We start from the raw sequence: 72,089 nt of genomic DNA, 5'->3' as shown, positions 1-72,089 counted from the left end.
TTGGGAAGTTAATCCTTCCTAAAATATGCTAAAGTACATTATGCACCATGAAACCCATTATTGGGCTACTACGTTGTTAGTTGATTTTACAATCTTTTAAAGATCGAATTATGACAGTTGAAAGGAACATGTACGGAGAATGAATTAAGAATATACAAACAGAATGTGTTACTCGGAGTCTTTATCTTGCGCTAAGAGTTTAATTTATATGGGTACTTGAAACGGTTCGACCAAAACTCAACATCAAATCGAATGGAGGGTAGAAAAAAACCTTAATTTACTTAGCGTACATTTGACTTTATGTAATTAGTAAATGCACTTGATAACATGGAGAATTTAAATGGAGCTCCTTATCTCACAGATACTTATACACTTATTAGACATCAAGAGAATTTGAATGCAATCTGTTTCTCAGTTACTCTCACTTCGTAACGAGATGTTGCACGACCCACATAAAACAGTCTAAATTATGTTTTCTTACGTGAAGGGAGAACATGCGATAAAAGGTTCCGTAAATGTTTAAGGTCGACCCGATTCAGTGCATCCCGAAGCTGCAATCATCTTTTCCCATAACCCAATCCCTACCCACGAAAAACCTTTAGACTTCCTCCGTCGCTCCAAGATCCCTCCTTCACCCTAAGAAAAACCCTTTACCCTCCCACACCCAACCTCTACCCCGAGAATACCAATCCGTATCCTTCCCTATTTCCTGCCCGCGGGAGGCCTTCGCCGGAGGTGACTCCGGAATAGAGAAACCGGAGGGAGAGAGAAGTGGGTGGCCGTTTATATGTATACACATATATATCCACCACCGACCGGGCGAAAGGGGTTTTGGGAAGGGTTCCCTGCTTGGGCGTTCCCCTGTACCCTTCCGACAGACGGCGGAACCTTTAGCACTCCTCAGCAGACCCTTGCCTCGGGAATCCTAACCAAGCATTTCCTCAAGCTCCCCAAAACCCGGCATTTTCCAGCCGTGTTAGCCCTCCCACTCTCATGCTACGGTCGATTGGGGCGCCCTAGAAAGGTCTCCCTTAAGTCACTCCCATTCCTGTTGGAAAAACCAGCCACGGGCACCAACAAATCCGGACACCAAACCACCAGCCTTCCCTTCCATCCTGCCAGAAATGTGCAAGGGCCCGGGCACCCTTACTCGAGCAGTTAGCCCGTCCTTCTCTTGGTCTTATTCAAGGCAGTTTCGCACGAATCCCCCAGCCGAGACAAGAGTTAAGACATTAGAAGAGCTTGTGAGGGGGAAGGTAGGAGAATGGAGAGTGGACCACAGAGATTACTTTTGACTTTAGTCCCTGACATACGTCAGTGAGTCAACCTTTATAGCTTCCTAATTTTCATACGCTTGATACCTGGTAAGATTCCATAAGATGTTCAGCAAGGGATGACGGTTTTCATCCAGAATTCATTAATTACTTGTTAGACCATTGATATTTCTGGCAAAATTACACATTTTTATTCATAACAAGACTTATATCTCATCAAGAATGCTACGAAGTTGTTAGATCTCAGGTGGGAAATCATCCCGTAGCACAGTAATGACAATAGTGTCGTGCATAGTGACCTGTTTATATTATTGGGAAAAAAAGAAGAAAAAACTGTCGAAAAAAGGAGCAGATTTAAAATCGCGCCGAATTCTGATACGTTTTTATCTCTTTTTACTTATTACATTTCCTTAATTTGTGATTATCAGATCACTTTTGTTAATGCTTTGAAAAAAGCATGAATTTATATCTATATTTATATCATAAATATTGTAATTTCAGTAATATAGCCAATTCATCTCTCCTCTTCCTTGGTGACCGTGTTTTTTTTAACTCTAAACCACTATTTTTCAGTTTCTGTAGTATAAGCTACGTGACCTTAGAAGAGATACGTATAGGTATACAAATTAGTAGTCCACAGGGAAAACTTGGATAGAATAACTTGAGCTGAATAATTCTCAAAAATGCATTGCCATGCAGCTGCATGATATAAAGTGTAAATATGTACTCTGGCTAAGCAATACGTTAGGTAAACGGTATTTAGATGAAACTACGTTTCCTGGAATTTACTCTAGTATTTTTCCTGCACCTTAATTTGGTCTGTCTACACACGCGGGAGTTCTAGGACGTACGCAAAGCCCTCAGATGCAAGCCGGGTTTAAATGCTTTTTCACCCGCTCTCAATGCGTGGCGCTTGACAGCAGCGCAAAGCTCCATTTTGTGCCTCCGTGCACATTTTCCGATCATAAGAATCAAGGACAAAGGATTGGAAGAGCTAGCTCGGAAACAGAGCTGTGTACGCCACCATAAGAATGAATATTTGGTGGCTATTTCATAGCTAGCAGTGTCATCATAGCAGAAAATGGCATATTCCACTTTTATATTAAGGAGGAAAATTAAGAAGGAAAATGTAGAATGGTTAGGTAGGAAAAAATTTATGTCATTAATCGTGTTCAAAAATGTTACTTATGACAATAGAGCCCCATTTCAGCTCCTGGAAAATGTAAAAAATATAGAAATCTGCAGAGTTCACCCTTTCCAGAACGTCATATGTATAGATCAATATTAATTGGGTCCTAGTCCAATATGGACTAGGAAAAAAAATAAAGGCTACGAGAAATCCATGTGAGAACCAAGCGATTTCAGGCATTATTTAATGACGAGTTGCAGATTAAGAGGGAGTTAAGAAACATAAAGGCCCGTTGTGTTGACCGTTCAATAAGTTTTCCACAAGTCACGTGGTCGGTGAAGGATGTAAGACTAATTTATCGTTCCGGGGCAAAGGATGTGTACTGTAATTTATGGTACTATATGTTTCTATAGGGTGATATACTCTCTAGTATCACAATTTGATTAAGTGGAAAAGACAGTGCATAGCTTCCGAGAAGCCAAGGAAAAAGAAAGTTTAGCATTTGATGGATTTCTTGCCCTTGTGTGTTCCTGGAGCATCAGAAATGTGGTATATCAAGTAATTTTTTTGTGAAATCATGGTAAGTTGTAAGCAGCAGCTCAACACTGCAGTGTCCTTCCATATTGTTTTAAAATGCAACGCCTTCCACGGAGCCTGAAGCTATTTAGTCTTATGCGTCTCAAAACTATGTTTTTTACCTGTGACTCATACCTTCTAGGTATTTAGATATAGCGTTCGCCTTTCATCGCCGGCATGTAAAAATGATTTGGCGCGTAGAAGACGCAGAATTTTACATTTTCTGATTTCCTAGCTCAATTTTCTAATTATGAAGTTATGAACAGTTTATTTTGTAAAATATTTTCATATCTGATCCCCAATGCATCATAGTTATGGTGTCTTCTGTACTCGGAAATCTACAAAGCCATAGACATTTTTTCGATGTGCAAAAGTCTTGGAAGTCGTCTGGCATGTTTCTTGGAAATGAAAATCAGTCACATGTATGACCACTTTCAAGTCTCATTATGTGCTACAAAAACTGTTGGACACCCTGGTATAATTTATTCTTCAATAAACACTGTTAGACTTAATGTCCATCTCTACCTTTCAATTTCCTTCATTAATGCTCTTATCAAAATTACTTTTTCTATCCTTGGAAACGGCAGGATAAAGTCCTCACATGCCATACCGAAGTTTGTGGGTTTTGAGTCTCTTTCGCGAAGGTTACCCCCGCAAAGGATATAGTACTTTGTGGTCATTGAATGTAAATTGGTACTCAACCTTGATATAAAGTCCGTGATATGTTTTTTGGCCTCCAAGGAATCAAATAAATTATTAAAATTTCCGGAAATGTTTACAAGTTACCGCAAAAACATAATGAATTTAAAAAATACAATAAAAAATATTAAAATAGACATAAATGTTTTGAAATATTGCACAGAAATGCCATCAATTAAAGTTTTAAGAAACCGCAAAAGTATGATAAAATATTTCGCAAATTTTTACTGTTACTCGGAAAATTTTTGAAAACATTTTATCCATTAATTTAATTTTGACTTAGGTACGCGTGCAGTACAAATAAATATAACTCCCCTGAGAGAGAAAATTGAATAGTACGTGAAATATCTGTAATAGTCATGAAATTCAAAGTCTCGAATATGGCGTATGAGTGTAAATGCTTTTTCGCCCGCTCTCGATTCACGCCGCTTGACAGCAATGCAAACCTCCATTTTGGGGCCTCCGTGAATATTTTCCGATCGCAAGAATCAAGGGCGGCCCACTGGAAGGGCAAACGCAAGAGCAGCAGAGCGCCATACGAATGTTTATTTAATGGCGGCTAATTTATTCAGCATGACGGAGTTATGCAAATTTGACGAGCTTTGGCACGGGTGCGTAGAGACGGATGCTCTGGGAAGAGGGCACGTATATTGGTGAGGCAAGAGAACATGGCATTATAACACATCACGAAAATATTATTCCAACCCCTTCCTGCTGTTAAAAAAAGAACAGGCATTAGGTACTTGGTTTCCTCACCTGCGAGTTAGAGGCCTACATAAATAATCATGTTGATGGCGCATAACATCCAGCTTAGTTCCTTCCATGTGAAATATTATTTTAAGCCATATTTAATTGAGTTGACGTTGAAGCTTAGGGTAGCGTCAGACGTGATATGAAAAAAATCATCATGACTTATGAAAATTATTTAAATTTTCATGTTTGATCAGGCATGTACCTAACTACCTCTTTCAATGTTGCTCTTGCCGTTGAATTTCGTGAAATGTGTACACCTGATATTAATATTTGACTTTCTACGTGAAAAATTATTTTTGATGTTATAGTTTCAGCAGTGAAGGCGATGAAATATCTTTTGAAAGAATGATGAATTTGTTAGGAATCATATCCATTATACACTGTTGCCGTTATTAAAATCCATAAGTCTTAATTTTTAAATACGTTCATGGGAGTAGTCATGATGAATTAAATTCGTTTCTTCTTCTCATAAAGTTTATATTGTGTACTAAAATCATGCACCTGCCTTAACCTTCAGTTGGTGGTGTAGTAATAGTTATCCCTTACTAGGGGTTTCGGAAAATTTAGTATTTCATCGCGTAACTTCATGAATTTGTGCCATTAATGCGTGTATAAATGCTAATGAGTGTATAAATGCAATGCGTTTGTAAATACTAATTGATATTGTATACACCTCGGACTATGTAATTTAGTAACACCCTATTGAAACATGCTTGACTTAGTCTCGCGATTGAGTTAAACGCTGATGTCGGTTAGGAATATGAACCACTAGTTACAAATGTGAAACATTGTCTTGGTTTGAGAACTTTAAATTGTGACAGAAGTTAAAAACTAATTAAGAGGAATATTGCGATGTTGCTTTGTGAGATGAAATTCCCTTAAAGGTAGCTTCCATAGGATTGGTACATTTTTCAATATATATCGAAGTTAAGAGTGAATGTATATTGTATTAGATGGATGGATACGTTCATACTGCCGCAAGCTTTATAATACGGTCTGCAATAACCTTGCAAACTAATCATTATGCCAAACAACGGTAAAAATACCATCGGGAAAAATGTAGCATGTGTATATACGAGCGCTGGAGGACGCAAATATTGGAAAGGATTTTCATTTTCGTTCTGGGAGAAATGCTTTGTTCCACGTTTGATGCAAAAAATAATTTAACAAAATCACGATTTCCGATAATCATTTCGAATTTTATTTGACGTCTGAATGAGATAAAACTGATAAAAATCATGGAATACCGAAGTCAGTCTGCAATAAAATATTGAGCGGCATGAATACCACTGTCCTTTTTTGTGAAAATCTAAATAGTCGATGCCTTGCACTTTTGCTGTTCATGGATGCTGCGGAGTGTCATTTTCAACGTGTTTTGGCTATGACGGCGTGTCTGAGGGATTCCAAAAACGTACCCACTCCTTTTTTGTCACCGTGAAATTTCTCTCTTTCACTCCCTGTCCTAAAGCTACTTTCCGTCGTAAAAACTGTCACCTGGCAGTTCTCAATCAGGTTTAAAAACGAAGCTCGGAAATCCGAATCAATTATTGATGGCTTTGGGGACTGAAAAGTTTTACATTGATCTTCAGTTCAAATGAATATTTCCATAGATTGTCACTCAAATACTAAATCGTAAGCAGTTTAATGTGAATTCGTTGCTAATGTACCGAGATATTCTGTATTGTATATTAAGTTGATACCACCTCGATGTTAGGAAATTAGAGCTTTGGATTGGCATTAGTCATGGGGTAATTGTCGTGAAGCGCAATTCGTTAAAAGACGATATGAAAGAGTTATTTCGTGATTGTTACTTCATCCTCTGTGAGTAATGCAATTCTGTAATAAAATATTCTGTTAATTGTTCCATTTATTTCCAAATTAAAGTAGTGAAAATGATGTTTTCTGGGGAAATTCTGTGTATAATATTTTTCACATTTATTCAGCAGTGACTGTAGTAATGGAGCAATTACTCCTGCCAGTTCAGCTCTATTGGCCATCAAACATGCTACACTCTCCACCTTAACCGTGCCGTATTTCATGGGGGTTTTATCTTGCCAAAATAAATTTTGCTTTTTTTTAAGATTTTAAAGTTAAAATCAATGAAAATAAAATTATTTCATTTTCTAAAATAATAGGGAGTGTTTTATCTAAGTTTAATCAAGAAATGCGCCGTATTTTGTGGAAGGTGTTAAGTAATTTAGGGAAAGTTTTCTCTGGCGTCCTGCTCAAAACCATTTGATAGAGTAGGCTAGCGAGAAAGGCTCAGCGAAAGTTGAGGAGCGAATCCCGAAGACTGAAGAGAATTCGTAGAGAAGAGGTAGAGTCTTTTGAAGTGGGACGGGTACTCTGTGGTTTTCAGGATTAACTATGCCTAAAAGGATATTATGCAGTAGTAAAAATGCAGTGCAGAACCACTCAAAGAGATGCGCTGATTAATTTGAGATTAAAATCTTCCAGCCGTTGTTTAAATTATGGAATTCATAAATATATTTGTCCTCATATAATTTAATCCCGTATCATTTTGGATGATAAGAAGTCAGGAACCAAAAAAAAGAAGCAAAGCTTAATTATCTTTTAATATCTCGGTATTAACTTGATTAAATACTATCAAATTCCAAAGAAATGAGATGAAATTAAGAAGTATTAATAAGAGGATATGAGAACTTTCAAGTTTTACTGTGAGGTGCCAAGGTGGTGTTTATGTTTAATTTTGCCTAAAAATGAAATAATGTTACAGGATACCAGTTAAAGTATTATAATAAGTATTTAATTATTAAAAAGGAACATAGAAGGTGGTGTTAAACCGCAGAAAAATTACAGATATACTTTTTATAACTGTGAAAATTCCATCTCAAATTAAAACGTACCTATGTAGAAATTGCTAGGACAATAAGATTGAATGGATTGTTGAACAATATATGTTGGAAGGAAACACCCGCTAGAAGGACCAGTGAGTTATTTTGTAGAAAATAGAGAGGAAAGTTGGGAAACACATACTAAGACTGGAAGGAGTACGAGGAGGTGGAGAAGAAAGTTTCGGTTAAGAGGTTGATAAATGGTTTTAAAATTTCGTCAGAGCTTTGAAGGAAAAAGAATCAAGCTATAAAATTACTACAAGAGTTTAGCTTCGATGCTAAAAACTTTCCATTATAAAGAAAAATACTATCCAAATATTATTTTGCAAGTATTAATGCTACCAAATATAATGGAACACATGTATTTGGTAAAAATAAGCCCAGACTGTTGGTCATTAATTATCAAAAATACGTGAGTGAATATGAAGAAATTAATTTGTGTGAGTTTCAAGGTTAATGAAATTCAACATTTTAATTTTCAACAATTTTATGTTTGAAACTAAGGGTATAAGTATACGTGAAATATCCAAGAAACCTTATAATGGAATACCACACAGTGAAGAATGAGTTAGTGAATTTTATTTTTAATTTTACCAACGATGCGTAAGGTATTGGTGGAGAATGTAAGCATAATGGATACATTTTATTTGAGAAAATGTTTCATTAAAGTAGTATAGTTCGTAATATGGCGAGAAAGATAAGTATTACAAATTTGAGCACCATTGAAGATAAATGATTGAATATTTGAGAATGGCGTGGCTATAATGTGATGATTTTGTGGTTTCATAATGACTTTTTGGGGAAAATATGTGGTAATAATTTGTTGAGAAATCGCAGCGAGATTTTAACTTACGTAATGACGATAGTGAAGAAATATCCTTCCGAGTGAAAATAATTATCAAAGTATTTATTGCATTCAAGTTATTTATTGTACCTTTCAAGCATAAAAATCAACAATTCATCATATATCAAAGCATCCATGTTTTAGAGAAAGTTATTTCAATCAATAATTAGGCTAGAATGGATATCTTTAAAATTATCTCTTCATTTTTCTTGGTTATTAAGAGTGTAGTTTTTTTTATCAGTTTGTCACTGCGTATTTGTACGGTACATTGAAATTATTTTTGAAAATTGACTTTTAGAGGCATTTTTGCTTTCAGTTTTTTCGACTGCCCATATCGCCTGAGGGTACCTAGTCCTGATTAATTCATTCGTTTCCATTTCTGATATTCATTTTGTGTTTTTACGAACGCAATGATCATGCGCCCATTTAAAAATAGCCAGATAGTGGTTATTTCCTTAATACTTACACCATTGGTGGAGATGAAATTCCTTCAGCGCTCCTCTTGGTTATGTGTCCGACCGAAAAGACCACTCCAACAACGCACAGAGTGACGGGTACGCAGTCGTGCTATCACCACGTGTCTCCCCGGGCCACTGTGAGTAGTGCCTACAACCTTATCCTTCCGCATCTCGACTACATTCCACCCCATGTATTCTCCTTCCTTTACATGACCACTTCAACGGGACTCAGCATCCTAACCTGTACGACTAACCCCCGGGCAATGTCCCCCGAGGAAGGACACGAACGTCCCACTCCGAAGAAGATTTCATGCCCAGATTTTCCCGGGGCTAAATGTCTTCGCTTACAACTTACCGCATGTCTCTCCCCGGATTTCTTTCTTCCACGAACTACCGTCTCTCATTTCACCCTTCCGTCGGAGATACCATTTCGCTCCACAAAGCACTCCACTGCGGACGACGAGACCCTGAGGGGGACTTCGGCCCTACGTGCCCTCAGGGAACTGGACCGCACCCACGCCTTGGGACCCTGGGGGACACTAGGATACCACCCGTTCCAAACTCCGTGGCAAAACCACCGCATAATTTCCCTTTTAAGCCCTAATTAAACCTGAAAACCGCCCAATGCCCATCAAGCAAGTCCTCCGAACTTTCTACTCCTCGCTCCAGTCTTAAGGATACGCCCCTCAACTTTCTCAAGGTCTTCTTCCTTCCTCTCCTACTGCTATGAAATAACCTTAGGCGCTGTCAAGCGCGACATACCTTCCAATAATGTATTTCCAACACTTCCAACAGAATTTTACGTCGTAATAGCATACATTCTTAACATAAAAAAGAAATATATTTCGTCAACTCATAGATCCTATTCTCGCTGAAATTGTAGCATTTCTCTTGCAATTCTCGAAAAGACATTTATTTTTTTAAATTTAATTTTCAAGGTCTTTCATAAATTCATGAATTTCGAAATTACCAGCACTGTTTTCCATTATAATAAAATACGTGTATGAATTACTCTTAAAAAAAAATGCCTTCGAAATCTGGCGCTGTAATTCTGTACGGAAAGGAGAGGCTAAGAGTATGCCAAACCCTAGGCTGGACCAATTAACACCATCACTGAGGGAAATGAGTTTCTCGACTTTGTAATCACCTGAAATAACTGGATTAATCTTTATCAGAATGATCAATGTAAAATTATGTACATTATTTAAACGTATTCTAAGAAATACTTGCATATTATTTTTCACTGGAGACGTAATTAATTTCTCAGTTTGGTATGCGTAATTCCCTTTGGGAAATAAAACCATATTTTTATTCCTTTTGATTACTTCCTTAAGGCTTGATTAAATTCAAAAATCATCCAATTCCCGACATGCAGATTTTTTTTATTTTCCAAATTCCTCCCAGACTTCCTCCAATCTCAAAGATTCCCGTCCAAATTTTCATGAGACTATTCTCCTTGCTCACTCCACCCACATTAAAGTTATTGCCAGGCATGCATAAGTGGACATGTTAAATTTTGAGTTTTATAATCACCTATTTCATCCTCATTAAACAAATATTATTTCGTTGTTTTATAGTATGTTTCTCAAAGAAAATATTTCAGTGGTTGAATTTGATATCCTAAGTTATATTTTGGAAAACTGGTGCAGAAAACACTCAAGATAGGATTATTTCATGTTTGTTTACCTCAATGTCCCTGTTTAGTAAAGGATTTTTCGGCTTCTACAGTGTATTTAGTTAAACATGTTTGCGCGTAGTTTCGGCTGTGCTCATCTATCCGTTTTGGAACTGAAGAATAGGCCTTGCGAAGGGAGGACGAGAAAACAAAGGAAGATTTCGAGATGTGGGTTTGGAGAAAAATGATTAAATTGAAGAGAATATCGAGGATAAGACTCAATAGAGTTCTACCTGTTGTGGGCAAGAAGATAAAAATTCTAAATGAGTTGCGAAGAAGCCGTGGATGTATCAACTAGAATGTTCTGAAAGCATGCTATAAATTACATAGAGGGTTAAATGTTGGATAAGCGGGAGAATAGGTGAAGATAATAGGATTTATAGAGATATAATGAAAGGGAATTGGGTTCGGACCGGCTCATTTTCAAAATGCCCGTGTAAACTGAACTTTGATTTTTATGGTCAAATGTAAACTGTGTACTGTACTTGGTTAATGAATGAGTACTACGCCATTGAAAACGCTTACGGATATTTCGAGATTTTACATTAATCTTCCCACTTTTTTATCAAAATATGCCCATTAGTTCTTTTTTTCCTAATTGAATTATGATTATTTCGCAATGGACCTACACCTGATGAACATATTTACGTCAGGTTTCTCCGCTAGACTAGAAAATTTTGTGCACGGCGTTCCCGTGTTGCATCGTTCCTGTTCACGCTTCGAACATACCTCATCCATCTATTCATACCCAAATTGTTCCCCGTAGTGCCATCTCTTTCCTGCGATGCAGCCCATTTTCCCGATCTCGTTTGCCGGCGACGCTATCAAGTTCGCTTCATCCGCCCACGGGTGCGTCTGACACAGTGCATTGCCCCGGGCCGACAGTCTCTCCACCCCTCTTTCCTTTCCTTTCGCTGCGTGTGCGCCCTGGGGGCTAACTGGAAACGCGAGCCGAGCGATTGGGCTGTCCCCCACTCCTACGTTGTCTCTGAAAGGCTGATACCATGAGTTCAAGGACTAGGGAAGAAAAAGTGACGGATTAGCCGTGTCATGCTCTTCGGGAGGCTGGGGAAATCTTCACGGGAGAGCTGAAAAAATAGAAAGAAAAATTTGATTGTAGGTCTGTTTCAAGTAGCAATAAAGTTTTCTAAATCATAGAATTATCTTTGAAAGAAATTGAAAACAATTGGCACTATTATGTTTCAATTATTTGTTGATTCTGTATTTTATTTTATGTTTAGTGAATAAAAGGGAGATGTTATAAGTTATAATAAGGCTTTGTAAATCGTTGGTTCTGGTTGTGATAGCCATGTGAAGATTTTGTTTGATTAGAAGGTAACGATCATGTGTTATGCCTGTGAAAATTGAGATTGCTTGGAAAATAATTGAAATAGAAATAAAGGATTTATTTTTGGAAAATCTAAAGAAAAAAAACTTGACAACATCTCAGTTGTAGCCAAATAAATTCTGAGTAGTGCAGTTGCATGGTAAGCGGCATTTTGGTTGTTATGCATCCCTTCATTACCACAGTTAATTTCCAAATGGAGGTCGTACGAAAATAAAATGGTATTTGGCGTGACCTCGTGAAATTGCTTCATGCTTTAATAGAAAATTTCGCACATGTAACTTTAATAGACTTGACGATTGCATACAGCTACGAAGCTGGCTGATTAAAGTTACCCATGAGATATCAAGTTTTCCATGCCATGTAGAGGCATGCTTACTGAAAATTTGATACACGGGTATAACTTTTGGGGATATAACTTAATTTAAAAATATTAAGTGAATCGATATTTTTGGATAGTATCTAAATTTTTTTACCCTTTCTTTACGTATACGCATCTGGTCATCATGGGAGAGATTTTTAACCCTTTATTTTTAACTTTCATACCATAGCAATTTTGCATCTACGCAATTCCTGCGTTATTCTACGTTTGAAATATCATCCAAATATCGAAGGCATATACAAAATGATTTGAAAGATCTCAAAAGCCAGTGGAGTATTTCTTTCAAACCCTAATTCGTAACATGTGACAGTGATTGTCTAGACGAAAAAAAAATTAGTTACGACGAAAATTATCTTCCTTATTTGATCATCATCTTCTTAATGAAAATAAACGCAAATTTACCACCAATTTCTCATGAGTTGGTGATGTCGTTTCATTATTTCTTGAAAAATTTGCAGGTGCTCGTTATGGTAGTTAAACTGTTGGGCTATGAAGCCCAGCCAATTTTTGGGTGCCCCAACGGTCATTTCAGTTCCAGTTCATTAACCCTTCTTAGGGAGGACTGTTCATTGAGGTGAAGAAATAAAGAAAGAGAACAGCAAACCATGCATGGCCGATGCGAAGGACTTTCGGGTAGCAGTGAAGTGATCACCCGATCGGCAGAAGTGAATGATGATAAAGGGTGTGTGCAATGGTTTCAACTCTTATGCCTGTTAACTTATTAGTTAACGATTGGCTAGCGGCAGGGCGAGCTCTATTTATGCGGAATAACTGGGCTTAAAATCCATTTATATTGCATGTATGTACAATGTACTGATCTAGGGATGCATGTGTTTTAATCTTGATTACCCCCCGTACAGTACGTGGTTGCAAATGGATTTTTAAAAGGCTAAATTGGCAAATAAATGATAAAGAGTGAGAAAGACACTGATATTCATGGCAACTTAGTATTTCAACGTTTTTGTTTCCATTCATATCGTTCTTTGAGAAGGGAGGTATGTTCCTGCCATTCATATCGTCGACTTTATCATTCTTTATGCCTGCGAAACCCTTCCATGTACTTCGCATAGTCTCTCAAACATATCTCGCTCAGGTGACATGAATTTCTCGCATAAGTATTTATTACTCAGTGTGAAACGAAATGAATTGGGGACGACAGTTGTTGCTTCAGACTTGCAACGTTTTATTTAAGCTTGGATGACTTTTACTTATATTATTCCTGCTGTTAACAATTGCTTGCCTGCGATATTTCCCAAATTTTCCCTGGAGTGGGTTTTTTTCACACATAGCGTTTCGAATGACATAAATGTCAAGGGTTTCTCTCAAGAGAAACCTTCAGAACTCACTGAGAAACTTTTACGACGTAATGCGCCAGTATACATTTTCTTGGAATTTCAAAACTTATTGTTCTCATGGGTGCAGGAACACGCCTTGGGAATACGTCGGAAGCTTTCATGTTTCCTTATCGCTGTGATGAAAGTTTTTCCTTGGTTATAATGAGATAGGGATGCCAAGTTTTACCATTTCGCCCGTAAATATTCGGATAAGAAAGTCTGCAATACCATTTTGAAATAAATTGAAAATTACTTTTTCCGTGGAATTGAGAACCTTTCACATGGGGCGAAATCTGAGTGTTAATTTTGTCTCGTTGGTAGAAATATTCATGGAGTTCACTTTACCTTAGACATTTTATTTTTTGTTGCCTCTTCAATACTAAAAGTACCACCCAAAATACTGGGCGTTAGTTTTCATGAATATTTTCTTGTAGCTCATGATCTTTTAACTCATTCAGTATTCTTTAAAATTAGTACTTAAGACATTCATATTTTTTCATTACGTTTTGAAATGATTTGAATGGGTTTTCATATGATCATCATCCATAATTGTGCATATATATTCATAATTTCTTGAAATTTTATTTTCAGAGTATAAGATACATCGTAATGTCGTTTAAAAATATGAAGATATAAACTTAAATAGTTAGTTAAGCAAATGACACGCATATCATAAGCTTTTTTGTTTGTTTGAGGCATTATTTTAGTAAAGTAGTATTTTCAATGAAAAGGCGTACTAACTTTTTCAACAGCTCTTTAATGTATCATTAGAGCGTCAAATGTAATATTAATTATCATTTTATTCTTGCAATCAAATCCATTTAGAGTATAATTAGATTATATTTTTTTCATTGGCCATATATCCGTACCATTTCAGTGGTTAATAAGTCTAAGTAATCTCTATCTTTAATTATGTCATTAGTTACTATTCCTCCTTACATCTCTCCAAAATATCACCAAGGATAATGGAAGGAAGTATGGTAAGCATCAGCTCTTCTTGTCCAACAGTTCAGAGTATCGAATTATTCAATCTCTTAAACGCTTGGCAAAGGATCTTGTTATTCATTGGTTACAGCAGTTTTATCTAGTACCAAATAGATAATTTAAAACAGCTGAAATCCTCCTCTATGCTATTCAATTGCTTCCGACGATTACCTAAATGAATATTTTGACTACAATCTTGTTGGAGTGAAAAGGCTTACGCATTTCATTGACCCTTGGTGCTACAATGGAGGGGGTTATTTTTTTTACTCCCAGTAGGGTTGAAGGGTTTTAGCCAGTCGGTCGGTGTAAGTCCACGTGGTGATTTAATGTTAAATTCTCTGTTGGAATGGACGCGGGAGTCACTAAAAATATCTCTTCCCTGAACATATGGGTCAACATCAAATGAGTCTCGGAAAACTAAAATATCATTTTAGCATACAGGGACTAGCCTCGATGATATCTTTACGGAGTCACTTACGATGCACAGATAGTGATAAAAATCCCCTGAGAAAAAATCATCAGCCATGACCGGAATTTTAATTCGTATCCCCCGATTTCCGGTGGATTGCTTAAGCCAGTTAAGCTACCAAGGCGTCGTTCTCCCCTGTGGAAATTTAAAATATAATTCTTTGGTATTTGAAGTGATCGGCGATCAAATTGAAGCCTTGGCAGTAACTGGGCTGAGTAGATGTTTCTACAAGAGTTACTGTTTTCTCAAGGTCTGATGGGTCACCAAATATTAATAAGAGTGAAAATTCAAACTTTTTTATTCGCCAAATTTTCTTTATAATCGCCAATCCGACCTAGACATATTTTGTAGCGTGGCAACAATTTTCTAATCCCCCCGTCATAGGATACAGCCGTCTGTGCTTGCAGCCAATACCCTACGCTAGCCTGCAGCTCCTTGTTTGTGCCAAATCGCTGTCATAAGAGGAAATTATTTCCTCAGCATAGAAACTATGAACCGGCGATCATCTCGAAAGACCTGATCCACTCGTTGAACAATATCATCAGTTGACACTCGCATCCTTCCCAGACCGCCTGTATCGTGAACGTCTATGCGTCTTGCTTCAACGTTGCTGAACCATTGCCGCACGTTGCTGTCATCAAATAGTTTCATCGTACGTTTGTCTATGAATTTCGGCAGTTTTTCATACCCCAACATATAGAAATCAAACTATAGCACACAATTCATGCTTGGTGGGGGGCATTTTTGTTGTAGGCATGTTTAAATGGCCATTGCGCGCTCAGAAGTAATAGTTGCAACGAGATAAGGTCGACGGTATACACATACCTATTATACTTACATACGCTGAATAATATGTCCGTCAGTACGGTTTCATACTCTAGATGCTGAAGAAAACATTTGCGCTGAACTTAACTGGATTGCCACTGTGGTTTTAACTGCGCGAACAATCGGCCCTTGGAAAAAGTAAACCTCGCAGGATCTTTTAACTTAAGGTAGTTAAACTTTCAACTTCAACTAACCTCGTTGGTATTTTTAAACATCTTCAGTTTTCGTGGTAAGCTTTACCCAGTAATTCATGTTGACAAGTATTCAATTTTCCTCCATACCCATAAGGGCTTTTACTCAAAGTTAATGAAGCCTTGACTAGTCCTTGCGTCGTAATGAGTGTTTCGCAGCCGTTTAATGGTCTCCGGTCACCCTAATGTATTCATGCGGATGTCGCGTCCGGCAAGGCGGGTTGACACCGAAACCCTGGGGTTACCTCGTTTACAAGCCGAGGCTGTGGGAGGGACTTAGACTGTGGGACACCCTGTTATTGGATCCTTTAAGACCCCTCTCTCTAAGGGTCCATCATTGCACGGGCCGAGAATTAACCCGAGACGCGACAGTTCACCTGAGACGAAGGTGGGGGTTGTGAAGAGACCAAGAATTGGGTTCACAAATGTCCGTAAAATCGTCCTCCTCCAATGGATGGGGGGGCATGGTTGCTCATTGTGGATAAATTTATATGCGCGGGTTATTAGAGATAGTGATGGCTAAAAAAATAGTAGAACCTGTTCATTTTCAGGGGAAGCCATAGTAATTTGTTAATTACAGTTAGTGTATGCCTAATTACGATTTTTATTATTTATCTATTTAAGGTAGCTTTAGGTATTTGGATAAATGAAGCATCATGCTGGTATGACATCTGCCTAGTCAATTCTTCACACTCTGAAATTATTTTATGATTAATTAATAAAGTCGTTTTGAAAATTAGATCCAGAAAACATAAATGCATGAGTTTCTTAAAATATTCCAATAAGATGACAGGAGTGGTATTTTTTCCGAGCATTTTTCAGTGGTTAAATCTGCATTGAATAAATACCATGTATTGCCATGATACATTTCAGTCGTCAGCGGCCAGTTTACTTAATTACTCTAATTACTAACTAATAGACCTTTAAGGTTTCCTAGAAGTGTGAGGTGTTCCACAGAAATCACTCCTAATCTGAATGTGTAAATTTACAAGCCTTTGGCATGGTATTAATAAAGCTCTACCCTCACCTACCAAAACCAACCTTCTGGTTGAATCACTGAGTGTGTAAATAAGAAGAAAACATTATTGTATGGATAATTTCGGTGGATAATTCGATTTTGATCGATGATAAAATGTTTATTAAAATATCAAATAAGGCATTGGAAACATAAACGCATGAGACTTTGTATGGCTTTGTATAGCTCAACAAAAAACATTGTTTGATGCGTAATTTCGTAGGATAAATCGACTCTGATCAATAAAAAATGTTCATTAAAATATCAAATAAGGACTGGGAAATATAAGTGCCTGAGACTTTGATTGACTTTGTAGAGCTCTAGCCTAACCTATATAAAGCAACCTTCAGGTTAAATTACTGAGCGTACGAATCGAGAAAACGATGTTTTGATGAATAATTAGATGATTCAATTTTAAATAATGAATAATTCTAAGTGATAATATAAAATTAATCATGGTAAATATAACTTCATTAAATCTAATTTAATGAGTTTGTCCATCGATACGAATAATATGGCGTGTGCTAGGAGCTCCCCAAAAACTTCCCTCAATTCCCTTCCGGGCCTTATCTAGTCTTCTCTTCCCGCACCGCCTCGTAAGAACTCCATCTAACGATTGTAGCTGGAGCTAACCGCAGTTCACCACCGCCCGGATGCGTAGCGGCGCAGTTTTGCGAGGGAAAAGGGGTGAATCGAGGAAGAAGATACTTAACGCCGGAGAAGTGTGTGAGGAGCAGTTCCCCCATTCCTTCCTCTCGCTCCCCTCGCCCTCTCCTCCGCACGCTTTTAACTCCTCTTGGTCGCCTTCCGTTCCAACGCCATTCGCCCGCCTTCCGGGGCGCGATCAATTCTCCGAGTGGTCTCCCAACCGCGAGGTGGCCTCCGGGTCAGATAAGGAACGAAACACAGTGGTTTAGGGAGGCGAGGACGAAATAAATAATAGAATACTCTTTTGTTATTTTCGGGCGTATGATACTCATGAAATGTTCTCGGGTTTTCCACCGGGTGAGTTGCTTGAAGGTGGACGTTTCGTGCCTGCCTCAGCCATTGCCCTCAGGGCATGATGAAAGATACAGCTATCGAAACATCGGTCAACAAGTAACGCACGTGCTGGAAAACTCGAGAAGATTTTATTGGTAGCATACGGCGAGAAGGAGCAAAATCGTATTTCATTTCTTATCTCGTCCTCCGACCACGCTTCCTTAAACCACTGCGTGTGATGGTAGCCATCAAAACTTCGGATTACAAACAAATCAATTGGTAGAACATCCGAGACCAATTCATCAATGTAGAGGGCCGTGAAAAAACAAAATCGTATTCCTTGCCTCATACCGTCCACCGACTTCGCTTACATAAACCACTGCGTGTGATGGTATCCATCGAAACTTCGGACAACAATCTACTCATACAGTGGAATGCCCGGGAAGATTTAACCTGCATAATATGCCGGGAAAGAAATAATCGTGTAATCTTCTCGGTTTTTCCACCGAGTGAGTTGATTGTAGGCCACCGTTTCAATTGCAATCACTACACGCAGTGGTTTAGGTAAGCGGGATCGGAGGACGATATAAGGAATGAAGTATGACTTTGTTTTTATCCGGCGGATGATACTAGCTAAATCTTCTCGAGTTTTCCACTGGATGAGTTGCTTGTATGCCATCGCGACGTCTCGATTGCTACCACTACACGCAGTGGTTTAAGGAAGCGTGGCCGAAGGACTAGATGAGGAATGAAGAACGATTTATTTTGCCGGCGTGTGTTACCGATCCATTCTACTCGGGTTTTACACTGGGTGTGTTGAGTTTAGGCCGACTTTTCAATGGCTACCACCACACACAGAGGTATAAGGAAGTGGGGACGAGATGAGGATTGATACATGTTTTTATGCTTTCCTGGTGTATGATACTGGTGAAATCTTCTCGGTTTTTTCACCGGGTGAGTTGCTAGTTGGCATACATTTCGATGGCTACCTCCACAAACAGTGGCTTAAGTCAATGGGATCGGAGGACGATATTACTAGTGAAGTATGATATTGTTTTTATCCGGTATATGTTACTCGTGAAATCTTCTAGGTTTTTCCACCGGATGAGTTAATTTTGGGCCGCCGTTTCGATGGCTACCTCCAAAAAGAGCGGTTTAAGTAAGAGGAACCATAGGACGATATTAGGAATTTTATTTGGACGTTTTCATAGCTGACTATCCCATCATGCCCTGAGGACAATGGCTGAGGCAGGCACGAAACGTCCACCTACATGCAACTTACCCGGTGGAAACCCTGAGTATATTTCACCAGACATGAAGGGTGCATGGAAAATCGTGGAAGTGCATGGAAAGGTTACTCTTCATCAGTGGCGGATCTATGGGGGGCCCTCATATCCCCCCTCTTGAATATCAAATTAACCTACACTGAATAGAATTGTAATTTTGTTCGGACCCCCACTTCCGCTGGGAGGTTAACCCCTACATAGCCCCATCATATTTGAGTTCCAGAGAAGTCAAGGACAATTTTTATGATTCTGGGGATAAGTGCAGGTCGGCCTCGTTGGCGGCGGGGTAGAGTTCTCTTCCATAAACTGAAGGTCACGGGTTCGAGTACCGCATTGGTAATTAGTCCCTATTCAGGACATGGTTGTTTTTCATCGTTCATTTTTCAATATTCCTCGAGGTAAAATGCCACATATTTGCTTCTTTCTAGGCCAATGAGTTTTAAAAATAAAATAAATAATTGATGGTTCGGTGCGAAAGTTTGCTGTGGCAAAGGAGTATGCGTTAATTTATACTTTATTTAAAATGTTACTGAATCTTTATAAATATACTTATTAGTAATTCTCTTTTATTCCATCTCCAAAACTATATTGTTTATCCCACCAACCATTATAAGCCCGTATCTCATAAATACATAAAAATTGCATGCCATTCCATTCCCATGAAGATCGAAGTTTGAATACTGGTCCCTCTCATCTTCGTAAGAGAGAACACGGGAGCCCAGTGCTTAAGGGAAACCAAATAATTAAAAAAAAATAAAAAAAAAATGAAAAAGGCAGCACTCTTGGTATCCTACACTTACAGCGGTACTAGTGGATGTGACCCACTGGTTCTCATCCTGGGAGTAAAAATCAAGGAGTGATATAATTATGATTTACCATGAGAATGTGACGTAAAAACAGAAAAAATTTTGTTTTTATTCTTAAAGTACTGGACGAAAATTCATATCCATCTGTTTAATGTTCTTACATTGGTCTACTTACTGCTTTATCAAGAATGTCTGCCTAGTTATGTTCCAAGTTTTAAAGCTCATTAGCTTAGGACGAAAACAGGAAAGAAAAACGTTACTTCAATGCTTTTTTCCTGATAAATCTTGTTTCATGAAATACTTCACATCTTTCCCTCGTCTGCTGTGTAGAAACATCACGGCAGCCAGGGATGTTCCCGGTTCTATGGCAAAATGTTTTCGAGGAAGAAGACCAGCGCAAAAAAAACATGGAAAGCTGCTGTCACAAAAAATAGGATTATTTTTTTTTAGCTGTAGTCAACTCACAATGGGACGTTAATTTTGCTTAGTTTGGCAAAAAAACTCTTCTCTTTCATCAGGTTTAGGTGAAACCTTAAACTCTAGCATTACATTGTCTTATTGTCTTTTTAAGGCTATTGGACTATTGACGCCACCAGAACAAAAGCATAGCTGCAATAAAAATCGCAAAGAGGCCCTTGATATTGCTGACGAGGATATTACCCAATTGATTCGTATCCATGGTAATATGGAATGGAGGCCGTAGCTATGTTCAGTGGCTAAGTTAGTGCTCAGTGGTTTTGGGAAAATACGTGGTTATATTAAAAAATCCGCGAGTTTATTCTTATGCCTTCACAGTAATCACAATGCAAGTTTAATCATGGCAGAAAACTCTACGTAGAAAGGAGTGTACGCTGGTGGGTCTCGTTCCTAATGTTTTAAAATTCAGACGTGAAAGCCGCATTTGTTGTAAATTTGACGCTTAGACGTTGAGTATTATCTTTGACTTCGAAAACTGAAGAAGTTAATACATATTACATTCGCTCAATCTAATGCTTCCAAACAAAAAGAAAAAACTGAGGAATCGTCAATAAAATGATGATATGTTCTCGAAAAGAGCTTAAAGCACATGAGGATGTTACGATGGGAGAATCTGCGTACTTTCTATGGAAATCTTTAATGCAATAACTTGGATACGAATCAAAGGATCTCTTTGGCTGCTCTGATGTTTGAGTTATTTTGAAGCCTCACTCCATCTTAACTTCTATACATATTAGGTGCTGTGTTTAAAGAGGAAATGGATGTCCATTAAGCAGTGTAAACCTCAAAAGGTATCGAAGATAGGAGTCGCTTGGTGTAGCAAAGGAGATAGGAGTTGCAAATGATTGAAGAGGGAAATAAGTTGGGGATGGAGGTATGAGGTGCGTTTCCATTTGAAAGGAAATTTATGGCGTCGAGTGGAGCGAAGGGACCGAATTCATCTCATTTGAATGAAACACGTCTTGAATTGAGGGAAAAGTATTCTCTCAATTGAAAAGTTATGTCCTTTGTCGGTGATTCAGTGAAAGCGTAAACAAGGGATAAAATTGGACGTGGCAGAAGCCCGTTTTCCTTATGTGAAATATTTTGAAAACCCTCTTTGTGGCAGCCAACTTGTTAGATATAACTCTCATAAAGTAAATTTTGGAAAATGTATAGAATTAGGCAGAATTTGAGCATGAATTTAATGCAATTAAATTGAGTTCTGCTTACACATTTATGCTGATAAAACGTTCCTTAGTAATAACTCTCTTGAGGTTAATTTAGGAAAACGCATGGAATATATTTGAGCATGAATTTATTGCCAGAATATTAGACGATGCCAAAATTACATGCCAATAACCCGTTCCTTGTGTTATATTGCAGTACGATGAAAATGGTTGAGTTATATTTTAACTCAGAAATAATAGGATAACAAATTTATATGTTTAATAATTCAAAGAATGAATATAGTTTTAATCTCATGACCTCGGATGTAATCCAGTTTTCAACATAACATCTTTTGAAATCAACCTGGTACCAATATTGATGTGATCATTCTTTATATCATATCCTATGTTTTATAACATTAAAATATACTGAATTTCTATTATTACACTTTTCACTCCTTAACTTGCTTCGCCTGTCTGTTTCAGTGATAGAATATTATAATTGATTTTGTTTGACCCACTTCTCATTGTTAGACCGGCTTGAAATTCTGCACAATTGCTTGCTTCTGATGACAATAAAATATGCATTAATCATACGTTTGAAATTTCGTTCCATTGTGTTCTAACTAATTACCTTAATTTTCATATGGAATGATAGTTTTAATTTTTTTCTATGGATGGCGTTAGTTTTGATTTTTTTGGTAGACATTTCTTTAACAGCTCCCATCAACTGGGTTAATTGTTTACATGATTACGACTAAAAAGTAGAAATTAAAAATAAAATAAATATAAAAAAACGCACCATTCCATAAACACTACGAAATGTGCTAAAGGGTTTATAATGAGCTCCTCATCATTGGAAAAATAAAGCGTGTGCTCTAATTTAGCGTAGATATTAATAATGTGTGCCAATCATTACCCTAAAGGCTCTTCTCCACCAATTTTTCAACAAACTTCTCAACACCCACGCCGCATTCTTTTCTTGATGAAAAGAATGATCTTGATGAAAGATGACTTATATTTAACTTTTTAGTTCATTTTATACTGTATTCGGGTACAGCGTGTGTTTTAATATTTTTTTATTTTGAATTAAAGAGAGAATGGTAATATTTCGAAGAAGCTTCTTCATAAAAATTTACCGTGGAAAAATGTGTCTAACGGGATAGGGATTTTCCTAAGCGGCTTGAAAACTGGTTATCCATATTTATAGAATACCATGCCTTCTCAAAATGTTCCTGATTTTTAACTCAACGCCATTATTGATTTTTATTTTTGCATGTAAAATTTAGGATTAGTATAAACTTTTCTAAGCGAGGCTATTCAACTTCAAAGAACTAACTTACTTGGGCAAAAGTGGACAATGAAATTTCATGAAGCAGTAGTTATCATGCTGTTCATAGCGGGTATAGAGAGAAAAATTTGGAAAGGAATATTGTGAGCCCGGTTAGACCTTACTGGACCCTTTACGCACATCTTGACATGAAAAAAGCCGTCTTCCGTTTCTCTTGATAAAAGGGTGGGAATGTTAGCCTCATACATGCGTCTGTCGTACCCCCACGCTACTTTTACGTCCACACCTTCCCCATGTTCCTCCACGACGAAGAACGTTTTGGACAACGGCTATCGTAGAGAAGATCCTCTTATAATGAGCAGGCCATTCTTACCTACCCTGCTGCCAATGTCCCGTCACCAAGTCATAGTACCCGTGACCCCTTCGCGAGGCACTACAAAAAAACAAAGGAAGTACGATTTCCGTGAAAATTCTAAAATATGATCCTTTAATTGTGTTTCTCCTGGGTATGTGGTGGCTCAAAGGATGAATTAGGACTTTGATATCGGCTTAGACGGGAGTTTGACCCTCTTTTTCACGATTTTTTTGTTAATTCTTAGACTTGAAATTGGCATTATTATTACTTATTACAAGACTTGGGTACATTATTGGAAAAGATAAGTCTCATCGAAAACAATTGTTACATTCACTCACTCCCTTGTTATATTTCAGATGTAAAACTTTGTGAATTTCATGCAAACGTATTTGTAGAGGGCCGGCTACTTCGCGGTGTAGATGATGTCACAGCATCAGAAATGGCAACGTTTAAAAAAATATATAAATTTATAATTTCGAAGGCTATTTGTATATACGACATTACTTGAGATAACCTATTATTATGGAACACGCTTTTTAAATCATGGCTGCGATCTCCTAAATTATGTCATTAGTTTTGTGTATCGGCCCTGATGAGTTAAAAAAACGCATATGATGTCACACCTCAACAAGCCTTGTCGTCGACAATGGACCCGTTTGTATAAATTTGATTTTTTTTTCAAATGATGCAGATTCCACTAGTAACCCCTATAACAATTAATGGTACACTCTTGATACTTAAAAATAAAAAAAACGAAGTTATCACCATTTTTTCATGACCTACTGATGTCATCAGGTTTTGGTTCCTCGATGTTCAAATATATCCGCTTATGGAAGGAAGGAATCGCTCATGGTCGCAGAGCATAATGCCTCGCGTGGTCATGCTAGATGTTACGAGTATCTTAGAAAAAATTGACCCGCTCAGAATGAGTGTGTGATGTCATCGAAGTATCTGCGAAAGGTCTAAGGGCGATGTGTATTCGTCATGAATAGCTCGAGGAGTGTGCATAGGAAAGAAACACTTAAAATAACATGAGTCTCCTTATTTTTAAAACTGCATCACCTGCTATAATCCTAAAGAACTGTTAAAAGAGCCAATTGTGATGGGTATTTCTTGATTTATGATCCCAATCTGAAATTTATATGATTCTGTCATATGCACGAAATTATTCTCAAGGCGATGCCTTTTAAAATGGTAATGATGGTTGAACGAATCGATCATGTAAATGTGGATATCCTAACATTAGGAGGATAAATCTTGAAAACCTTGAGAAAACGACAGAATAGTATAGTCAGTCACACAATGGGTGTGATAAAACAACACCGGAAGTACAAATGAAAGGGAATAAATTACCGTAAAGGCTCCGAATGAGATATTCGCAGCAGATGTTTAAGGAAGTAAAACTAAAGTGTCGAAGTACCATCATTTCGAGAGCGGTGGAGAAACTTGCATCAAGCCATCTTTAAAGTTCATAATGATGTCATAGTTATCTTGTCTTTTTAAGCGTATCTAAGTTTAATCGTATGTATATTTGGCTATTAAAGGTGCCAATTCATAGTAAAATATCGTGCCAAAATGAATGTTCTTTCAAATTGGAAAACAAGAGCAGAGCCCTGAGCAGTTGTTTTTTTCATGACGACTATTGCTCGCATTATTATTACGTAATCAGTGGTATGTGTTAAATGATGTAATATATATGTATATATCTATATGCACATAAATTAATGAAGTAAATTTTTTTATTATGCCCATAAAAATGTTTATCAATCACGCATCAACGTTTCATTTACTTTATATTTCCTCTGAATATTTTAATTTCATGATGAACATTTTTGTGCCAGTATCTTTAATTCGGTTTTACTAACGAGCAATACGTATATTTGGAAACAAATGTCGATACTTTTTCGATGACAACATTACCATCTATCTTGAAACCTGCTCTTTGATATGTGGTAGGGATCACTCCAAGAAACTCGAAAATAGTACGGTTAGTTGTGTGCATAAGTCCTGATTTAGGCCTTGACTGCTCGGTGGCAAAGCAAGCGTCAGATCGTCCCAATTGATAGCCATTTTTATGGCCAAGATTTTAGCTAAAATGCCTTTTAATTGAACCAATTTGCATGAATCCATTAGCCATTGCTTTTGCGCTACTCGTGCGCTATGAATATTTATGCTGCGGGAATTTTGTGTGGGAAAGCGTTGCCATTTCTGCTACTCATTACTTCCTCTTTCGCGTCTTTAACGTCTTTGAATTTTTACTCAGGGAATGGCTGAAAACTGCTTATACGCTAAATGGAGGAAAAGTTTTATCCTAAATTAGAATCCTAAAATAGGTAGACTACATTATTTTTCGCGAAGATATGAATTTCTACGAGGACTTCGTCTCGCTCTCATTCTTATGCTTGAATTAATTTCATGCATCGGTGGAGACGTTTCCTTCCTCGGGATCGTCTGTTTATTCTCAAATTTTCTGTATTTCCTCTCTGGTCGGTATTCTTTTCAAAAGTGTCCGTCTTCCCTTCTCGTCTTCACTTTCCCTCCTCCTATGAGAAAATTTCTTTTTTCTTTTAGCTGCTGTTACAAGATCAATTTCGACGTGCCACTCTTTTCTTTGATTGTTATCCTTGTCTTATAAGAACTCAAACGTCCGCAATATAGTTTTGTTTGCCTAAGATTGGCATACAACTGTTCTTCATATTCCTCCAAGTCAAGGCAGTGTCTTTAGAGGACGCATCACTTCCACTTAGCCACCAATTTTCTAGACAAAATGGATGTTTAAAATTTGATCTATCACCTTCAAATAATTTGGGTGTAATGAATAGACCCGTATCAACATTTGCTAATTTATATTGTTAAGTTAGTTATGTTTTAGAATGAAAAGTATCTTGTTTGAGTGAGAGATAAAGGTTAAAGGATTTGTACTCTGTAAGTCCTGAAAATTTCTGCATGGTAGCGCAGGATACGTCACAAACTACGACCGGTGAAGTAGGGGTCATGCATCCCCTTATATTTCCTGTGGTGATTTTTTTCCACCTGACATAAGGAAAACCTAAAGTATGATGAAGTTTCAATATCGGGAATATGCTTTCAATTCCAGCTGTTATGCCTGTAAAATTTGGTATCGTTTCAGAGTCATTATACGGAATTTTTAATCAGGAACAAATCCAAATCCTTTTTGAAGTGAATCGAGCCTTATAAAACCATTTTGATGTTTTTTTTATTGATTTGTACTTCTCAACGTCTTTCGGGTGATAGAGCCTTACATAGGTGAGCTATTTGTTCACTGCTTTTACTGTCTGAAATTTTCCTGCTAAACTTTAATAACCATTTAGAGTAATCATAGTTATAAATTATAATGATATCTATCCCTCTTGTAAATTTAAGCGAGATAGTTTGAGGATGGAGGTAGTTGAATTCTTGTCGACATATTAAATTTAATGATGACTGCTTTGGAATATTAAGAACAGCGTAGGGAAAGAGCTCTGGATTTAAGAGAAGTAGGCAGTAATTCCCAAGAGTAAAGAATGACGCATGGCTCCAAAGCTAAAACTAGAGGAAAAATAAGTTTCTGTATGCTAAAAATTAAGTAGTAAGATTTGTCGTGGAGTGAAAAATCCAAGGCGAGGAAAGAAAAAAGTATTATCTGAAGTATTTAAAGTAACCAAGCGCAAGGAAGGTCGGCAGCAATCTCTTCAGATTTAATGATATATCGGTGCTGTTAATAGTAAGTGAGAGAGTTTTTTAAAATATTATATTAACTGCGGGAATGTTAAAGTAAATTTCTGGAAACTGCAAGAGATTTACGCAACATATTCGTCATGATTAAATATAACATCGATTCATATTCAATTCAAGTACTTTTTTGCCTCCATTGCTCTGAAATAAGGTAGCAGTTGGCATTCTAGACCACCACCAAAGTTCCAAGATATCAGTAACAATTTTCAAAGCTGCCAAGTAGCCTATTAGCTCTACGATGATTTTACATTCATACTTAGAACGCAGGTGCAACTACCCCTTGGAGAGAAAAGTAAATTTAAATTTAAGACTAATGTGTTGGATTATCTATTGACTCAGTCATAATTGGAAAATTAGTTGTTTGTTTTAATAGGTTCGTCATTTGTCAATTAAATATTCGCAATCTTTACATCTGCAGATTTACGAAAGCAGTACATATCCTGTAACGTAGATTCCAACCACTTAAGTTTGCGTTTGGTATCTCCTTCGCTCAGTATGAATAGAATTGTTTATGCACATTCTGACCACATTTAATTTCTCTATAAGTTTTATCTCCCAAATGTATACGTAAATGGATCCAGCTGAATATTTCCATGAGTTCACCAGTGAGTAATCGTTTTTTCTCCTTCTCTTTTCAGGTAAGGATGTCAGATGATCAGTTATCCATTTTTTCTCTGACCTGTAGTAAGTATCCATCTTATCGAATTTTTAAAAATTATTCTCGATACACGCAATCAATAGATAGGAGAAGAAAACAAGCAACCTGAATCTAAGAAGGCCTCACTTGGATTATGGTGCTAGCGTCACGGACTAGGGTGGGTTTATTTATCGATTTTTCGAATTTCTTTCGGGACAACCCCTCATTTTATGCCAATTGGTGTAAAAACATATCCTGTAAAATATTATTGCAGTTGCATCACGGGAAGACGTGTCGATCGCACTCAAAGTTGGAAAAATTAGGCAATATTGCCTGTTTTTATATGTATGAATGTCGATAAGAAGGCGGTAGTATTTTTCAACGGATTTTCTATGGTAACCAACGATACATTGGACCTTTTAACTGCTGCACCTAAAATGTTTTCCAGTTAGGACCAGTGGTTCCCGAGATAAGGTCGCGCTCGCGGTTACGCGTTCACTCTTCACAGGCTAAATTTCTAACAAGTATACCGTAATACGGTATTACCGTATGTAGGTATATTCGGAGAAGTGTTTTTCTTAAACGAAATAAAAAATACCATCCGTTCACCGTCGTACTATGGTTGAAGAGAAGAAAACTAAAGAGAATTGACTGCAAAAAAGACTTGTTCTAAATGTCTCTCTTCCTTGTAATACCAGAAATAACAACGGTGTCTCAATTAATAAAATTCAAGGCATCCGTGGCTAGAATGACTCATTTCTTGTTTATAATTTTTCATTGTTCTCTGGATCAGTATTCATCCACCCATTTCTCGTGTACCTGCTATTACTTCCAAAAATATGCAAACACCGCCACGTTCCGCTCACAGGCTGAATCAAAGGAACAAACATCTGGGAAAACATTTATGGGTCGGCCCACGATGCGTAAGGACTGCAGCTGTCGCTGAAATAGAACTTCGTCAGTAAGCGCCACACTTAGCATAATGGACGGAAAAGGAGCAAAAATCTAGAAAACAATTTGAGGGCCGGCCCACGATGCGCAAGTATGCGGCTGTCGCAGAAATGGAAATATGTCACTAAGCGCGACACTTAGGATAATGGACATAGAAGGGCAAATTTTGGCTTTTGTGTATACGGTCAAGATGAGAAGGGAGAAGAGGGTGTACCATGATGCGTGTACCATGCGGGAAAGGGGCGCTAGAAACCGTTTTGTTTGGAAGTGTGTTGACTTACTGTGAAAACGAAGGACAAGATCTGATTTAATATGTAAAGTGAAGAATAACATTAACTACAGTAAAATTACTAATTGTATTCTACAGGTTAAGGTTGGTTTACCTATAAAATTTTGCATATGACCCCACATGTGACCGATCTCCTAGTAGAACTTACTTCATCTTATCTAAATATATTGTACCCTTCTTTCCTCTTCTTCCTTTATCAAACATTCTTCATTTCAACACGCTAACCATCTTCCCTCCTCGCTCAGTATTTCATCCAAATCCTTGCTCTCCTTCGAATCTACTGTAGAGGTTTCCTTTCCTCGCTCATCGTCCTTAATACTTGAGGAAAGAATGATGCGGAATTGATGAAGGAAGTTCAATGTGAGGGCTCGGATAGGACAGTGGGGTGGATAAGGGTAATGATCGTCAGGTGAAGTTATTTGCCCGGGTGGCTGCGGGATAGAGTTTCTCACTTGCCAAACCGAAGATCGCGGGTTCAAGACCCGCCTTGGTAAGTATTCCGTGGCATGGGTATTTGTGAGAGTTAAAGAGGTAAAAGGCCACATTCGTGCTGTTTTTGGAGCAAATAAATAGTTTAAGAAAATAATAAGGAAATAAAGGAAATGCTCCACTCTTACACGAAAGATTTCTTCGATAATAATACGTCTTGAAATTTCTAAGCCGCCGTATACTATTTCCCTCAGTTTACCAGCTATATTAGTAATATCCATTCGCCAATAAATCTATCAGTGTTCTGGGAGTATTTGAACGCCTATATGGAACTATTAATTCCAGAATGCTCCTCTTCCATTCAAACCAAGCCCTTCAGGTGTACTGCTAGGAACCTTGTGTTGCTTCTCGTTGCCTTGAGCTTTTGGAGTTCATTTCAGCTTGTCTCTTCCTCTCCCTGCATTAGTCCCACCCTAATCTCCTTCCGAACTCTTCCTCCTAAACCGCCACGTTCCCATCTTATCCCCTCAACTTATCCCCGTGCCTTGGCCCCATACAGCGTCTTAACCCCGCCCCCTCACATCCCTCTCCCAAACTATCTTGCCCACGTCTCCCCTTTACAGTTTCCATCTCTTCTTCCTCCTACTTCGTCTTCCACTTTCCCTTCATCTTTAACTTTCCTTCTCTGCTTGCTCCATATCCTTACCATGTGGGATGACATAGGCTCCTCCTGCCTTGGGTAAATCTCAATTTAACCCTCTAGCGGGCGGGCCTGATATTTTTACACGACCGGTGGCGTGCTTTGTCCACGATATAGGTATGCATTTATATGACAACACTCGACTTTTACTAAAATTTATCTTATTTGTAGAAATTATTCTAGGCGTATACACTTATAGGTGATACAGATACAAATGTACAGAGGTGGTACACGGCCGCTCGCGCTGCGAAATTAATAGGCCACGGGTGTCGGGTTCCTCGTGCCGATTTAAATAAATTTGCTACGATACTTTGTTCTTTCAAAACTCACGATATAGACAGTCAAAATGACATTGTAAGAAAGCACCAGGTTATTCAATAAAAGCAAAGCACGATGTACACGGCTGGTCGCGCGGCGTACTTGCTCGGTTCCTCTTGTGAAAAATAAATTAGCTACAATACTTCGAGATTTGAAAATTCGCATCATATACAGTTGAAGTACATTGTAAGAATACACGAGGCCATTCTAGACCAGAATGTGCGTCCAATGTTGACATCCTTGGTTTTCGAAGATCTACATACTTTATACGCCAGCGCGCCCGCTCGAGGGTTAAGTACATGTTCCAATGTCATCATCGTTCGTTCCACATATTGAGTGAGGAAAGGTGTGTGAAAACAGTTAAAATATTTTTCTCAAAATTTTTGACCTCATACAACTTAATCGTAACGTGGAATTATTTTCAAATGCTAGTATCTTTAAAATTTTACCTGAAATAAGTATTTTGGTCAGTTAAAGATTATTTCTATATATACAAAACAGTAGTAAGAGGAATGGAAATCACTTATTATATAATTATATTATAAATATATTATCGTTTCAATGTTATAAAAATATTTTATTACAAAAACATGATTTATCCACTTTTATTAATAATTTATTAACAAATCATTGTTGATTCAAACTTTCAGATCAAAGATTTGAATTTATATGTCCTAAATTAAATAGCAGCATATCAAATCTGGTTAACCAATTTGAAGCCAATTTTATCTGTCTTTTAAAAAATGGAATATATATTCTAGAGGACGCTCTGTTACTCTCACTCAGTGATTTGACCCGAAGGTTGAATTGGATAGGTGAGGTAAAGCTCAACCCAGAGTAATCTACAATTTAAACATCACTCATTAAGCGAAGGGTGATAAGATCCATTCACACGTACATTTTTGTACAGATTTTGTTGCACGATGACCGTAGGTTTAACCCGGGATTTGAATTCTACATATTACGATCTGCAGCTAAGTGATCCACCCGCTTGGCTTCCTCACTCTTAAGTGGAAAAACATTAAGAAATATAAACTGATCAAGAAAAATCTGAAGTGATAATTAATATTTAGTCTTTATACCTCGATAGATAACTTTTTTAGAAATTCGACTATCATATTGAAACTTCTCAGGGTATCCGGAGCAGACCATATAAACCTGAAACATCGATTAGAAGGGTTTACGGTACGTAAATTTTAAGCTTATAGCGTATGTCTTAAGTAATCAACTATTCAAATAATCGAGGCTGATACCAGCGTTGGACATTGGGAGTGTTGCATCACCATATTATTTGGCCAGTGGCAAAGCATTGCCACTATGGCTAAACAGAACAAAAATATATTAAGACATACACCAATAAGTGAATTAGGTATCTAATCCCGGCTCACTCTGCACGGCAATTATTAAATCGATTTCAGACAACGTTTGCTAGGTTTGATAAGTATTATTTTTCCTTAAAAATGTCAGAAAAAATGAGAGTATTCAGATCATCTCAGCTTACGTCCACTTTTAGTCGAGTTTAATTACTTTAATTCGTTTATGAAATGACCCAATTTTTTCGCAAATTCTCACCTCCTAAGTTACGTCACATTAAGTCAATTTAAGTTGTGGTGAACCCTCGGCATAAGGGCCGCCTCGCATTGAGTGCTCTCTATTACTCCCACTATGCTATTCCTTTGCACTTCCTTTACGTGACACCGTTCCTTCCTCTTTCTTCATCCTTCCTCCTTAAACTTTCCTTCCTTGCTTTCTCCATCTCCATCACTTAGTCCCTCAACCGCTGGCATGTCCTACCCTTCCCATCACTCCTCCGTTCCTCCTTTCCTTCCAAGTTTCTAATTCCCTTTGCCGTGCCTTTCCTTTTCAATTCTCCGAGATTACCTCGGCCGCTCTTCCCCGAAGATCCTCTAGCTATCCTCTTTCCACCTTCCGGTAATACCTCGGTTAGGTGTCTCCGTAAGCTTCCTTTACGTCTTCGCCTTACGACGTTACTCTCTCAGCGTAATCGTGGAAGGAGATTGCGGAAGGAGCGACGTCGACGTCGTCGTCGTCGAGTTAGTAGCTAATAGTTACCTTCTTTTCATCCTTTGTTGTGAGGGGGCAGGGTATGATTTTGATTGAGATGCTGTGGTCCAGCAGTCACAGGGCGTGCAAATAATTTAGGTGTCAGCTATTATCTTATTGACAGCGATGTAGTCAATTGTAATTTGTGGACTTGAAAAATCTCTTCTCGCTCTGCTGGTTTTTATGTTGACAAAGTGCGTTGCTTTTACATTTAATACACATTCTCATTGGTATGCATTTTTTCTAATATCAGGCCATTAAGTTATAATTTTCTATGATTTTTCTCAGTTAATTAGCTGCTCATGAAAAGTATTGGCGTTATATTAGGATTTTAATACCATAAAAATCACTTTATACCGCTCAGAATTCCATTTAGCCAGTTTTTGAATGTAAATATCCATCCCGGACGTACTAATGTTGTTTATTTGTCAACTTTTCCTTTTCGATGAAAAATGATTGTCGCTTTTTGTCTGCATTATAATTCCCATTATTTGGTAATTTTAAGCCCTAAAACATATTATTTCATACTACCTTCACACTTGAAGCTAGCCTAAAAAAATAGCTGCGAAAATATGTGTTTCATTGCATGAATTATAAAAAAAGCATATAAGTACAGTAGATATTCTTAACCCGTGGACATGTGAAATTACCGCATTTTGGCCATTTCATAAGCTTTCATCACTTATGTTTAATGCCTATCTATTAAGCATAGTTACACTGTTTTTGATCATTTTAATGTAGCGGTTTTACTGAAAAAATAAATTTATGTTATGGTATCCATTTAATTTAGTTTGATTCTTAAGGGGAGTGGGTAGTATCATAACCCAGTCTTTTGAATCAAAAGTTCATTCCATTTACAAAATTCTGGTAAAAAAGTCAAGCGTTACTAGATCCCGCATCCAAAGAATGCTTCAAATTCTTAAACTGCACCACATTAGCGTAAATGATTAGCGCAATAAGCCCCAGTTTGAGCAATTCTGGTATGAGTTTAAATAGAAGCAAGTGATATTTTGTCTTTGAAAAAGTTTGTGTTGAGTATACCATGCAATGGTGACACTGTACACGTGACGAGTCCAGTAACTATTCTTTTCCCATGCATTTTTCATCTATGTTTGCATTCCTTCTGTGATAAGTTTTTATAATTTTTCTATTCATGGAGTATTTTGTGGAATGTATTGGCATTAAACGTGAATAACTACTCAAAAATTGCGAGCCACTTTTAACTTTTCTCTAAGTAAATTAATTTTTTTGCCTCTTCCTCCGAAAATGACGAATAATGCATCTACATCGCAGCGCCGGGATACATTTTAGTGAGTAATTAACTAGTTTATCTTACCTCGTTCATTCTCAGTTTTTGATAGAATCAATTCCTCCTCAAAATTCAATCCGAATCACGAAATGGATAGAGTTGGAAATAAAATTTGTACGCCAAAATAATCTGCCGTCTCCCTTGGGTAGAAATTTTGAGAGCGTTTATCTTGCCTGTTGCTCTTTTGTGGCGCGATAATCGTCGAATCTCTTTCTAGTTGTCGGGTAGACAGATGGAATGACATGACGAAACCAATCGGTAATTTGTTTTCATTTGCCAAGACTCCTCTGGGACGTCTTGGACGGAGCTTTTCCCTCAAGTGTTTGCTGATAGACCGCTCAATTGTTCATGGGTCTTCGATCTTCCACACGTCTCTGGCTTATCTAACTGTCGTTGAATGAAATGATTTGCTGCCGTTTCATTCCGATTCCACGTTTATTTCCGGTCAAAGAAAATCTTATCCAGAGAATGATGCGATTCTTTCCCCTGCGAATAATTTGGATGAAGTTTTCGGATTTTCATCCTTTAAACTATGTCATATCACCGACATTTCTGTGAAGGACTGATCAATCGTCATCAGGGTTTGTGCATTAGCTTGAGTTGATTGAAGTTCATTTACCGTGATGACAATAGGAAAGACGTGCGTAAATGCGTATAAACTTTGGTTACTTGTAATGATTTTAGCTTGTGGAAATCGCGAAAGGACTTCGTTCAAGCTCAATTTTAATTTGGATTATCCGTTGTTGAATTGATAATTAAGAGCTGAGAATTTATTTATGGTCAGCGAGGGAATGCTAATGAATTATGGCAAGAGATTCATTCTAATTTATAATGCAAACTTTCTACTCTACAAGACAGGGAACGAGATAAAATTGTTTTTATGTAAGACAGACCATGTGACACCATGGTTCCGGTGTCTCTGGTGATCCCGCCAGCTTCATACACCCCGTACTAGGCTTCTTAGGTAAAATCTATTAGATCGAAGCGATAGCCTATGGAGAAATATTTTGCCTGTTGGCCTGGAATTTTCTGTGGAAGCCGGTAATTCATTTTTTAAATAGTCAGTACTCCGACATAGAGCATAAAAGTAAGCATATACAATGCTAGTGTATATATTTCAATGTGTATTTTATACCTAGCACTTTTTCATCATAGATTTAGACAAACATGTACCCTATTATAACTGAACATCCATACTTTGCTGTTTTACACTCATATTTCAGTCATCCTATGTATTTTACATATGAGATCCATAAATTTTATGCGAAAAGTGCACCACGAGACTTAAATATCGTGGATGAAACCAATATAAGCTCAGGGGTATATATTCGCTTCGTGAAGATTTTTTTTTAACTCAGGGTCGGACTGTGAGATTAGCACTAATGATTCTACGCCAAGATATTGGTGTAATTTATTGGTCAGTAAAGTGTAAGGATATTATTCCAGCTCACATAAATTCGGTTTGTATGGCTCCATAGTTTAAAAATTCTTTTCTCACAAAAGATAGGAGAAAAAGTATATTTCTACTTGAATTTTAGCTACGGTTTCGGAATAGCGATGTCGCGAATGTAGATGCTACACGGACGCTGTTCGCTACCAATGGCTTAATGACGAGTGCATAAAGAGTTGTATAATCGCGGTATAGGGTCGTAAAGCGAGCAGAACACGAAAGGTTGCTCGGAGATTCGGCTTTTTTTGAATGGATTTCAGCTCGTTGGGGGACTTTATGACGGTCCCAACGCGATTAAGAGTCGTTACGCCTCAGAAAATGTGCCGTTTTCTCCGAGGCACTTTGTATTTATCAGTTCGTAAATATCGAGCGAGGGGACATTGAATGGTACTTTTTGATTCAGCCTGACCGAAAGTTAATGGCACCATTAAGGTTGGAGGAGATCTGAGAGAGGCGTGAATGTAACACTTGATGATCAATTTGGTTAAAAAATAATTTTTAAAGGATAATTTGCCATTCGCGAGGGTAATCTCTAGCTTACGTCACTCATAGCGATGTTTTTCTTTCAAGAAATTTGAATAGGTAATGCAAAATTGTATCGCATAGTGATCTGAAAATTTTTAATAATTGGTAGCTTTACTGGTTATCCCTCAGTAAGTTCTTCAATCATCCGTTTTTACGATTTTCAGGAAACTAGAAACACGATAGAGTAACTTTTATGTAAATATTATTACGTGATAGTTTCAGGTGTGGTAAATTATTTGCCATAAAAGATCGTTGTCACCGATTACCCTCTACCTAATTTGCTTGAAATATATATAGTTGAGTATCGTGTTGATGATTCTGCGCACAACTGTTATATTTGTCTAAATAACCTTTCTTTTATTCGGTTGTTTTCGGCGTGACTTGGTGAAGTTTACCACTAACAATAGAAGTAGCCTTTTTCTCGACTTATATTTATTTAGTAAGCAGTGACATTTTGTAATTCATACACCTGGAACAGCACTAATATTCTTTCAGGTTAAAAATAAAATATCTATCCAGTGTTAAGAAATTGTAGTTTAAAAGACGGTGAACATTTAGGCACATTAAAAGTTTTCTAGATCTTTAAGACGTCTTTGCTGTCTTAGAAGTCTTTTTCTGCGTGTGGCTGTATCCCAATTCACGTGTAATTAGCAGTGTAAAAGTACCGTATGTTTAAAAATAAATAGCGGGGTTTCACTTCTTTCTAACATTTATTACACTAAACTTACATCTATACATGATGCATCAAACGAAAAAGAAACTCAAACAGTTTTACGTAAAAGCCTACAAGTGTTCAATGTAACCACAAATCTTCACACGCTACACGTCAATACAATATGCGAGTTCTTCCCTAATGTTGATTAATTCCTCTCGCGTATTTGCTACCAGCGCTTTACAACATATAGCGGTGGAAACATTGGGTGCAAATGCACATTGTTGCTGGCAAACAAAACTGTTTGAATTGCTTTTTCATTTGATGTGTCACTTACAGCCGTAAGTTAGGTTTAATAAATATTGTAAAGCGTCAAAACCCCGCTATTCGTTTTGAAACATCCAGTATGATACTCTTCCCTTGAAATGATCCTATCCTTAATTTAATCCTTAATGTTTTAAGCAAGTGATACCTTTGTAAATTCGAAGCTGTTATTTGCAATAACGTGTTTTCCTTTCTTAAACCAACGACGAAATGTTCATTTTTACTCTCACCACAGCTAAAGAATATTGTTCACAAGTATTATCCTCATTTTGAAACCTAATTGGAATTCAATAATAGAAAACTTAACGAGTAGATCTAGATACCTATCTAAGTGGACTATCGTTCGGTGAAAAGAAAAAACCCACAAGACCTATCGGCCACATTTTCCAAATATGTTGGTCCTGTATTATTCTCAAGATGCCTATCTAACACCAGCATGTCCCGTGCGTTTTTCACCCAGCCGCCATTCCATTGAATTTCGGTCAACGGATCAGAGAGACTCAGGTGTCATACACAGCCTCTAAAATGACTATCTCCTTTTTTTTTTCTCTCTCTTACCCCCCCTTTGCGAAAACACGCTCAATCTTTCGCTATATCCTCAGTCAGTCTCTCAACCCGGAGAGAACAAACGGCCTGAAGGAATTACGGGGTGGGAAGGGTATCTGCGGTTTCCTTGGCGCTTAATTTTTCACTTTTTAAACGGCTCTATTTTTATTTCATATCCCAAATAGTTCCTCGTCGTCGGATTTACTTGCGGGGGCATGCCCGGGAGGATTGTAGGGAAGGGGTCAGAGGGTGGCTGGAAGAAAGGGGTCTCATCTTCGTAGGTGGCGCTAAGAAGGGGAGGAGAAGGAGAAGAAGTGAGAAGACTTAAGACACAGAGTGAATGGGGGATTGGGAGATTAGGCCGGGCAGATCCGGTTTGAAGGGCGGAGCAGATAAAATGGAAGCTGGGAGAAATGGTTGGATGGGAAGGAACTTGGTCGAGAAGAGAGAACGGTGTTGAGTTCTCCGTAAGATGCGAGGGGAGCGTTGGTTAGGAGAATGGTTTAAGAGGCAATATTGGAGCTAGCGAAGAGATTGTGCAGGCTTCTAAGATAGAAAGATCAAGTGAGAGCTTAATAGACGTGTACCGTCGATGGTACAGTCATCGATTTCGATTTTATATCAGCTATGATATTGTTCAAATTCCATGAATAGTTTCATTTTCCCATTTGTTAGTTCCTTGTTGATTTTGTTCTAAGGTTTGGGAAGCCTTAACCACGCCCATGTTAACTCGTTAAGTAGCTCAAGGTGACAATATTGGGGCTATCGAAGAGATTGTGCAGGCTTCTAAGATAAAAAGATTAAGTTAGAGCTTCATAGACGTGTTTTATATAGTCAACGATACAGTCATGGATATCAATTTAACTATTTATTTAACCCTTACTAACCCAGAACTGCGTCAGGGAGAAATTAAATTTCAAGACTTCTCATTTAAAAAATGTGAAAAATTTCTGCTCAACTATATTGCCTATTGAGGCAGCTACATATTTCGTCATTAAAGATTAGAGCAGAAAATATCACGAAGTCTTTCATGAATGGAGCTGTAAATGTATGCATTTTTGATGTTACTTAGAATCGGTATTGGGTTATGGTGGGATAATATGGAGATCTTTCAATAATACTTGTATATTATGATTTTATTTCATTTTATTATTTAATTTAGAGGTTTTGGAAGTCTCACCCGCACCCATGGTAACTCGATGAGTAACCAATCGCTCTATCAACCTGGCCATTTCAATATTTTAATGGCTTTATTCTAACAGATTCAATGTTGGAGATTGATTTCGTTTCTTTAGTATTAGACTCGTGCAATACAGATTTGACCACTCTTGATTTTAACTCTTTCCGCAAAGTATCGACTGTCAATGAGACGCCAAGGAAATGATAAAGTTCCGCACTGTCGACGAAGTGAAATTTCATACTTAGGGTAGCTGAATTATCACTTACAAAAAAGCGCAGTATTTAATGTTTTTATATGTATAAAAGGCGCCAATTTCTTTCTACGGTAATTGAATGAGCCATTTGTAAATTTAATTTGTGAATGGGGTGTCGTCATTATTTGTATCAAAAGCGAAGGGATTTGATTGTTTGTGATCGTAATTGCTACATGCAATTAAGTATCGATTGTCGGGTACCATCAAGAGTAGCATTTCCAGACGTTGTTTTAATTGAAAGACGTAGTAGTTATTGCAAGGGTCTTCATTGGCTTGGTGAACGATGCCCATATTCTTCAATTAATGAAAGCTGACATACTGACGGATCTGCGTTCGGATGTCTGTGTACATATGAGAAAAAAGCCGAAATCAAGGCTTCAGAAAATCATAAAAGTTTTGATTGCGTTGTTGATTATAATGGTACGACGTTACGCAATATCAATATATATAATAATTGCTTACATTTAATGATCTTTCTCTTTGTGATGGCATCACCTCCGATCGATGCATTTGCAGTAAAAACTCAGCATTGGCGAGAAGTAGAAAAACATGGCACGTTAATGCACTTGCTAGATGGAGATGGAATTCCTGGGGATAATTAAAAGAGATTGAGGAACGAAAATAAAAGAAAACAGGCCGGGGAATTTTCCTGCAATCTCTCCGTTGTGGAGGGATATTTTCTTGAGAGCGTCTGCGGAAGTAACGCATGCCTGTCTCACCTGCATTCATTGAATAGCTGAAAGGAGGTATTTTTTATTTTAATCGCTATGTTTTTTTTTGGTTTACCTAGAATCTTAAAAATTTAATTCGTAAGATTTCTAAATGAAGTTTGAATTAACGTGGCCCTGAATAAGTGTACTCTGCTAGTGCATCGTGGAATTAATTTTCTAATGACATGAATGTTACTTTAAGGAGAATAATGTTATTGAATGTTTTCCCTGATTTTATTTACTGAACGTCGTTTTCTGCTCATTTATTCTTCCTCGTGCATAGAAATAAAATTTGTTACAATAATTATTATTTTAATCGTTAGGTCACGTTGTTTTTATATCATCTATCAATGACTGCTTATTGCTAACTTAGAGCAGTAGCAGTAGTTGCTTTTGCATTTAACATGAAAATAATTTTTATTCAAAAGTGTAGCACATGGCAATAGCATTCTTAGAAAAGTCTTAATTACCAAAATTTTTATTAAGTCATTTATACACCTGCACTCGATTTTTGCTCTATATTTAACTCTGCTATCCTATACCCTTTTACTATTTCATCGATCCATATTTTAATTACTCACCAAATGACTGTAAAAAATGGTATTTCTTTTGTGAATTGTCACTGAGTATTACCATGAGTAAGGTGAGAGAAGGCTTTCATCGGATTCGTGCATAAGTAGGTATTCTGATCAGCTAAAAATCTACCTTGAAACACCTATATTATAATTCTGCAAAATTCAAATACATTGACAATTTTTTCGTATTATATATTCACGAAAGATTGGGTAAATTATAGGAATTTCTAATGCAATTGCGAAAATGCTGAGATTCCCATGATAAAATATTTTACCCCTTATCTGGTCTCCTCAAATTTTAAACGTATACGGACAAGCTAGGCCCATGGAACCCTCCTTTTTGATATTTTTGCCCAAGTGGAGTAACCTGCCACCATAAATGTCAATGGGTATTGTCAAATAATGCCAATTTATACAAATTCCATATTTTTGAAGGAATTTTTAATTGTCATAGATGAAAAATTTATGAGTCAGTTAGTAACAATAATTTGTAATCTGAAATAATAATGATTCATTTTTATTAAAATGATCTCTGATGGAAATAATGAAAAGTCAGAATAAATTAACATAAGAGATACAATGTATTAATATTTACTTTTCATACGAGTCATTATAAAAACATCAAAACCTTTTTATAGGGAATAAAAAAACTCTTGTTTAAATAAGTTCATCGATCAGTGTCTATTGGCCAGTGATTCCTTTTCTGGCTTTCTCTTGGTTATGACTGTATTTTTAAAACTATTCCTGATCTATGGCGATCCCCGTTTCTATGAACATGAAATAAATTATCACACACTATCTCCTGATATGGAAGGAAAGTAATTTTCTATTGGAAATTGCTTATCCAAGCGTCAAAGTGCTATCGAAGTATTTTTTTCAATATAGAGGTGTTGAGGCATATTCTTAGAAGTAGAGTTTAATTGAACGACAAAGTTGCATGTTTCTTTAAAGAGGAACTATAGATAGTTACAAATTTGCCTTAAAGAGGAAAATCTTGAGAAACTTCTCACCATTATTTCTGGGAATAATCCTTCCACGTTGCCCTTAGATTCTCTCTGAGAAATTTCTCTCACGCCAAACTCTCATCAGGCGAGGTGCTCATCTGCGGTTTCACGTCTTTTGATTGGATTTGGTGAACGATGTGCCCTCGCGGAAATTGGGCACGGGGGAAAAGTTTTTTTTTAATGCTTGAACAGTCTTCTAGGATCAAGAGAACGTGTTTGGTATTTACCTCGCTTACATTCGCACGGTTCAGGTAGGTGTGCGCTTAATGATATAATTGTATAATCATTTAATGGACGCAGAACATTTAAAAATGATTATTTGGACACTAAACAATGCTCCTATACAATTTTAATAATTCTGGGTCCAACCAACATTCCTTCGCCCGATTTTTTTCTCCGTGCAATAGTTTTCCGTTTACATTTTAATTTCTTGGGGAAAAACTTTTACCTGGACCAGAAATTAATCCACAAACCTTTGTCTGCTCGGTCTTCCAAAATAATTGCGATTTTTAGGTTCCATTATTCTAGTGGTAATTAGACTAAGGTTCGTGGTGTTAGGAGTTAACCCCTTGCTGTTCAACCAAACGGAAGAGATTTCCCAAATGGCACAACAATTGGGTACCTTAAGCCTGGACAGACAGGCGCAGGAAGACAAAACCATCGTGCAAATTGTATCATCTCTACCCACCAGGACCCTGAAAATCGGGATAGCAGACTGCCCGGGCTACGAAGGGAAGTCACTCGGCACAAGGTCAACATTGTACTGTGAGTGATCGAAAATGTCCCATCGACATTGGTAAAGGAGCAGTTGGCCTGTATCAACGCGGAGATGACGGTCGTTGTCATGGATCAGAGCACTTACAGAAGTCAGCATGTCTCTTTATTTGTTTTAAATGGGAATGGACATAATGTTTCACACTCTAGCCACAGCGCATTGAAAATTCTCTTTCATCGTCATAAAGGTGAAGAAATGTCAATGCTGAAGCGATTCGGTTAGTTTTCTGGCTGTCTTTCCGCAGTGCACACTTGGCGAGAGAATAAATTGAGGCAGTGCAGTTAATGAGATCGCTACTAACCCTAAACAAACAAATTACGGTTAGAAATGACTTGAGCGTGGGGTGAGGACGACGTGAAGTTGTCTTATCCGCGTAGCTACCGCCTTTCGCTAATATGGTGTTTTTTCTGAGCTATCGGAGGTTGAAAAAGAACGGCCCTCATATTACCGTCTGTGTTAGTCTCTCTCTTTTTCTCTGGTTCACCGGGGAAGGCTAGTGTTCCTCAGGATGCTTTCCGACGTTGGGCCAAAGACTGACAATTGTGGAACAGCATGCTCCCCTCTTTACACTCGGAACGCATCCTGTTTTGCACCAGCCTGATAGTCCGACCGCTGAGTCCGCTCAAGTGTGTAGAGGTCGCGCGGAGGTAACTTAGAACAGTCTCGTATGCTCGTTTGCCCTTCATCGTTCGTAGGCCCACTCGGGTGAAGGCAAACTACTCGCGGGCGCAGGCAAACTGCTTGCGACGGTTCTGGGACACGAGGATATGTATATAAAATTATATAAAATAAAAAAAAAGTTGCTCAGTTCGTCAAAAAGTGATACGAGTGAATATAGAGAACTAAACAGGTTTTACTCGAATTGACCTGGGATCCTCTACAGTCTCGAAGGCTATGCGTTAAGGTTAAGCCTTTGCTTGACCAACCAAGAATCGATATTTCTCTGAGTGACGCCGAGAATGTCGTCTCAGAACTTCACTTGTATGTCTGTGTAATATTTCAAGTCCTGCCGCGTGAACGGCGGAGAAATATACATAAATTGCCGTGAGAAAATTACCATGGGAACCTAGGAACCTGGAAATCGTAAGTGGTCTGCGCAGTGGCCCGTAAATCCAAAGGACCGTGGTTCGATTCCCAGTTCAGGGGAATTTTTTCTAGTATTAAGTGATACGTTACTAGCCACGGTGATAGCTTTTACGGGAGTCATCCGTAATGCAAAAATTGTGCGAAAAATCCACAAAAAAATCATTTGCCTTGACGGGGATTCAAACCGGATTTCCGGTCGAGTGCTTAAGTCAGTTAAACTACAGAGGCATCATTTATCACTGTGGATATTTGTGGACGCTACTAGACAAGATGATATGAACTACTGCGTAAATGATGCCACAAGCAGTCCAAATCGTGCGCCGTCCAAATTTTTTCTCAAGGAAATTCATCCATATCACCATGTCTGCATATCTGGCAAAAACGAAAATGCAAGATATATATTTTACCGATCGGTAACAAGATGGTGAAGTAAAAACATGAGTATGAATTTAAATACTTCCCATCACGCTGCCTCCTATAAACGGGTTGAAGCTCAGGCTAATTTCCTCCATGGAGAAACATAAAAAGCATGTAATGTTAAATCCTATTATCTTGTGCATTGTATACGGGGTATGAAAAAATGTTTGTCGAGGATTAAGTTCAATTGGTCGGTAATAGTTTCATCCCTCCCCTTGAAAAATAATTGTTAGGCAGGGCTCTAAGATCACAAAATTGCATCTCCTTTGGTATTTTTTTGTAAACGGTAGGTGTCCTTGCACCCCCGCCACACGCTTGTTACGGGGTGGCAAGTGAAACGAAACGAAAATGTTTTGTTTCGACCCGGAGGGAAACGAAAATACAAGGTTTAGGTATCATTTCGTTCCCGCACGAAGTTAGAATCACAAAGGAGTTTAATTTCGACCCAGGACGAAACTTTACTCCCAGGAACGCTAATAAATTAATCGAAACCCCGCTGCACATAGTTATATTTCGATCCCAGAAGTTGAGTGGAGGGGAATGAGGGAGAATAGTTTCGACCCATTACGTTTGACATACGTGTAGAGAGGTTAAAACATCGAGCTTAAAAAACAAATGGCTAGTGTGTGTTCACCGTTCTCCTGCTAGTGATAAAAATGTGTGTGCCCATGCATCTAATGGTGGTAGGCGGGACTTACACTTCATTCAACGTGTGTGGGTTGAAACTAAACTGTTCGAAGATGAAGCACGAGGCCACTGCGGTGCGAAACATTACCTGCGATTCGTTTCGTCCCTGAGTTTTAGTTTAGTTCCGACCCAAATTAGTTTTTACTCCGATTTCGTTTCGACGCTGAGTTTAGCTCCGAGGGTTTAAATCCATTTCGTTTCTTTTCCACATTTCGCTCCCGGGAACGAAACTATTAAAATTTTATTGGTTTTGACTTTCATTTAGTTTCTATTGCTATCCCTGCTATAAAGGCAGCTTGTGGGGTAATATGAATATTTAGATTAATGTTTTTACTTCGTCATCTTGTCACCGTACCTCGTTTACATTCCTCTCCCACTTTTACCCTCCACCCTTCCCGCTTTCCATTCGCCGATGCTTCTTTTTTTCTATTTTCACTCTTCCGCCGCCAGTGACATATTTCTCCATGACTCCGCATACCCTGAACCCGCCCCCTGACCACCTTCTCCTCTCCACCCACTGCTTCCCTACCACCCCTTATATTTGCCTCATACCCGAAAACCTTTCGCCATAGGTTACTGGGTACTCCCCCCTTTAACTTCCTTCCCTTGGCCATATCTCAATCCCGACCACAAACCTTTTCAGGCACTAAACTTCCTCCTCCAACCCTCTTTCCATAACCAATCTTTCCGCCGCTAGTGCCCCCTCGGAATTCCTTCCACCACCCCTTGCTTCCTTAACCCTTCTCTCTTTTCACCCCCTGCCACACGCCCTTTCTACGAACAATCTTTTTCTTCCCTCCCACAAATGCCAACCCTGGTCCGCCCCGGTTCTTTTTTATTTTTGTCTTTCCCATAGCATCCATCTACAGTTTTCTCCAACCCACTTTTTCAAAGTGCTACAACTCATGTAATTCCTTTACCCATGGCATAGCGGTTGCTTCTGCGGCTACGCCTCAGCCAGATTCCGGGTCACCACGCTCCTGCCATGTAACTCTGGAATAACTTTTTTTAATATCCTGTTTGGAATGCACAAGAGCATATGCAACACCATGTTATATTTAAAAGGGAAGTTCCTCAAGTTTCACCACCAGATCTCGTTCAAAATTTGTAGGTGATAGGAAATGGATACCCTTGAGGTGTAGTTTTTGTTTCAGCTACCAACGCTTAATAATTATCGAGATATTGGCTACGGAAAGTAACAGGTTAACGACTAAATGTATGCAACCCACAGTACACAAATACACTCAATTCTCGTCGTCCTACAACGGAGTATAAGGGACTGTTGTTGCGCTGCGGGTTGCATGAATTTAGGTGTTTACCTCGTACTTTCCCTCACTAAATATCTCGACAAGTATTGGTCGTAGGCGTCTGAAACAAAAACTACAGCTCGTGGGTATATATGTCATATCCCTCGCAAAATTTGAACGAAATCATGTGGTGACCCTCGAGGGGCTTTCCTTGTTAGTGAGTTTCACAATTGAGTAATTAAGTCATAACTTTAACCCGTGTAGATACAATAACGTCTCACAGCTCTTCTTCCTATTTTTGATAATGCTAGAAGATGCATTTCTGAGGCTTATTATTACTTCTAATATCAAAATAAACCTCTTGCTCTTATCTCAGGTCCATTTCGGTACTAACAAGTCCATCCTCTTCCAATTATTCTTTTCTAGTGCATGTTAAGGTACCCTGAAAATTTTTGGGGCGAATAAGTGGTAGAAGAGTACCACTTCGCATAATTCGTCTTAACTATAATTGTATTTCGATTTCTACTTCCTTTTTCCGTCACCTATTTCTACTTAAATCGTGTCTTTTCATTGAAACATCGCATACATTAATCTTTATCATCGATACTATTTTTATAATACCACCGCCAAAAATTTTAGCATTAATCGGAATTATGATATTGCTCGGTACACCATTTTGCATTTGAATGAGTTCTGCTTATTCCCGAACTTATATTCCTAGTCTTACATCTTCTGCAAATTCTTTTATAAGAGTTTTAAGAGGTTGAAATAGGCTTCGCTAACAGTCCTTATACTGTCAATTAATAGTGGTTTGGAGGAGTCACAAGAATATATATGGTGTTAGTTCTGATTTTCCCATAAATATCTCTTTAGAGTAATAAACATTTTTAAAGTATATCAAAAACATGTAATTGATTGGTAATATTTCGTCTTTCTTCTATTTTTCTCAATTAAATCTTATCAATGACTATTCATGCTTTTTTCCTATTAATAGGAAACGAGGGATGATTGAATCGCGTGTAAACCTAAAATTCAGAAAATTAATATCTCATATTGAATGTAACCTGTTCATTTCTCTGGTAATTATCTCTAAACCTCTTGCTTTTCCATTATGTTGTTGCTGGGTACTCATCATAATTTCTATGATTAGCGTATGCAGTGCGGTGAGCTAATTGGTTTTGTGAAGCGAGGTAAAATTGGATTGTGATGATCCAATGAATCAGCTCGACTGTGTAAGCATAATTATCGATTTACTACGCTCTGGCGAGATAATCATTCTTCAATTACGGGAGTGATATTTTCATGTGTTTTCTATGGGACATCAATTCGTTAGGGTATAACAATGTTTTGATGTTCCTTATGAGAATATAATTAGTATTTTTAGACATGGAATTTTGCACCCTCTTATTTTTATTTTCATATAGAAATTTATTTAACAGTAGCATTCATTTTCTGGTTCATGATGATTATTCTTAGCTATGCTTGTTTCTCGTGTGCTCCTCAAAGTAGAAATCAAATTGAAATATTACCCCAATCATCCTTTGAAAAAAAAATCAGTTTAGTCATAATCGTTCATCAATTGTATCTTATTCTGGTAATCACTATGTATATCTTTCAGTCATGATATAGTTTGTGGTACTTATTGATTTTGATTTCTGAGGTCTGATTGTTTTTCTGAAATGGTCTCTTCATTAAAAAATCACTTTTTTTTAACATAAATGGACAACTGTATGAATACTCATTATGATATTCTGGCACGGTAAGCATCTTAAGGAGCAGTCTAATATCAGAATTCATGTGTTTAGCGTGATCAATGTTTCCACCTCAGGAAAAAGCCATACATGACTGTGTAATGAGATGCGTTGTCGGTGTTATTGTATATTGAAGTTCCTATAATGCGGACTAAAAAAACTGGAGTTAACTAATAAAAAAGCTAATGAATTTATTGAAATAATAAAGAATAAATATGATGCGACAGACAATTTCAATGAATACAAAGGTGCAATTTTTGTTCTGATTCAAAAGTACATTTACAGCAATACACATATATACTCACATAAATTTGTACAAATAATGTAAGTCATAATTCTTGTCTCGTCTTTCCATTTTTTTACAATTGAATTCTTTTTATATTTTTTTATTGTTACATACAACATTGTAATAATCTTTAATGCCAACAATGTATCAATTTTATGTTGCCACTATAACCCTGAAGATGAAAAAGAAAGTATTAAATACATCAAAACGTTGGCAAATAATTTTTGCATATAATTCTAAGATCTATACTCCGAGGCCTAAGTCATCAATAATACATACAAATAAAAACCGGTTTTATTTACAGAACCGGCTTATGGGAGGAAATCGCTGTTTTCAACTGTTTCCTTTTAGGTTCAAAAAACTGGTTCATTATATACCTATACTCCGAGACGCGCATCATAAGTAAGCATGCAAATAAATACCGGTTTTATGTACAACGCCGGTTTAAAAGATGAAACCGCTGTTGTCATTGGTTTTCTTTTCGGTACCAAGAACCGGTTCGCGATATCACACATCGCCAACCCTTTATAAATGGGGACCTTTTGTTCCATCCCCATCGGGGAACACCCAAAACCACCCCCTACGCTCTTCTCCTCCACCCCCGTACAGCTCCTCCCCACGGCCAAGTCTCGAGAGCTTTACGTCCGACCTTTTTAGCGAGTTTGCAACTCATAAATTTGGGTTAACTCTGGGAGGGTGAGAAGCGGTGAGCCTTTTCCATTTTATATCGCATAACTCCGTGAGGGACTTTGGCTTGAATTAATTATCGTCGTTCGTCCGCCACACCTCTGTCAAGTCCCCGCTTCCTCCGTTCACCATCTACCGCTTGGGATAAAAAAAACATACCGTCTCTTCAATTTTTGTTCTCTGCCGCTGGTCTGATGTCAGTGGGGAAGGAATTGACGTGGGAAAAGTATGGTTTTCGATGGGATGAGAGTTTATCTTGAGAAATTCCATCTTCACCTTGATTCTCCCATTTTTAACCCCAAAGTCTTTAAAGTACACTCTCCGGGGTATTATGTTGTGACCTCTAGTGTTTTGGGCAGGTGATGACTTTATTTCAGGCCACCTTAATATGCCCATACTCTATGTGTTTCATTGGGTACATTGTTGCATGTGTGAGGGTTTAGCTCTCTTCAAGCTTACAACTTTCATCTTATCATACTCACACCATAGTCATGTACCAATGATGAAATCCGCCATGGAAGAGCATTTCCACATTGCTGGTTGGGTATTATAGCTGTTATACCGCCCAGGCATCTTAGGAAGATCCAAGTTCCACTACCAGCTAAGCCAAATGATTTTTTCTTCGCGGATTTCATGATTTGTGTATATAACTTTGCCCACGTGGGCGTAACCACTTTCAAAGTTACTTGCTTGATGCAGTGTTTTGATATTTCGTTTTGTTTCCGAAAATAGTGTCGCCAGATACTTTATTGATTGGTTTATTGGTAAAAACCCTCACGGCTAATTCCCGAACAAAATATCAGGTTTAAATTCATTGTGAATTATTTCGTAGCACTTTACTATGGTAGGAAAGCTTTTTTTGACAATCTTTAAGTCTGATTGAGGGTGTCACTTCATTACTTATATCTTCGGAGGTACTTCCGCCGTTTAGAAATTTGGTATACATTTGGCAATAGTTATCTATGCTAAGGAAGGCGCCATATATTTTTGGCATATGTGGTTCCACCGTTTTTGTGGCATAAGTCTGATGAAAAATTTCATCAATTGTTGGAGGTACTGGGCACATTATAGCGTAATGATTGGGTGTGATTGAGTGTGTAGCCGTCAATGGGAAATACTTGGTTTTTATATGATGGAGCATTTAGGATAATTATGCATTTGTTATCATTCGTGAGAAAATTTATTTTTTATTTTCACTTTTGTTTAATTTCTTCCAAGATAAAAAAGATGTAGCCTCATTGAAAATATAAAAGATGTCCTTCGATGTAAATTTCAGCAGCAATTATTCAAATTAAATTACATTTAATGTTTTTCGGATTTTTCTACTTTCTGATTTCGGATGTCTATTTCATGAATGTTCTAAACTCATCAATGCATATAAATTACATACTTGACATCCAACATTTCAATCGTCGATAAAGTTTTCCGTTCACGATAATCCAACTTGGATTTGCAGTTTTTGTTAGACGAAAAATACATAATGAGATACAGCGATCACTAATAACAAAAAAGTGCTGCGAAGTAATCAGAAAACGTTTTAAAACAACCAACGGTATATTATTGAACTAACAGCGAAATAATAATTATTGAAATTGAAAAATCAAATCCCTAGTGATAGAAATGATTTTAATACGATTTTTTGTGCCACTTGTTATGAAATTACATTAAAAACTGTCGTTCAACGATGATTTTTATCCCTCTTGCAGCTTTATTGCTATATCAAAATTAGCTCTCCAGTATCGTTTTTAATGAGAAAAGTAAAGATTAAACGTACAATCGCATGGAATAACAACCTGTCCTGAAGGATAAAAGGTGTTTTCCAACCCTCTTTTGGGAGACGATGTCAAAACCGCTGCCGGTATTGTCTTCAAGGTTTACTTATGAAACATTTGGACGTCTCTTCCGCCTATTTGAAATTCAGATTTTCTCGCAATATCGTTTTTTACAAGCGTGGCGGCCATTTGTTTGCGCTGCAATGAACGATATTTCATTTTTTCTCCTCACCTAGACGAATTTTTCAACGTTTGAAATGTCTTCTTGGCGAATGCCTTAAGGGCAACACTATTAATCTAATATTTCACGCATTCTTCTTCTAAAATTTGGGTAATCCTATCAGGAATGCTTCCAAAGTGGCGTCTAAAATTTGAAGAGGAGAGAAAAGAAATGAATCTTCCCCACTTAAATGGTTTTAGAAGTATGGCAGTGAACAGTCTCCGTTTGTTGTACACGTATCCCATGTCTTTAAGTGGATATTCTAATTGTGAATGGATTGTAAGATCTTATGGATTTTTTACCTTATTGTTTATCTGTGCTTCATGATTTTTTTTGTTTTTGAGTCAGAGGGTAGTTTTTCTCTTAATGCATTGTTAAGCCCGCGGCTTAGCCTGAAGCCACCTAATGCGTCCACAGGGTTTCGTATTATGGGTTGATCTAAAGAAAAGCGACCGCATGCCTTTTAGGGTAGCTTGTAGATGTAGATGATAAGGTAGTTAGCTGTGTTACAAGTGAGTTAAATCGTTGAAAAAGCAATTAAGATAAAAAAACGATAGTAATTTGACGGAATATCGGTCTATCCTTGGTAGCGGCTAAGAGACCGAAATAGATACCGAAACCTGTGAAAATCCTTGGTGGCTGGAGAGCTTAATCTCAATTTAAATTATTTTAACCAGTTTTATCTCTACGGCTTCCTTCGTGAGGTGGTCCCTAAACCCTTTGGCTCTTCCATTGTGGTCTTTTTTAACCCTGCGAAATTTTAACCCTGAATAGCTGATGCTAATAGGAATAAAAATTTCCAATTATGTTTGTTTCGAAAACTCACCTTTTCTTAATGTAGTCTTTCTCAAATGTAGCTCAAAATTTATGTAGTGTAAAAATGGATCATATTCAATCTGGACATCATTTGTAATATTTGTTCCTACTGGCGTCAACTATCATTTCTCCATAGAAAAATCTACCCCTTCCGTAGATATAAGAAAGATTCTCTAGTGGTGACCCACGTCACCCTAATGACGGCGTTGGGATTTCCCTATCCCACTCCTTCCATCCCTATTCCAAACCTGAGGGGTCGGCAGGCTCCTTATCGCAGCGGCGCTTCCTTCCTTATGTTCCTTCCTCTCAACACCCCTCCCAAGGATGACAAGGTGTATAAGTTTTGGAACTTGATTCCTGGCCCCTACGCGTTGTACCCATCTTAAGACCCACCGTCTTCCTTTTACTTCAATTTGGAGTCAACATACATTTTAATGCACCATTGCACATGCTTTGGTTCTGTACCTAAAAATTGTATTATATGACCATTATTTCAAGTTCAAAGTTTCTCACTTCTCTGAGTGATATCCTTCCCGATAAAACATTTTTATACAATAAAAACTCTGAGCAAACCGCTCCAATAGGGTAGTTTCCTTCATCAAAGAAAACCAAATGCATTGATTGCGATTCCTTACCCAACATTAGCATATTCATAATATACAAATTATTTGGTTTTAGAAATCCCAGTTTAGACGAATGGCAACGGTCAATTTTAACCTCATTTGAAAAAGGTCAGATTGGCGCCCATGCCATTCCACTCCACATGACGTCACAGGGACCTAGTTTCTATACGAGTAGATAGGAGTTTTACAGTATCTGAGATTACTAATGCATGCATGAGGCACAGAGCTCAGGGAAACATTTCTTAATAATCACACATTGAAAATACTCAAGTTCGGAAAGTTTCCTTCGTTTGATAGGGGAGTAATAAACATTTAAGCCAAGCGCTACCTGCTAGCAGGGTACTCAGCTACCTGCTAGCAGCCTGCGTCGTATCAGCGCTCAAGCCTCGTCCCAAGGTCACCTCAAACGCCGACAGCTGGAACCAGAAATACGTCACACGGACTTTTCCCATCATTCCTACTTTAGCCGTCGCGTTTTCGCGCGCTTGAAATTTTTCACTTTTCGTTCAATCGCGAAAAATAGATATCGTCATTCGAAAATCTAAGAGCGTGAAATTCGCACTCCAGGAGTGCACGATACTACTCTTACTACTACTCTTTCGATTAAGGCAATAAAAAAATAATAGGAAACCACTCTACTGCCCACGAGTTTGCTCTGTTGCTGGATGCTGTGGGCAACTCATGACTTCAAATGCTTTGCCTGCCCAAGATCGCGATGTATTCAAGGCATCCGGCAACAGGGCAAACTCGCTGCCAATCGGAGAGCTTGGTTAAAAGTTTCTTTAGTTTAAAAATGGTACGTTTTCGACCGAAGCATTGTTAGTGATTTTTGTTCCTATTGCCATGTTCTTATCCAGAGTTAAAATATCGTGACACAAATTTACTCCATCATGTTTGTTCATTGATGTCATCGCTCCGTTATCAAGCGGTTTACCTTTCATTTCAGTATCATTCCGATGTCCTCCAATTCTCTTCCGTGCCTCTAATTCTTCCGCGGGCCATTTTATTTTCCTCCGGACTGGTCCACTAAATCACTGCTCACCCCATCTTACGCCCCATTACACGACTGTCCTCCGGCCGACAATCCATTTGAGCTTACCCAACCCCGTCTCACTCCGTGCTTCTTCATGGCAACACTTAAAAACAATTAGGACCTCGTTCACATTTAAATTCGCTAGAGAGAAAGAGAGGCCAATGGAGAATCCTTCTGTGGCTCTGGAAATAATCTTCTTCACTTCGTGCACTGACGGTTACGGCGGGCGTAGGGAAAAGAATCCGTCTCAATTACCTCGGACGGTGCTAAAAAAATGTCCGCAACAAATTGTGTAATTTAATCTCGCGCTTCCCGGGGGACTTGAAAAATTCCTCAGGCCCAGGCAATTCTCACGTTGCTCTTTTTCGGCATTTTTTTTCTCTTTTCTTCGAGTTTCCTGTGTGTATGTGAACTCAATCTGGAGTCTGTCGCGATATGGGGAATGAAGTAACTACTCTGTTGGTCTTTATAAACTGAATCAGGAGTGATTTATTTCTTCATATTGTGGTTTTGGATGGGCGTGTTGATATTTTCTTTCGAAGAGAGGTGTTTTTTCTTAGAGATCGAGTTGTCGTTAAAATTTCTTGATGCCTGTATGTTGGATACATTTATGAGAATTCAAAATTTCAATTAATTCTCATTGTGAAGGAAAGTTTATGTTAAATTAGTTCCTTTTTAAATGGAAGATGATTTTACGTTATTAATCGTTATTATATCCGAAGCATGGAATGAGCATGTGAACACGTTATTTAACGGAGTAGATGAAATACATGGCTGTAAATTAAGTATGATATAAAATTAAAATATATTAAATGATAAAATTGAAATGGTTCCTTCTCCCAAAGTTCAACTCTAGCAGATGTTAAACCTAAACAAATATAGGCGTACTGTGAGGGTAGGAACTTGTCGAAATGAAAGATTTTACATGCGATACTTATATTTTCGTTACATAAGCAGTTTAATTTACATAATTGAGGTAAGATTCTCATTTATCAATCAATGAAAAATTACTTTGGTTTCCGGAAGTAATTGTGTTAATTTATTAAACAAAGTTAATTACTTTCGCCTTATAAATGGCATTTCTATATGGGCCATTCGTTTACGCATTTTTTTGTTTTGAGCTTCCCTATTCTTCCCCCTTGTGACATCAAATGCTTTTTTGCTGTTCCTCCGCTTCAAGAGAACTCACCCTTAATATTCGATCTATTCTATCATTTGAGATGGTCGCCAGAGGAAAACGGACCAATGGGACGAGTTGCGGATGGACAAGGAAAGGATTAATTCTGGAGATTGGGTTTGGGCTGCGATTCATTTTCCTCGGAGGAAAATGCCAGGTTTCGGAATGCTCAGTAATGGTGAGACGAAGCACATCAAAGGGGACGGATTGGCTTTATATAATGAAGGTGGAGGTTCAGAGGGAAATAAACGAGCTGGTTGAATGAGGTAAAAGACCAGGGATCGGTCAGGTAGAGGATTACTGCCCTTAGTTAGGGTTAGTTAAAAGGGAGGTTGAAAGGGTAAAAGGCAACATAAAATTGACAAGGGAGATAGAAAGTGAATTCGGACCAGATGCTACGTACGGGATCTATGAAGGAGTTCGAGGAATGTTGAAGGTTTGGTAATCTTACAGTAGGTATAATCGAAGGAAAACATAGGAATTATTATTGTGGTTTTGTCACGGCTTTAGTGGAGAATTTCACTGTATCCCTACCAAGTTTTTATTGCCTGTACTGGGGATAATGCTCTCAGAAACGTAGAGAGGATATCGATACTGAAATAACTTAAATCGGATAACTTAAACATTTATTTGCTTGGAACAAATTTCAAGTTACAAGGGACTGAAAATGAGAAGCGGGGCTCCCAGGCGACTTGGCTACTGACTAATGGCCTGGACTGACTGCTCCCGTTAAACTGCCGAGTAAAACGTCGCTGCTCGTCTAGGGCGACCTGTGTAGCTGCACATCTCGTGGGTCCCTCTGAGACCAAGAGTAATATTGGGCGCGAACAGCTCAAGCATTGCCATTGATTCAGAAGCATTACCTTTTAGCGTTCATAGGGCTGTGGGTGGCCAAGATTTGGACATAATTGCTTGTGAAACATTTATTTACATTACCTATTATAAGCCCATGCATCCATTTAAGGTTGCAAAACGAGTTTACCCGCAAACTTAAGACTAAGGAACAAAAACAAGTTTTATTTTGAGGTAAGGAGGTGGCCGAGCAGTACGAGGTGGTGAATTTTAATGTTTACAATTATTAGGACAAATGTTTTAGAATGCAGCTACTGAATATTACAAAATTAATTTTTTTATAATCCAATGGAAGTTATTAAGTATGATACTTTAGAATATTTTCCTAATTATTTCTGACTTAAAGGGAACAAAGCTTTGGTATGGGAGTCATAAAGTAAGTGTTGGAAGGTCAAGAAATCTCTGGATGCTGTTGTCTCTTTAAAATTGGTATATTGTTAAGATTCCCTACGGCTCTTATTTTTACTAATATGAGTTTTCCTTTTGGTGAATTCTATTTTTTTTTAAATGGTGCTGAAATAATTACTGATTGACATTTAAGCCAGCTTCAAGACACGTAATTCTCTTTGATGATGCACCTATAACTGCTATTTTGTTCTCACTGAAATATCGTCCAACCTCTGCTATGGAGGAAATTCCAATTCTCTCCAACCACCATCGGAAGCGGGTGCCCTTAATGCACATTTTATTGCCCAATGAAGTAGCCATCATCAAAAGCCTATCATTTTCCCGCCCACTTGCTTCCTAAACCTGTTCTTTTCCCTTCTCCTTTCGCTCAGCTTTCTTTCGTGGTCTCTTCCCTTTGAACGCATTCCTCGCATTCCTCACTTCCACAGGCCGAAAGGACTTCTCATTCATACACCCGCCTTGTCCTCACCCCATGCCACTACCCCGAGGCAAAAACTTCATCCCTCTCTTTCTCCTCCATTTCCATTCGCCCATGTTTAATTACAATTTACACCGTTTGATTTTTATCCCTCCCGGCTTCCATTTACCAAATGTCATCTCTAATCCTCTCCCTTTACTTTTCCTTATATCTTTCAATTCCTCCACTTTAATTATCGTCCTCTTCACTCCCTTAAATTTAACGCTGACGCCCTCTCTCTCTCTCTTTCTCTCTATGCCTCACGTCTTTATCAAGGCTATTTTAATCCATTCCGGGTCCATTTGAACAGAAAATCCCACGAGAGATGTTAATAACCTCAGGAATGCCGTGATCCATTAAATGTTCGGTGGCTGAAAACCGGTAGTTTAAGGGGGTAGCCTATCTAATTGGCCTTATTTTTGATATGGAAACGCTATGCTATGCTGCGTTTATAACATAGTATTACGCAGCTTTGTATAAAACCTGATAACTTCCGTTTTCACTGTAAATAACGTAGGGTTTGTTCATAATCAAAGTAATGCATATTCCACTGACGAGAGAACACCGATATTTGTATCAATTATACTAATTATGTATATTTTCTGTTGAGACAGAATGAAATTCTGTTATGAGACTTTGGAAATACTATAATATTAAGCCTGTTTCAGTTTGAAGCCTATTTTTCTCATTCTCAACGCAAATATGGAAAATATCTTATAACGGCTGCAATTATTCTGCTGTAATTATTCTTACCCTTGTATTTAGTGAATATTTTCATGTCTGAGGTTAATATATGAAATGAAAGAACCCGATGGTCTGCAGCGGTGCTGTAGCCGAAGAAATAAGCCTTCTAAATCCACTTACTAGTTTTGATGCCGAATATATGATTACATTGGATACGCCTCAAACGTTAACAAAAATATGCCACTGGTATTTTTATCCCAATATTGGTCCAAATTTGAAGTGATATGATTCTGATACAAATGGCTGTGGTGTACGAGTACAGTTGTACCTTACGCCCTCATTTTACGCCGTCATTTTTCACTCAGCTGGAATCTTTTACTATTACTTGTGAGTGTACATGCAAAATACAACATAGTTAATGAGAGACATAGAATACACAAATATTACACGTGAAATTAAGACATAAAATATTACATATATATAAACATTTAGTGATACATATCACTTGGTCGCGGGCGCTGCTTAGTGTCGTGTATATTAACCAGCTAGACGTGAGGTGAAAAGTGCTTCGTGTAGCCTCCTTTTTAAAGATGCCAATGATGATGAGTTCCTAGTTGAAAGGTTAAGATTATTCCATTCCCTACGTGCAGTAACGGTAAATGATTTGTTGTAAATAACAGTTCGGTGATGAGATATAACAAGATTGTGATTCCCTCGTGTATTTGTCATGTGGACAGTGTCAAAATTCTTGAACTCCCATGATAGTAAGGAGGTGTTTCTGTATTTAGAATTTGATGAAGGAGAGAAATAGTATGCAGCCGGCGTCAAGAGTCGAGTTTCAGCCATGACAGTGTATTAATATAATCGGTTATATGGTCCGACAATTGTTAAGTTAAATATGAATCTAATGCATCTGTTCATAGAACGGTGAAGCTTGAGACTACGTTCTTGAGAAAGGTCCTGGTAGGCAATGTCAGAATATTAAGGTAATATGAAAGTAGATACTAATTCTGCTTTAAGAGTTGTAAGCGTTAGATGACTTCAAACTGTTGATGCCGGTTTGTGGGCGCTTCGCTCTCAAGAGGGCAAAACCCTCTCGTAGCTTTGAACCCCCATCTACGTGAGAAGGGAAGACTGGGGGGCGGTAGGCTGGCGAATTGTGTTGCGGACGGCAAGCGGGCATAGGTTGAGTTTTGAAGCACGGGTACTGCTCCGCGTTCTCTCCCTGCCTCAAATTGTGGTGGATTGTGGTCGCAGTGAATCGTGTTAACATCGGCGAAAGAGAGTCACGGCAACAGTTTTATTGATGAGTCCCAGGAAGATTGGCGCGTCGGGCGAAATTTTCGTTTTCCCAGTTTCCTCCCTAGGGTCCGTTTTACACGCCCCTCGAGTTCGGCGGTCACTTCAGGCATGTTTTCGTGCCGAGAGGAATTTTAATTAACAGGAGGGAAAGCCTCGGGCGAACTCAATCGGATTGCTTTTCGCTTAGGTCAGTCTATTTTTTCTCCGGTGTATTTCCTTTTTTTTGATCGTATACGGTGTTTCTGCAACCTGTGAACTTCAACGTGTCAAGCAAAGATATTACCTGCATTCCTTCTGCTACTTAGACTGTTAAGGCTGAATTACAATAAACGTTTACGCTTTTCCCTGAAGTTAACCCTGTACATAGAATTCGAAAAAGAGTACATGAACCAAAAAATACTGTTTTTACCGAACGAAGAATTGAAATTGTGGTTTGGGTGTGTGTTTGTGTGGTTTTCTGAAACTTTTCCAAGGTTTCTTGAGAATTACATAGGTCTCTTAAAAGTACTGTCTCCCCCTATGCGACTAATGCTTTACAGTTTCGTCTCCTTCTTTGTATATTTTTTGTACATGGAAGCATATGAAAAGTATGATGCTTCCTCGTGTCTTATCCCTTGGCCTTTATGCGTTTAAGTTTTTGTATTTTAAGCTTACGGGTCCCGGTTAACGATACACGTTGTCTTCTATCTATAAGGTCACGTCGCCATCACCAAACAGGCATGAAGGTATAAAAAGACAATATTCAAGATCTTTTATTTTGCTTACTCTCCGACTTATTTCTTGGACAAAATAAATCAGTTTGGACAGCATTCCACTTAAATTTCATGCATAGGCCTGTAGTTGGTTCCAAAGATTTTTTCTGGCGATATTACCCCATGATGTAATTTAATGAGGAGAATTAATTCTATGGATCACGAAATATTTTGTTTTTGAAAGTAAAATTGAGATTGATGGCCATGTACTTATTTGGCTTGATTATGACTGCTGATGAGTCCCGCGATAGAATCGTAAATATGTACTTTTTCATCAGGCGTTGAGTAATATAGAATGATACCATAACATGACAAATTTATTCTTACAAACATGTATGTTGGATTAAGCTTACAACAATTTCTAAGTATAAGTGTTCATGTATATTAAAAATTCTCAAACTACACCAAACACTTTTAGTCTACTTTAAAACTGATTAAGCACCAATTTACTGAACCTTCAATGTATAAGTAATAGCTTCGGGTGGTGTAACAATGATTATTACAATCAAAAGATCAAATTTTCATCTTATATCCGGAAATTAATGCCTGCCCTTCTACAATGTCAAATATGATCTACAGCCTTTTCCTATTTCAGCTTTATTTTATTTCCACTAAATAAAATAATTGATTAATCCGCAGTATCACACAAAAATTATGCCCTCATTTGGAGGAACATGATCATTTGAGAAATATACTCCTTCAAGCGTCTTTGTTTATGGGAGACTGGTCTCTCACGAATTCCTCTCCTCTCCCACTCGGGGTTCATTTCTGATTTGACCGGAGCATCCTATTTGTTCACCACACTGTATGTAGTGAGGCGAAGGGGGAGGAAGGAATAAATTTGGCTTAAAGGCATCGGAATTTCCACCCGATATCGGAAGCCGCACAAAAGTCGTACCTTATTAGAGATGGGCCGGACACGGGCTAAGCGTCTGTCAGTTGGGATGAGCTTGACTGGCCGAGGTGGGGGTCGGGACGTGTGTTGCTCCCGCCTTGTATGCGGTGTATCGGTATATTGGGAAAGGAAAGGGGATTTCGTCCGTGTCCCCATCTACTTTCCCTCCGCCCGTCCGCTCTCGTCTCTATCGTAACTCTCCCTAACCAAATCGGGCGTTGGATTTGCTAGGCGGGTTGAAATAGTCCGGAATAGAGGAAACGTTAGCTGTTCCAGTGAGGGAAATCTTTAGAGAGGGGAATCCAGTGGAAACGTACTAGATGTGTTAATATTTCGTACAGGGTATATGGACTTAATGATGCTTGTTTGTGTAGAGTAGGTAGTGAGAATCCAGCACTTGAAATGGATTCAATTTAGTAATTTCCGATTCCGTAAATTTAACACGTTCTGACCCCGATTTTAATGGCAATGCGGAAATATTAACGTTTCAAAAATAAAAGAAAACATCCGCTATCTTCTCTTTAAAATTTCTGCCCGTAAAAAAAATTCCTATGAAGGTTGAAAATGCTCCTTAATATGCCTAATAATGAGGATCGTTTTGTTTTTCAAGCTTCGATGGAGCAAGAAGAGAGGAGGAAATGATCGATTGAAAATTATTTCATAGGCTAATATTGAGCATACTTGTGGTGTTCTTACGACAAAATCGTCTCGGCGATTGAGGAATTGGTCGTGCCCGTGGACATACTCAACTATACTTTTTTCACAAAATATTGCCGCCTATGACTTCCATTGAATTTTGCCTTTGTCCTGAAGCTCATCGCCCGTTTGAAAAGGCTTCCTTCCTAGCCGCATCTTTGTTCCAGCTTAAAAATGGAAATAACACGGCACTATGTCGGCATTGTACGGCGGTTGTCGAAAATGTCCCATTGAAATTGCTCAAGGATCAGTTGGGCTGCATCAGCGCTGACGGGCGTTGTCATGGATCAGAACACTTCCAGAATTAAGCGTTTCTCTACTTTTGTTTTAAATGGAAATGAATGTACTGTTTCACACTGAACAGCTATATTAAAGTTAGAGTTCTATTTCATCGGATTAGATCAAGAAAAGTCAATGCTGAAGCTATTCGGCGAGTTTTCTGGCTATCAGTCTACAGTTCACACTTGGCGGGAGGATTAATTGAGGTAATTTAGTGAATTAGATTGTCATTAACATTAAACTAACAAAATACGGTCAGAAATGCCTTGAGCATGTGGTGCGGAGGATGCGCAGTTGCCCTATACGGGTAGTACCTGCCTGTCGTTCGTATGGTGTTTTTGCTGCGCCATCAGAGGTTGAAAAAAACGGCCGTCGTATATTTCCTCCTAAACTACTTCATGGCAGTTGAATCCGAGTCGGGAGACCAAATTCACAGGAAAATGAGTGTCAATTTTGGCAGTTCCGATCGAGCCAGAGGCAAAAGTGGCATACATGTCAACATAGATTGTAAATGCTTGTGTGCAATTGTATTAAAATCCATGAAATTGTAGAAAACAATCTGTGCCCCTATCGTAGATGTATTCAGAAAAGAGCTCTCGCATGTGGAACGGTTAAGATAGTAAAATAAAATTCATCTACCATTATCTCCCATTTCCGAGAAAATTAACATTTGTGATAATATTAAGATTAAATGATTATTTAATACTTAACCTAAGTTTAATTGTATGAATTAAGATGGAATTGGAAAGGATATTTTCCTATTGTATATTGAGTCTGATGGGCTAAAAGTCAAACTCTTGGACTTAACCGGTTTTTATACAGTTGCGCCTACAAATTTTTTGTAGGATAATATTTTGATGGAGTTACACGTTACTAATTGCATACACTGTGAAACCATAAAAAATTAATTTTCATCCTCATATGGTGCATTAATTTGTTTACAACGTGTGCATTTCAATACCCTTATGAGGTTTTTTAAGAGCTTATAAAACTTATTTACTTATGTTGCTTAAATTGGAAATACTTCTCTTGAGGTAAATTTTCCATTAAATGGAGAAACGTAACGGCTGTGGTGTACAAAGAGTGGAGCGTAGCTACAAGTCTCACGATAAATGTGGAAATAAATACCTCCAGATGGGTGGCATGAGGTGAGATCTAGGAATCCGATTAAAGGAGAGTTAAGTCAATGTGGTGTAGAGGAATTACAAATTTAAGTTATCCGAAACATTCCTGTCCGTCACGGAACTTTTATGGGCACTCTAGTATATGCATTCCTTCCTTCATTCTGCTATAATTTTGGAAATATTAAACCGTATATCTCGATATGAAATGACATATAAGTGGGATTAAGTCTTATCTTTGTTAACAAGTTTTCTCAAAAGTGTGCCTTAGTATCTAACTATTCCCTCGATATGGTTTTGTGTTTCTTTATTAAATGGTAGATCTGTGCAAGAGCTTCTTCCGTACCACTAGTTGGCCATTCCTTGTTTTATATGTGCGTACGTGAGGATATTCAAAAATATTCCAAAGTTAAAATGTGCTTATTGCTAAAAGGCTTCGGTACCACGTGATTTATGGATCAAAATTATTACATAAGAGAACGCGTTGTGAGTTAGAACTGGGACAAATTTTATCAGAAAATGATTTAATGAACAAATAGTTAATTCTCGTGCAGTGTTCTCCCTGAGCTCATATAATCCAAATTCAATATATTAAAACATGAAATGGTGTTATAGGACCAAGTGAATTTGTAAAATAATGCCGACGCTACTTAGCAGAACAGGGAAATCCGATACGCGTCCTTGTTAAATCGTTTGCTAATTCCTCAAATGACATTAATTTGATTTGATTTCAGTGATTGAATATCACTTTATATTTTTTTGCTATGGAAGAGTGAGTGCATTGTCAATACTGTCTGAATCCTATTGATATCAGTCAAAAAATACTGTGCACTAGGATAATTCACTTAAAGTGAATTGTGGATAGCCAAAATTTCATCTGCATTTTAGAATCAACCAAATTTTTGACGGAATTTTATGCAACGATAACGGATAGAAAATATCCATTTCAACGAGAGAAATATACTCCTCGCACGGTTCCACGAAATTTTTGGCACACTATCTTGGTATATACTGCTATAAAGTCAATTTCAAAATCATTTTCAGCATAAATGTGATATAAATGATTGGTAATATAGTCTCAGTTGAATTAGAATCCTGGCTTTGTAGTAAAATATAATGGCTGTTATCGTAAAAAGTTTTATTTTTCCCTGTAAAATTCGTCTCGAGTTGCTATTTGGGTTATTTATCGTTTTTATCACAATGTATTGTCTTTTGAATTGGTCATTGACATAATTTATTAATCGAACTTGTTGTTCCAATTTGAAAAAATCTTTGAAGAATATTAATTAAAAAATTGGAGTGCCATTATTTTCAATTATGCAAAGCAATTTTTCTCTTTTCACAAAGCTCTCGTGTCAAAGCAATATTCTCTATGATTACATTTCCATGATATTTTCCTGGAATCAAGTCATCAATCATCTATTATTTTGCAATATACTGACGTAACTTGAAGCATGTTAAATTAATCATTATTTGTGATAATGTTTTTTTATTACCATGCATCATTTTTGTTCAGCTATCAGTAATTATTTCATGTTGAGATCCCTTGAGTAATTCTGATTTCGAAGTGCTGCAATGTAGTTCTATTCATTTGAATTCTCACACAATTATATTTAATTTATCGCACATGGTTGGCTTTCTAATACAGCCATATTATGTTTCAAATTACCGTTAAAATTACCTTCAAATTAAGCGTTTTCGCTCTCCTATTCACCCTCTATAAATTCACTGCTATTCATTGATAGAAGTTAATGGATTTAAAAAAATAAAATGTCTGCATTTTCTGAGGAAAACCGCAGTGCAATTCCTTTCCTATTTATTTATTTTCCTACTATTTGACGCAATTTTTTTCCGGTTGACTATGGAGACATGTATGGCTTTTGAAACCGCGAATACCCATTGTCGTGTTGGGCATTTTCAACGAATTTGTGCCGACAATGTCGCGAGAATTACGTAGGAAATTCTATGATTTCACGTCTGCTTTTCAGATAAAAAAAACCAGTAAGAGACCAGTCTTTGTCAATGATGCAATTACCCGTAATTCTCTGCGCCTCAAATTTTCACGCAGTAACTTACTTTTATGTCCTGCTGGTGTGGATGAACACGTGCTTCTTATTTTTCTGTTTTTTTTTCTTCTATATTTCTTATTTCCTCCATCCTTGCAGCACTCCTCAATTTACTGAGGTGGCAGGAACCTCTTTAACGTGTCCCTTTACGAACACTTCCATGGTCTTGTCTTCTCCTGTCACCGTCCGCGTGTGTTACTGCTTGGGTGACCACATAGGTGGAAAACTTCCGATCGCTTGAGTGCTCTGGGTCTTCGAAATTGAGGCGACTGGTGCCATAGACGGTTCCGAGGTGGCCTTTATTATCGGGGTCCGTCGTCTAAACTTCGGTTTCTGACGGTCTTGGGGAACTATCCTGCGTCATTGTAGACTTAAAGGAGTTCGACGTGAGCGTCTTTTGTCCCTAGACCTTGCCTCCGTGAGCGCTTGATAATTTCTGCCCCGTTAACGGTTTCGAAAATGCATTTTGTCTCCCTGTTTGATGGCCTCGCTAACGCTAGGCCTACACACTTATTCTGCATGACCTCTCAATAAAAAAGCGTCCCACCATTGCTGTATTCCCCAATTTTTCATAAGACTTGGCACTGCCTTTTTTGTAGATTTTTCCTTCAGTTATATTTTTCTCCCCAGTTGCAAACACACTAATGATGTTACAAGACAAGACCCCTGTTTTTTGTATGCCCCACAGTTTCGCACAGCTACAGTTCAGAAGTCATTTACTGTTGTTGCCTCAAAGCTGTGGAACGATTTGCCGAAACATGTAAAAGACAGTGCATCACAGGAAATATTTAAGAAAAGGATTGTCACCCACCTACTTTCTTGCTACCCATGGACACTGATCATGTAATTTAATAATCATTTATCTCCTAATTGATGTGATTAATACCTATTGTTGTGTTAGGAGTAGTAATCTAGTTCTTGTTTCATTTGTTAAGCAAAATTTCCTTTTTTAAGGTTGTGTTATTTATTTCTTGGTATGCTTAATGTTCGTTTTTCTGATAGAAAAAGAAATTGTTTTCCAATTTTACTATGTTAATTCCAGTTTACTATTCTAATTGTACTACTCACCACTTTAACGATTTCTATGTTCCAAAGGAGTTAAAACTCCTAGAGCAATAAATGAGTTCATTATTATTATTCAGAACATTTATTGACTGTGGCATTTAACTATTCTTTTTCATTGCCAGGTCACAGTAAACCGCACTTCATGCATACCTTTCTTTATCTATTAGTACTTACACTAAGTATGAATGACGTGCTACGTGATTAATTATTTTTGTAGCATTGTTTATTTTGTGAAGATTTTCTCTTACTTTGTTGCCTTATATTTCTCTATAACCAGTTTATCTACTGCAATTGATATTTTACGTGGTGAGTTATTGTGCTATTTGAATTTGTTTCCTTAAGTGTGAAGGGGTTTAATCCATGTTGAAACTACATTTCTCCTGCGCAATTGATGTTGTATTGCATAATTGGCTGATCACTGTGTCTGTTTCCTATGAAAATTTTCTCAAATACCTCTCCGAGATCTTTTAATCGGCTTTGGACATATATATCGATGGAATTTTAAGTGTAAGAATTGGTTAAGAATCCTATCGGAAATGTGGGAATGTTTGTTAAATATTACGCTCCTTGATTTTTAATCAACCCCTTCCTTTCGCTGTACAAATGGGATGTATATCAGTCACTGATGCCTGTGTTCTTATGCTGTTTTACCGAAGTATGTTATACGATGCACTCCCAAAAAAATGTGCAAGTATAAAATCCTTTGAAAGATAGTAGTGCTGGCCTTTTTGGCGTATTTCTGTGACAGCATTGAGAAGATATTCTGAAGATGATAGACGAGTCATCCTTCGATACGACGTTTTTGTTGCAAATCATCATTAATTTCACAACCCTAGGTAAGGTTTAGCATGAAATCGGTATGCAATCAAAAGTTTCATTTCCGCCGCATTGTTTCATTGCTTTCTGAACGTCGCACTTCTTGATAAATGTTAAGGCAAAATGACGGTTTTTGTGAATTTAATTGGTGCATATCTATTATGCTGCTTCCCTTCTTGCTTGAAACGGTATGTTCTCGCTTACCCGAGATTCCTAGGAAATGTTCGCGAAAAGGAAAGCCAGTTCATGCTGTTGGCCTGCCCCTGGATGTAGGTGGTGGCATTTAATGGGTTAAAAGTCCGTGAGTAAGGAAGACTGTGGCGGGGGAGAATAGAAAGGTTCTCTCCAATTGAGAAACTTCTTGAGGCGCGCCCTTTTTAATTTACCACTTCCCGCCTCATGCCCAATCTTTGTCGCCTCTTTCCCTTCAAGATATCTCCTTCCAGCTCAAACGAGGGGGTAAGCTTCATCCATTCCAACTTTGAAGGGCTAAAACCCTATCTTTCCTCCCCTAGTTCTTTAATAGTCTAAATATCCTCCTTCACGTCCTAAGGCCTCAAATCTTTTTTACTCCCCGACACTGTTGTTTCTTATGCAGAGCCCTGCCAATAACCTTCCCTTATTTTGACACATACGGATGCTAGTGACATGGATTAGGGAAATCCTTAATAATCCTAAAAATCCCTCTTCAATTCACAATAAAGCCTACTCCCCTTCATTTTATGTGTCAATTCTATTTTTTTCCTTCTCCTAGCTGGCTTCATTAAAAGTATTTCCTAGTTTCCTTTCTCATAACGCTCTGTGCTAAATTTTGACTTGATATTGAATATTTATATCAGCTAAAAAGCGTCCAAGGAAGGCTTTATTAATTCTAAACTGAATTTAATATCCATTACTGGGATATTATTTAAAAAATTTATGGTGCTTTAATGAAAGTAGATTACTATATTACATTTGGGAGCTATGCTTTGTGTAATTATTCGTAAACGAACTTATACATTACAAATTATCTGCGTTAAAGTTAGTAATTTACGGAAACTTAAATACGAAAACAACAAGTACATAAAGACTAAACAAACCCACCCGTTATATTAATACAATAGTTTCACCCAAGATAAAATTACTGCTCCAGACAAATTAATGAATGAGTATTAAAAAAAGCTATGCATCATAAAGCAATTGTTTTTAATAACTGTTTTATATCATTATGATTCAGAATTTTGGCATGGCCAAGCCGAAAATAGCCTAAAATCTGAACGCGACCGAAAGAGACGTAATTCCGGAGGCGTAAGCATAGCAGCAAAGTGTTTTTATTATTATTATAAAAAATTAGTGCCACCGAGATAGCCCTTCTCGTAAATGTGGTCCTGCCCCACCTTACCTTCTGGGTGTGGGCTTTATCTCTCCTTGCCCCGGGCACCTCCTCTCCCACGGCCGTTTCCTTCGAGTTATACCCACCGCCTCCCCTCATCCCCTCCCCAAGAAGCGCAAGAGCCGTTTGGCCCTTCCCTTCGCCATATCCCAACTTCCATCAGAGAAGTCTTTTGTCTGCCTAATGCCTCCACATTCTCTCCGCCGCTCTCTTTATCTGTCCCCGCTGTTCGCAAACTTTTTGCTCCCTTCCCAAGCTTCTTCGTTCCCATTCTCGGCGCCCCCCTAGTTCCTTAAGCATCACCGGGGACGACGAAAACGTCCCACGTCTACTCGTTTGCCTCCTTTTATTCCGCCTCCTACTGTGTGCTAACTTGCAAACCTCTTCTCCGCTTTGTATCGCGAGCATTTTAGGAGTGTCTCTTCCTCTGATTCGCAATTCTCAAGGCCGCCTGACTTCTCTTGCTCCTGGTGGCGTTGGTGTCGTCATAGGCGGATTTAGGAAGGGGCACGGGGGCATCTTCCCACCCCCTCAGACTCTTAAGAAATAGACTAGATTTTTAATTCGGTCATCATTACGTTGGTTTTGTTTTGTGCATTCCGGAGCCGTAATCATTCAATTTCATATGTGTAACTTTCATATTAAAATACATAGGATATTGCGTACAGTAATTGTTAAATGTTGTTTTTACTCTTAAAAAATGAGAAGACTGATCGTCTGTCAGACCTTTGTGCCTCCGCTCTCCAGAGAATTCCTTGGTCCGCCCTTGGCTGTCGCCCCTCTATCGTCGTTTTATCCAAACATCCTAACCGTTATGTTCTTCTATTGGTTGATATTCATCATTATCATTAGTCAACAATCCTACGATTGGTTCGACGCAGTTCACTGTTTCACTCTACTATCTGGTAGTCTTTTCACAGCGATGTAGTTCTTCTCCTTTACATCCTTTATAACCTATGTACTTCATTCGGGGCCGTCCCTAACCCATTGAATTCTGTCACCACTTTAAGGGCAATAATATATTATTTTCATCATCATCATTAGTCAACAATCCTAATATCTTGTATGGTGTTGGGCACGATATGGTGGAAGTTCTTAATATTAGTAACATTTTACATTGTAGTATTTCCACTGAGTTTTATTATGACACCATTTATCAAGTGTGACACTTTGTAATGTTGTTTGTAACGAGGAAACGCGTAGAGTCATAATAAAACTCAGTGGAAATACTGCAATGTCTAATTTTACCAACAACAATCCTAAGATTGGTTTGACGCAGCTCTTCATTCCCCTCTCCTGACCTTCACTAACCTTTTCATTGCGGCGTATTTCTTCTCTTTTACATCCTTTATAAGCTGCCCTATGTAACTCATTCGGGGCCATCCCCTGCCCTTCTTCTCTTCCACTTTTCCTACGATTGTCTTCATCAGGGAATCATATCAATAATGTGGCCTACTAAGTTGTCCCGTTTCCTGCTTAAAGATTTTAGAAGACTTCACTCTTCTACCACTGTTCTTAGCACTTCCTCAATTCTAACACGATCGATCCGTTTTATCTCCATCATTCTTCGGTAGCACCGCACTTCGAATGCTTCCACTCTGCTGCTGTCAACGTTCAAGCCTCTTTTCTAAGGAGAATATAAATAACATCTGATGAATTGCTTCCTCACTTCTATGGTTGTAGTGGATACTATCATCATTATTACTGAAATTATTATCCTCTGAGCTCATCCCAATGGCTATATCCTATATACGACCACATTGGTAATAGATCGATAAATTTCCTCTCAAGAATAAATTTCCTCTACTATAGATAAATGCTTTCCCCTCCCCTTATAACCCATGCCTCCACTTTTGTCGTGAGGTTTTAGTAGTGTACCTTCCTCGGATTCGCAATTCTCAAGACGGCGTCCTTCAGATGGCGTAAGTGTCGTCACTCAAAAGTCGTTTTATCCAACCATTTTCAGCATTATATTTTTTATTTGTAAGTATTATCATTATTATTATTGCCAATATTAACCTCACTGCTCATCGCAATGGCCATCTCCTATTTATGGCTCCCATGGTAATGGATCAATAAATTTTCATCATTCTCTCAAGTCTCCAATTCCTTTTGTATACAGCCATTTCCCTTCCCTTATAATCCGTGCCTATTTTTCATAAGGTGAGATAACGGGCGTAAAAAAGATTGATAATTTGCGTCGAAACGACTACATCACCGTAAAAACTCATTGAAACGTGAAGCCGGGGGATTTGGGAAGGGGAAACTTGTGTGTTTACTTTGCATACGTTATCTTTTCTTGCGCGGTGTTTATTGCTTTACGCCCCGGGAATGCACGAATTTTCACGGTAGCCGTGGGATATGTCTCGTAAAATTTTGGATTTTTTAAAAGTGCTTGCTTTGCGTTGATTCCCTGAGATATTTTCCCTATCTTTATCCCAAGGGTCTAATGATACTCCCGAAAATTTTATTGCGTAGTTGCCTACCACATTATCATCATCCTTGTTCCATTCTGTGATTTTTATATTCTTTCTCCTCCATTATTTGCTATCTTCATCCTATCTTTGATTTAATTACATAAGAATAAAGGGTCAATGTCTTCATCATTTATGCTGCTCTACAATCCCTGTTGAGGACAATTACAGAATAATTGTTGATAGACGTATAATGATTACATAAATCGTATTTTACGGACTAGCATGTTATAAAAATTTGAAATTATATTTATAAATTTTTAATTTTTTACTTGCATTGAATATGTTGCGTATTCTGTAACTAATTATTGTATTCTATTGGAAAGTTGGAATTTCGGAAATGAATTTGGCTCAACTAGATTTTTTGATATTTATCTCCACGATTGTATTTACCAATTACATATTACTCGAAATGTAATTAGTAATCCGATATATTAGTTGTCGGTAATGATCCATTACCTGATTTTGCATCACGGGTGAGCATACTCTTAGTATTTACAATAAGTTTTGGGTAGTATGTGGTTATATTGGGATATTTAAGTCTTATAGTTAAAGTTTTTTTACTATAGTTGACTGCTTAAATCCTTACTTATAACATATATTCGTTCTCATGGTTCTTCAAAAATCCTTAAAACCGTCAATCCCGCAACATCTTGGAGTGTTGACGTTTTCTACGCCGGAATCTGGCGACAAGCGTTTTTTGCTCATCTCTCGAGTGATCCAAATGTTACTTTATAAATCGATTATTCTATTATAAATTTATTTAATATTGAATAATCAATTGTAATGGAGCAATGGTAATTCATTATATTATTACTAATTGGTCATGGCACCGGACACACTATTTATAGCAACTTATATAGTAAATCTATAGTGTTTTATTACTGTCCCTTTATGCCAATGGTCACCGGTAGGCACGCGTTCGTCATTTTAGTAGATGGTGGCGACCATTTTGGTTGCTTCAGGCGCCTCATCTTTCTCTTTATTAACTAAATATTAAATAAATATTGAATAAACTATTGATATTACGATTACTAGTTTTTGTGGCAATTTAGCATTTATTTTTTTATGAATTCAATGAATAAAAATGCATGTAAATTCCCTTCCCGCATGATTTTCGTTTTCTCCCGTTTTTCAACGCATATTTGTTTGAATGTTCAACAAGTATGAATCAATTAATAAATGGTGGCTACGGTGTATAAAATGCTGACGAATATTTTGAAATTTTTCCCTATTATTTGCATAACTTTATCGACCAAACAAAAAATATGAATCGGTATATTCTACTAACTTGCATAACTAATGTGTTGCAAAGACCCTTCTTTCATTGTTAGAGAGCAAATGGCTGCTAATTGTATTTTAGCCTTACGCTTTCCGCTGAGGTAGTGTTCCCCCTTAAGGCTTGGTAAAATCTATCCGGGAGGCGGTCGATCATCTGCTGGTTTAGTGCTGGGCTGGAGAGGTTGGCCAAAATCCTCTCCCTTGACCTCCGGATCACGTTCCATCATCTTTCATTTCCGATTTGGAAACGAGCAGGCATTCCGTGAACAGACATCTTGACCATCCATTCTCCCCGTTCCATTTCTCTTCTTTTCCTTTATCCGGCCTTCTTTTTTTCCAATCTTTTTCTATTTATTCGTGAATTCTTCATCTACATTCCTCGGTGCCTTGCCGTTTTCAATTTTCCGGCTATCTCCTGTCTTTCTCCAAAATCACTTGACCTCTCGGCTAATCTCCCCTTACCTCGCTAATGAATACCCTCTCATGTTGCACGCCCGGTGCCACGGAGGCTATCTTACGGCAGCGAGCGAACTTCCGTAGCGGAGAGAATTAATTCCATTAAGTGACGAAAAACACCGTGGCGTCGAATTGAAGAGAGCTGACGAAATAAAAAAAAAGAAGCCATTATTCGCGGGACTCGTGCGTGTCAAGCCAATTAGGGAATGACTGAAGGAAGAAATTTCTCTGCCAAATGGTCTGCTGGGTAATAACAGTGGAGTATAATCCTACTTCATGACCTCCATAATTTGTCTTTTTACGCAGTATAACCAAGTTTCGGCGGGCAAGCCGTCTTCTAGTACATTACATTTATTGCTATAAATAACATTTCTTTAAGTGCTTATTTCGTCGCTAGTATGGAGCTATATCACAATTTCAAATTTTCAATTTGATGTCATCCGTTTTCGTTGAGTAACGTAGGTAACACATTGGCATTGAACAGATATTGTAAGAGGTGGACCAAGGGAAATAAATAGCCATTCTATCCTGAGTAAATTTTACGTAGTTCTAACTGCACCGAACAATGTGGGAACTGTGGAGCGCCGTACACCAGAAAAAGTGCGCATAGGCAGGGCATTTCATTAGACATAGTACACCCTAAGAAATATGAAGAAGAAAAATTCAGTGAAAGGACACATAAGGGTTCGGGTTGGTGTGGTGATTATAATGCTGGCCATTCACCCAGTGAGCCCAGGTTCAAATCGTAGTCGCGGCAGAGATATTTCAGAGACTGCCTAATCCCCGCTTGCGTGATTGGAGGAGGGCACTTCGGGTACACCGCTACGTCCGTCGGATGGGACGTTAAGCCGTGGTCTTTTTGGCGCCTTTCGCTATAATAACCTCGATTGCTTTCTTAAATCCTCATTCCTAAATGGTTGTAGCATATGAGTGATTTTTAGTAACTTATATATTTAGCTATTCCTTGACGAATTTCCTCAGTGCCATTCGGCAAAGCGCTTAAGAAATATATCAAGACTAAAATGCATCAAGTTTTTTATCTTTTTCTTTCCAACTTTTCGCCTCACGAAAATGAGCTTGTTGCCTCCTCTAAATGGCATACCAAGAAAGACACAAGGTAGAAGTAGACAAGATATCTAGCTAAGGAAATGGTGAAAATAGGAGATACCAACCTTACGATGGCTATAAATGAGTAAATTAATATTTAGTTTTGGGTTTGCACTATCGTTACCTTTACAAATATGTCATCGTTAGGAAGCACAGAATGAGGTAGTATACATGTAACCGTCAAACCCATTAATCCTATTCTCCTACGCTGCCTTCTGCGATTGCATTACGTTATTCACCATATAAACGCTCCCCAACACTTTATACTCAATCGAAACGGTATTACTTTGTTTGGAGCGTTGGACTAGTGGTTTCGTACGTGGCGTATCATATTCCCTAGAGTAGGTGAGTTGTCACCATTCTTTCATGGCGTCCCAAGATGCCATTAGTAGTCCATCTCGTATACATTCTCGTTCATCCCATACCGTTACTCACTTAAAACGGTTCTTAATGAAGCCCTTTCATTTATTTTAGGATTATCTCCTCGGAAAATGGTTGTGGGTGATGCTTTCCGTTCCATTTAATGAGGAGTGAAATGAGTTTCAGGAAAGATTTATGTTAAGTAGTCACGTAATCTCATGCGTTACTGTCTCCGGAATGTAAATTGAACTGCAATAAACTCGTTT

Source organism: Ischnura elegans, chromosome 6 (genome assembly GCF_921293095.1).
Source record: "Ischnura elegans chromosome 6, ioIscEleg1.1, whole genome shotgun sequence".
NCBI classification, from domain to species: domain Eukaryota; kingdom Metazoa; phylum Arthropoda; class Insecta; order Odonata; family Coenagrionidae; genus Ischnura; species Ischnura elegans.
Note: the sequence above shows the minus strand (reverse complement) of the source record.